Source organism: Eumetopias jubatus, unplaced genomic scaffold, assembly GCF_037043125.1.
Source record: "Eumetopias jubatus isolate StellerSeaLion01/CBP00866 unplaced genomic scaffold, mEumJub1_p1.0 scaffold_2, whole genome shotgun sequence".
Taxonomy (NCBI): Eukaryota; Metazoa; Chordata; class Mammalia; order Carnivora; family Otariidae; genus Eumetopias; species Eumetopias jubatus.
The window spans coordinates 39,419,945-39,491,819 of record NW_028274808.1 but is presented as its reverse complement, the minus strand read 5'-3'; the positions used below and the strand labels follow the sequence as shown (position 1 = coordinate 39,491,819).

Genomic DNA, 71,875 nt, shown 5'->3' with positions numbered 1-71,875 from the left:
CAAAGGCATTTCCAGTAGGTCCACCAAAATCAGTTTTGATCATTGCAGAGAGACCAAACTTCCTAAAGCATGCTGCCGCTGTCGTAAATCAAGTGAGCTTGCCGCCAGCAAGAGAAGATTAAGTCATCAGCCTTTACAATGGATGACTGAGAATTCAGAGCGCTCGCCTGATGTCGAAGATGTAATTAATAGTGTTCAATTCATAGCAGAAAACATGAAGAACCAAAATGAAACAAAGGAGGTAGGTATGTGGCTCCTCTGGCCTGTCCACCCGTAGCAGGCTTAGAGGCACTTTAGAGAGCAGGGCGGATCTTCAGCATGAGTTCTGTTTCTAAGGGAGCATTACTCTAAGACCGAGCTTGGTTATTATGCAGTTATGGGTGAAGTGGCCTGGGGGTTGGGTGGAGTAAACCATAGTCTCACTGCAAACCTCCACCTCTGGAAATGTTAACTCCAGTGAAATCTGGTTAAAATAAACATTCAGGACATCCTTGGTTAATGAAAGTGTTTCTTAAAAACAGTGGCAGAGGGAAGGGTGAATGGGGAGATCTGCCCCGATGAGCAGCCTGCAGTCTGAGAGTACTGGGGGAGGGGACTGAGTCCCCTCTTCTCAACCCCACTTCTTCTACTGGAGAGGGATTTAGGTGCGGATTGGATGAGCCTCAGGGATATTTTTAGCATCAACATAGTCTGCTTTTGTTGTCCAGAATAGCAGCAAGGACCTCCCCGAGCCTCCAAAGAGAGAGCTCAAGAAAATCATGCCAGTTTTCCATTTCATCAGGATGACTAGCTGAGGGCATCTGAAAACCTGTGTCAGGTGTCTGGGTTTGACCTCATACTGCAGCTGCCAGTATCCGTATCTCCTAGAGAAAGGATGTCTCGAGACCTGAAGTCTGCCCCATTGGTGCAGGGGACAATACTGTGATTGCGAGTCACAAGGCAGGGGTGGGGGATGTATCATGGGACAGGTGAGCCTAGACCTGTACCTTCATGGTGACAACTTCATAAAATGGTGGAGGGAAGAGTAGTTGACTTAAACACCATGGGGTAGGGCCCTCAAGACACCACCTGAGACGTAGGCCTCAGGCATAAGTTGGAGGCATGATCAATTGGAAGCCAGAATCCGGAAGCGTTACAGGATTTTTTTCCTCCATCGGTGCCGGCGGTTCTTGGTCACGTTGCTGTTCTAATCTGATTGACCATCCCCGTGCCTGTCATCCAGTCAGGTTTCTGTCACATGGGAAAGGGTGGAGGGCTCCTTCCAGGGTGGGGTAAAATCCTTTTAAGGGTGGTTCCTTTTAGGGCGAAGCGGGGGGCTGGTCCCCGCCTGCCTGCCTTCCAACTATACTTCATCAGAAGGACATGAGAAATGCAATGAACTCCCCACAACCAGCATGACTTTGCAGCCTAGATGGCTGCCTATTCCCGAGAAGGGGGCCCTCCATCATTCCTCACGTCCTGCACCCCCTGCCCCAAACCCATTTCCCAGACTAGCCAAGAAGTCAAAATATCCAGTGGTGCCAATGGCAAAAGTTGAGCTATCTGAGCAAAAGTTGAGCTATCTCGGGAATGCTTTTTGCAGGAAAAGACCTTTGTGCTCACTCGGTAGCCATCTGCATGAGGCATGGAAGGGCGTATCCATGCTCTTCAGACAAAGTTCTGTGAGCTATACAGGCGACATGGCTTAACCAGGTTAAAACCAATATTTGCTTTAAAAATTGCCAGGGAAGTCTTCTTTGAAAAGGAAGCAGCTTATTTATGAGACAAAGCACATTTTCTATGGTTTCAATATATTTTTTAAATTTTTTTACTTTTTGTTTGCCTTTCAGGTAGAAGACGGCTGGAAATACGTGGCCATGGTGGTGGACAGGGTATTTCTTTGGGTGTTTATAATCGTCTGTGTGTTTGGAACTGCGGGGCTATTTCTACAACCGCTGCTAGGGAACACAGGAAAGTCTTAAGGATGTATTTTCCTTTTAGCTTTTGAAACTTACAGATGCTGTATTTGTTCTTTGTTCCCAACCACCAGGAAAGGGACATAAAGCTCTCCATCCAACTCCCGCATATACTGAAGCTGATGGCTAGATGGAAAAAGAGGACTTTATTGCAAATCAGGAGGCTGAATGCCCTCCTTTGTAGCACGGAGGAGTACTTTAAGATGTTTTATAACACTGGAGCCCAGAGTTGGCAGCACCCACAAGCTTCTCTTCTCTGTACATGTCTGACTTCCAGGGACACGAATGACCCATAATACAGTGAACCATGTAATCAACATCAGGCCATGCTAAAAAGGGGTACCCTTGTACCTCCAGTTTCCACTGCTTATCATCCAGACAGGAAACTCCAGCTTGCACCTTGCAGCAGCGCTTGGGAACTATTACACGCTGGCTTTCTTAGGCATGCCTCTGGGCTGTAGTCAGACACGTCAGCATTATTTTATATATTAACTGGCAAAAAGTAATAGCAGGTCATCAGGGTGTATCTCAGCAGGCTGCGTCTAATTAGCATTCATCGGGCAAGAAACTGGAGTGGTAGCCCAGCACTGTGCTGGGCATTGTGAAGGCAACAAAATAGGTCCTGTCCCCAAGTGCTTGCAGCTTTTTAAGAAAAGTCATTAACACCAAGATCTCCAGGACCAGGTAGGGCGTGGGGAACGTGACTAGAACAGCTGGAGTAGGAAAGCTCGACGTGCTGTGGCCACGCAAACGTGAAGCAACTTCTACCGTGGGTGAAAGAGCTGGCTGTTCTTGTCAGCTGTTTCCATTTGTTCGTTGTAGCTGAGACTCCAGATAAAGTTATTTTTTCTGTAAGAAATTGTGTTCTGGTACCTTTTGGAGCAATACCTTTTCTGAGAGGGACACTTTGGGAATTCTGTTTCAGTCCACTCTAATTTATCTTCGTATTTGTTATATTTAAAAAATGTATTCCAAAGCAGAAAAAAATAAATCTACTTAACAAAGGCACTCCTTTTGTTCTTGCCTCTCCTCATCCTGTCCTCTTCTGGGCACGCACATTATTTTAGACTTCAATTTTACCTTTCAACTTTGTATTTTGATGTTTTCTCAAAACATGTCAGCAGTATTTCTCCGTGATGTTACATAGGCTTGAATGTGGGGTGTCCCTCTCGCGTGGGGGCCGGCGGCGCATGGTGAGATAATTCAAGGGAGGCAGAACAAGGGAGGTGGCAGTTTATTGAATACACCTCAAGGCAGCTGAGGGCAGGACAGCAGAGAGAGACTGTCTGCCATGAGGCGGTGCCGAGGGGCTCTAGGTATAGGGCGGAATGAGGGAGGCATGGAAACGAATAGGATTTTCCCTGTTTTGGTAACTGTGCCTGGGTGTAAGTAGCCCATTGGTCAACTAGGGCCTACGGCCATTTCGAGGTGGGTGGCTTCCCGAGCCTGCTTGCACTCAGCCCCGTGGTCACCGGGGGCCCTTGGGCCTTGCTCGGGTTTCCGTTGCTCAAGCCTGCGGCCTACCAGCGGCCTCTACACTGACCTATACTTTTTACGATTGCACAATCTCCGTCGTGTTGATACACCGAACTATTACCTCATGCTCTTTCTTCCTTGTCTATCTCAACCGGGAGCCTCAAGGCACTCTGTGGCACACCGGGCAGAGGTCATGAACTTGAATTTCTCTGTTTTGAAGTATTTTTACTGCCTTTCATATTTGTGATCATATCTTTATTTTTTATCTTTCTTATAATGGTTTGGTTTACTTGATACCTTTTTTTTTTTTTACTATTAAGCCAAATTGATATTTCATATTATTATTTAAAAAGTTTTATTTATTTTTTAAAAGACTTTATTTATTTGAGAGAGAGAGTACCAGCAGGGGAAGGGGTAGAGGGACAAATGGACTCCGCGCTGAGCACAGAGCCCAATGCAATGCAGCACAGAGCCCTGAGCTTCAACCCAGTGTAACAGGATTTTTTTCTCCATTGGTGCCCGCGGTTCTTGGTCACGCTGCTTTGAAGAATGAAAACGTAGACCAGACAGAGTGGTGAGCAGCAAAGTGAGGTTTATTGAGCGATAGAAAAGTGATAGTACAGGGCGCCTGGGTGGCTCAGTCGGTTAAGCGACTGCCTTCGGCTCAGGTCATGATCCTGGAGTCCCGGGATCGAGTCCCACATCGGGCTCCCTGCTCAGCAGGAAGTCTGCTTCTCCCTCTGACTCTCTTCCCTCTCGTGCTCTCTATCTCTCATTCTCTCAAATAAATAAATAAAATCTTTAAAAAAAAAAAAAGAAAAAAAAGAAAAGTGATAGTACAGAGCTCCAGAGGAGGGAGGGGACCCAAGAGGGTGGCCACCGGAATTTCTAGGTCTGGGGTTTTTAGGGCTTGTTGGTGGGCTGTTTGAATCTGACGAATCCCCCCCGTGCCTGTCATCCAATCAGGTTTCTGTCATATGGGAAAGGGTGGAGGGCTCCTTCCAGGGTGGTATAAAATCCTTTTAACGTGGTTTCTTCTTAGGGTGGGGGGTAGCCCTTGTCCCCACCTGCCTGCCTTCCAACTATCCTTCATCACCAGGACCCTAAGATCATGAACTGAGTCGAAACCGGACCCTTAACTGACTGAGCCACCCGGGCACCCCTAAAAAGTTTTCATAGTGGCAAAATGCACATAACAAAATTCACTGTCTTCACCATTTTAAGTATGCGGTTCAGTGGTATTCACCACCATCCATCCACAGAACTCTTTCATCTTGTAAAACTGAAACTCTGTAGCCATTAACAGCAGCTGATCCTATCCCTACCACTCTGTCTGCTCCTGGCAACCACCCTTCCACTTTGTCTCTATGAATCTGACTACTTTAGGGACCTTATATGAATGGAATCATATAGGATTTGTCTATTTCTAACTGGCTTACCTCACTAAGTATAGTTTTTAAGGTTCATCCATATTTTAGTATGTGTCAGCATGGTTTTGGTTTTAAAAAATAATTAATTTTAATTGAAGTACAGCTGACATAAGAATTTATTTGCTTCTTGAGGCTAAATAATATTCCATTGTATGTACTTACAACATTTTGTCTGACCATTCATCCATCAATGGACATTTGAGTTTCTTCTACCTTTCAGCTATCAGGAATGACGCTGTTATGAATAGGTGTGTACAAACATCTCTGAGTTTCCCATTCTTTGGAGTATATATCCAGAAGTAGAATTGTTGGGTTATATGGCAGTTCTATTTTTAATTTTTTGAAGAGCTGCCATGCTGTTTTTCCACAGTGGCTGCACCATTTTACATCCCCACCAATAGTGCACAAAGGTTCCATTTTCTCCACATCCTTGCCAACATTTGCTATTTTCTGCTCTTTTTGCCCCCTTATAGCAGCCATCCCAATGGGTGTGAAGTGATACCTCCTTGTGATTTTGATTTTCATTCCCCTAATCATTGGCATCTTTTCATGTGCTTACTGTACATTTGTATTTCTTCTTCTTCTTCTTTTTCTCCCCCCCCTTCTTCTTCTTCCTCCCTTCTTCTTCTCCTTCTTTGCATATCTTTTTTTGGAGAAATGTATATCAGGTCCTCTGCACTTTTAAAAATCAGGTTGTTCTCTGTTGTTATTGAGTTGTAGGAGATCTTACATATTCTGAACATTAACCCCTTATTAGATATAAAAACAAGACTCGTAAGAAATGCAAAGCAGGAAGATGGCAGGAAAATGCTCCCAGCCAGGAACAGGGAGACCCCAATCCTGACTTCTTTACACATCCTTTTATACATGAACATACCTCAGACTTTCCAGCCCAGCTTGCCAGAATTTGCTCAGTGATCCTCAGAGGAGAGAGGATCTTGTACTCACAGGTAAGCAAACCAGTAATATGGATTTAAAAGAAAGATAAGCATGTGAATAAAAGGGAAGTCACAGCGTTTGTTCAGAAGAACAAGGGGAAGCATGAAGATAGTAAAACATAAAGAATTCTTTGTTAACTGACATTTTTAACTTTTAGAATTGACTTGAAATTACCCTGGTTATGGTTTCATTATCAATATCTGTGTGTGTGGGGGGGGGTGCATGTGCCCCTGTGCGCATGCACACACTCACACAAGTGCACATGCATGGGAGTGTCTGTGTACCTGAACTATAAGATCAGTGACTTTTTTTTTTAAAGATTTTATTTATTTATTTGACAGAGAGAGTGAGAGAGCATAAGCAGGGGGAGCAGGAGGAGAGGGAGAAGCAGGCTCCCCACTGAGCAGGGAGCCCGATGTGGGGCTCGATCCCAGGACCCTGGGATCATGACCTGAGCCGAAGGCAGATGCTTAACGACTGAGCCACCCAGGCACCCAAGATCAGTGACTTTTAGGGATGGAATGGAACTCATAGACTGTTTAACCCAACTCTTTTTTTTTTAATCTCAAAAGGTAGAGTGGCTTGCCCGTGATCACACAGCTAACAGATGCCACATCTCCAGATTCTTTCCTCATTTCCCTGACCCCAGTACAATTCAGTGGCTCTTGTGAGAAGAGAATCACCTGAACTTGTCCATCTTCTTCCCTCAACACCCACACACTTGCCTTACAAGGTGGGGAGAGCCTCGCACTGGCAGGAAGGAAGACATGTAATGTAAGTGAGATGTCAACAAGGTTAGAGAGATGAAGCTGCACAAACTCCCTTATTTGGGGAAGGTCGTATTAGTGTCAAAGTTTATTTTAACAGTGACAGGGGATACAGGTATGGGCGTGGGTGCTTAAACTTCTGATTTTTTAAAGAAAAACTAAAAATCCGGCTTTTTATATAAAGTCTCCTAGTTTTAAGTTGTGGCAACTAAGTTAAGAAACAAGAATAAAATCTTTGTGTTAGCCAAATGAGCCCAGTGTGCTGGGCCAGGAGTTTGTAGCAGGGCCAGGAGTTTGCAGCGTTGACTGAACAAACTGGGGCTTGATTCCTTCCGTTGGGTGAGGTCCTACCAGAGGGGACCAAGTCTGGGTGGAGAGAAGTATGAGAAGTGGGAAGGGAGGAGGTGGACTCCGAGAACCAGGAAGCACCCTCTGAGGGCCTAGGGAGCATCTCCTTGGGATGCCTCCACCCAGCCTCTGCCCCTTGCAGGGCCTAGCGTGTGCCTCCTGTGTGCAGTGAGGGGACAGGGCAATAAGAACAGCGGAACAACATCTGAGCATCTCCCTTTGCCCATCCCCCCCCTTTTTAAAGATTCCATTTATTTAATTGACAGAGAGAGAGAGAAGGAACACAAGCAGGGAGAGTGGGAGAGGGAGAAGCAGGCTTCCTGCTGAGCAGGGAGCCTGATGCAGGGCTTGATCCCAGGACCCTGGGATCATGACCTGAGCCAAAGGCAGTCACTTAACCAACTGAGCCACCCAGGCGCCCCTGCCCATCCCCCTTTTGACTTTGAACTGTCATCTGGTCCCTTCAGCAGTATCCAGCCATTCTGAACCAGAAATGTTATTGTGCCTCCTTTACACTCTCTCTCTCTCTCTCTCTCTCTCTCTTTCCAGTTGGTGTTGGAAAATGTCTAAAAGGACATTTTTGCTTGTCACAATGACTATTGTCACATAAGGCCTGGGGGCTAGGATGCGAAGCATCCTGCCATGTGTGGGACAGGCCAGTGTAGAATCATCAAAATATCCATGAACGCCTCTTACGAAAAAGCATAGGCCTCCTGAGGGTCCCCGTTTGGAGCGCAGGCCCGGACAGGCACACGCTAAGCTGGCTTGTTTAGGGGCAGTCAGACAGCACACCTCCCACCACGAGCACACCCTCACTGGGTACTTCTTGGTGATAAGAACATCCTTTCTGCAGGACAAACAGTAGGTTGATCTTTCCCGCTCATTTCCCCCGAGGGTTGACTTCTGCCCGGGAAGGAGACCTTTACCCGTGAGCAGGGATGATTATAGTGCTTTCCTCATCGGGCCATTTAGAAGGTTGCCTGAGTTAATCTTCATAATGTGTATTGTTTTTTGGTATGATTTCCCTTTTTATACTGCATTCTTCTGGCCTGGCTGGATCTCCTTTGGCTGCCCAAAGCTGGGACTACCCTTGAGCTCAGGGGTATATCTGATTTTACAACAGGCCAGGCTGCCCTGCCCCGACGACAGTCACTCTGGGGTGGATGATACACTAGTGGATGTATTGCTGCTCTCGGCTAGTTTTCCCAAACCTAAGATTGTCCAGGAACCAAAGAAGTAATGTTACTTTTATTTTCACTATTATTTTATTGACATACTGAACAGAAAGTCTTAATACAAAGGAGGAATTCATACCAGGTTAAACACAAATGGTAGTCACCAGGGCGTTCATTAAACGAATTCACTTTAATACGTAATAGTAGGTGCTCTGAGAAAGAATTATGACACCACCAAAGGTCCAACCTAGCATAAAAAATGTTACTCTTTGGAAGTTGCAGTGTTCTAACGTAGCTGGTTAGAGACCATCTCTAAGGGATCTACGGTGATATGTAAGAGTCTTTATAACTTTGCTGTGCATTATAAGCTATACCACTATATTTACCCCTGGGTAGGGGGAGAGATCAGATGGTTATCATCTTGATCCAGGGATTAGTCTTAACACTGAGGATGACCTACAGTACAATATGAACCACACAGCACAATCTATGACATATTCTGCCAAAAATATTTAACCAGAATTATGTTGTAACTTCCAGTTTATAAGAAATGGAAGACAGAGAGGAATAAGCTAAATGACACCAAAAGCAAGTGACCAGATGAATCCCCAAAATGAGACATTCTTGGTGAAAATTGATCTGGTCCTTGCAACAAGTCAGAGACAAGAAAGAAATGAAAATACATTTAAGAGGCATAACACTATGTTTGAATCCTCTTTTAAACAAGCTGGCTACAAATTTAGGCTGTTCTTGAGATAGGCACTTGAATATGGAATCACTATTTTTTCTAAGTATGATAATAGTATTTTAGACACTTTTCAATGTAGGAAAATGTTTCTTTAAGGTGCATGCTGAAAATTACACCTGCATGAACACACACACAGAGCTGGAAATACTGAGAGAGGCTGAGCAAGAGTACAAATTTGTCCTCATTTTAAACAAATTAAACAATCAAATTTTCTGGTGTTGGTTTAACTCATCAACAAATATTAATTAGGCCTTGGCCATGTACTTAGCTCTATTAGATGCTGTTGGAGATATAATGGATGATATGCTATGATATAACTAAAGGAAATAAAATTCACTTAATAAAATAATAGGGGACAATTACTTTCTACACTATCTAGCAGAGACTGAAAACACCACAGGCTTTCAGAGACGGGGAGCTTAGGGCCACGTTCTGTGAAGGCTTCATGAGGTGGGTGTGAGCAGAGATCTAAAGGATGAGGCCAATTTAGGACAGCTCTCCGTGTGTCTGCACAGTTGTGTGGTCCATGTGCCCACACTTGTGATGGAGGGTTGTATGGGTTTCACACCATCCACTTGTTGGAAATCGTGAAAGAGGACTTCAACCACCTACCTCCATTCTGACCTCAGTCTGTACTTTCTGATTAAGTTCTTCTTTCCAGCATATCTTCTTAACTCAGGCAAAAGACCCAGCTGCGGGCAAAGCGTACGGTGATGGGGACCGAAACCACTACCCCTCAAGCAGCAATGGCGGCTGCTCTGACGTCAGCAAGACCCAGGGTGAGTGACCCCAAGATAGGGATCGACTTGACCTCTACTGGCCATTTGCACGTACCCACTGACATTTGTCCCACATTTTCCTTATATAAACCTGGAAGGATTTTCAGCACTTTGGAGACAAGTCTTTGAGACATACATTAGTCCACTGTCTTCCCAGTGTTGGCCTCACGGGAATGAATTCCTTTCTGGTTTTACCACCACCTGTCTCTCTACCTTTGTTTTATTTTGTTTTGTTTTTAAGATTTTATTTATTTATTTGACGGAGAGAGAGAGAGAGAGAGAGAACAAGCCGGGAGAGCAGCAGGCAGAGGGAGAAGCAGGTTCCCCAGGGAGCAAGGAGCCCAATGTGGGACTCAATCCCAAGGACCCTGGGATCATGACCTGAGCTAAAGGCAGATGCTTAACTGACTGAGCCACCCAGGCGCCCCGTTTCTCTGCCTTTGGATTTTGTCAGCGGAGAACGGCCAAACTCGGTCTGCTTGGGACCCCCGGAGCCAGGTGCTCTTGGACCCCTGCCCTCCAGTTGCAAAAGCAGGCAGGTTTTGCGCACAAAAGATTTTTCTTGTTATACATTTGAAATAAAAATTGATTTGCTTTAAAGTTCTGTTTCATAGTTACTATCTTGGGGTTTTTGTGATGTATAAATATTTATGCTTTCCGGTATTTGAAACTGTTATTGTGTCCCACCTTAAGCTGTGTGTACACATACAAATGTTTGACCTTTGCTGTATTTGTGTCTGGTCAGAAAGAGGCTTGCTGTGGGAAGTGTTTCATGTGGTATTTTTCAAAATTAAAACTGAATTTGAATTTAAATGCATTTTTCTAAGATTAGTATTGTCATTTACCTAGCAAACTAATGAGTCAGATAAAGTTAAGTAATGAATTAAAGTCAATAGTGTTCTCAAAAAAAGGAAGAACAATGATTTGCCCTTTGAGTCCACAATCCGATCAGGGATTTAAGGCAGGGAATCCTTGATTTTCATCACAACGTATCCCTGCAAATCCCGTTCTGAAGCAGTGATAAAACAGATGACATTTCCCAAAGGAACAAAACTATGATTAGAAGTTGTGTGGTTTAAAAATTGTGAAAATCTCCAAAGTATAGCATTTTAGAGCAGGCAAGAACCATGAGTCATAACCTTTAATTAATTGACCAGGAAACCAGAGGGCAAATGACCCACACAAGGCCCCATAGCCCACACACGTAGGTAATGGTTGGTCTAGAGCCCAAGGTCCTAGTGCCCTATATTTCACTTCACCATGTTGTTTCCCTTTTAAAAATCCAGTAAAATGTGCAGAAAAGTAATAGATATGAAGATCATACAAGGAGCCCAATGTTCCACAATGTGTGTGCATAGCACATAAAAATATAATTCTATTGTATAAAATTCAGTATCTATTGAAAAATGTACCAATCATATTAAATATTCCTTTAACACTTAAAAATATATAAAGGTGATTTCTGTTTTTGAATTTATAACTGCTTTTGAGGATGATTTGAATGGCATGAATCTCTCTACGAAGGCAGTCCAGGCGGACGCCTGGGTGGCTCAGTTGGTTAAGTAACTGCCTTCGGCTCCGGTCATGGTCCTGGAGTCCCAGGATCGAGTCCCGCATTGAGTCCCGCATTGAGTCCCGCATCGGGCTCCCTGCTCGGCGAGGAGCCTGCTTCTCCCTCTAACCCTCTCCCCTCTCATGTACTCTCTCTCTCTCTCTCTTTCATTCTCACTCTCTCAAAATAAATTAAAAAAATCTTAAAAAAAAAGCAGTCCAGGCTTTTTGAAAAAACTCTATTATTTCTGTTCACTATGGTCTGTGTTTGTTCTAAAACGAAAACAGATCTGGGCACTTTGTAGGCTTAGGACAGGGAGCCATACAAGACCGACAGGGTAATTAAAGAAGCCATTTCCAGGAAGAGAGATCAAGGGCACAAGAGAAGGAGAGATTAAGTATGAAAAGGACAAGGGGATAGTTGGTGTGAACAGGATGGAGCTCTGCCTGGAAGCAGGAGAAGCAGTTTGGAAACCAGTGCAGATGTCCAGGACACTGTAGACAGCCAGGTGTGAAGATTCCTATCAGTCCTCCTGCCAGATCTAACACCATATGTGTATCATTAACTTCAAGAAATGCTTCACTTTTGGGGGGTCAATAATTACTATTTTACTACTGATAATTTTATTTCCAACAGAATCATCTTTCCAGTCCCCATCAGGCCCAGCATCCACCCGTCTGTGAAGTCAAGATTAATCAGAGTCCTTAAAAATAGGTCCACGGCTTGTCATGGTATAATGATTTTACAGTGTCCTAGTTTCTATATACAATTTCCATAAGGATTGAGATTTAGAAAAGATCAGTATAAAATGGCTGGCTGATGTGTTTCCTTTGTTTTTTTTTTTGTCCTCCAAATCCTACTGCTAGATCAAAAGAAATGTAAAATGAATACATCCATAATAGCCCTGGGAAGTTGGCCGAGGTACCTTCATAGACCAGATTGGTGGGGAATGGCTGAAATATGTAGGACAGGAGGTCAGATTTATGATAAAGCCTAACAGAACAGTGGAATTTTGGTCCCATGAAGGAAAGATGGGGCCACCAAAGAAATTATTTTCTTTCTAACAAAACCCCACAATAATTCTAAGATTATACACAGGGGAGACTTAAGATATAATTCCACTTTTCATTGTGGCTTCCGTGGTCTGTCCCAGCCGGTGGACACTCTGACACAGGAGAAACCAGAGTGGGCTTTGGAGTCAGAGAAACAGTTTAGTGCCCCCAGATTATTTATGGCTGCCAAGAAGAAAAGGGTTCCTTGAATGTAGAAGATGAGCTAGTCACACACCCTAGAGAAATGTTTCCTTGGACACAGACAGTAAAGGAAAGCACCTGGAGCCTGGTGTCCTGTAATTAGAAATGGTTTCCACTGTCAGGTAAAGAAACAATATCAAAAATCAACAAACACTGGAGTAAAACTACCACAAAAGGCATTTTAAAAATCAGTAGAAGAATTAACTGCTGAAGAAAAATTAATGCAGACAACAGAAGGAGACTTAAAAACAACCACAATTAGTATTCCTCCAAGTTATTGCAGAGCATCTGACATCCAAAAAGAACTGAGTTCTTGGAAATCAAATACATGATTTTTTCACAAACAAATAAACCCTCACCTCAGTAGGTGGGCTGCATAGACAAAGACTGAATATCAAATTTGTTAGCGGTATTATCAAGCTCAAAATGTAAATAATTCAAAAAATAAAAAGTATGAAAAAAGAGTTAATAAGTTGATAAACATGGAAGACAGATCCAGGAATACTAGATCCTTCTAGAAATTTTAAAAAGAAAGGAGGGGGAGAATGGAGGATAGGAAATAATAAAAGAGATAAGAGAAGAAAATTTGCATGAGTTGAAAAAAGACATTAATTATCAAGTGCCAAGATAAAAACAGAGAGGGAGAAAGAGAGAGAAAACAAGCCCTACATTTAGACACCTACAGCATATTCAGGTGACATTTATAAAGCCCAAAGATAAAAAGAAAAGTCCAAGAGTTTCATAAAGGGAAAAACAGGAATCTGTAGGAACAAGGAATAAGAATCAATCCTCACCATACTTCTCATCTAGAACATGGGAAATTGAAAAGAAAAAAAAAAGATCATGGGAAATTGTAGAATACTCTCTTCACAATTCTGAGGGAAAATGATTTTGAATTCAAAATTCCACGCTCAGCCAACCTACCCTATGAGGGCCAACCTATCCAGTTTCAGAAATGCAAGGATTCAGAAAGGTAACCCCACTCAAAACTTCTTTTTGCTTATTTTTATTTTTATTTTTTTATTTATTTTAATTTTTTAATTAACATATACTGTCCACTCAAAACTTTCTATAAGAATTGCTTGGAGATGTATTCCTCTGAGATAATGAAATGAATCAGGGAAAGGAAAATAGGAGAAAAAAGGTGGTGAACCAAGAAATGAGTAAAACAATTACTTGTTTATAATGTGATTGTGGACAGAAGAAGAAGAAAGAAAAGAAACAGAATGGAAAGCCTTGAGAGTACTGTTGAAGTGGATTCGATTGGATGCGGGGACATAAAAAGCCATCATCAGAGAATGTTGGGTACTTGTATTTTCTAGGAAAAGATGATGGGTATTAGTGACTGCACTCCCAGTAATAGATGACATTGTTTCTATTGTCAGTTATTTTGATATGGCCTTTTAAACAAGTCACAACTCACAGTAGGTTCTAGTTTCAGCATCAGAAAACCTTTATAATGTTATGAATAATCCATGAATACCACCTGCCTGAGAGGTCACCACATTCAAGAGAGACTATTTTCAAGAAATACCACATTTTTTGGGGGGGAAGGGGAGGGACTTCAGTTACCAGGCATCTTGGAATCTTCGTGAAAACAAGCGTGCGGTGCCAGATCTGTCCAACCAGGGCAATTCCCCAAATGGTTGCTGAGATTTGTTCAAGCACATTGTCCAGCGGCACGACACACAGCACCAGTCTGCAAACTCAGGCCAAACCACCAAGGACACCAGTAGACGCAGGAGGCCCAGGTCTGAGCACACAAATCTCTTGACTCGGAGATTGCCTGTCTTGAATTCCTGGTGTGCATCCTTGGCGGGGCCTCAGTCCAGCTTCCTGGGGGCCTCAGTCCGGCAGCCAGCAACAGTCCTAGTGCGTCCTGGCTGTGATGTCAGGCCTGGAACCTACGACTCCTTGAACATCTGGGGAGGCCAAGGTAGGGTCCTGAGGAGCTCCAGTGACAGTCATGAATTTACTGTGGGCAAACCCACATTTGCCAATGTTCAGTTTCCCCGAGTCCCATACAGGCCCTTCCAAGAAGCTCATGCATTTGGATACTGTATGTACATGCTAGCTGGAGGTCAGTTCTAAGGCGTGATTTTGTCTTTATGGTATTTTAGATGGCTCTGGATTGCTAGTGGGAACTATGGAGCCACATCTTCAAAGCAGGAGTAAAAATCAGAACAGAGCCTGTAACTGACACTATCAGAAAGAGCCACAGAAAGATTCGGTCCAGAACTTGGGCTACGAATTTCCAGTCTTGTACCACCTGCAAAAGAGAAAAAGATGCCTTCCATTCAAGCTGCAGGGCAACTGCTCTGAATTCATTTCAAGGGATTGAAAAAGAGTAATATTCAGATGTACAGCACTTCAGTTTTCAAAATGCACCTAACACATCCCCTGCAGCGTAGGCTCAGATTCTCCCCGTGACTTTACTAGCCTGTGAACACTTTCGACATTGAAGATGTGAAATAGAAACAACAGAATCATGTATGTATTTGTAAACAATACTGATCAAAATGGGAAAAGCCTGATTTTTACACACATAAAAAGCCAGTATCTGTTACTATGATCTTCCTGATACTACATAAGAAATGAATCACAAACTTATAAATTAAGCATTTTCATGGCCCAATATAACAAGACTTCTCATCTTCCACTCTGCATGTGGGTTTGGCTGCTACATCTCTGGAATGCCGGGAAACTGCCGGGGAGGAGAAGTGATCAGGCCAGGACAGCAATCCGTAAGGGAGAGGGGAGACTGAGTCCCTTTGGAGGAAGGGAAGTTGAGGCACACTATAAGAACAAGGTCAGAGCAGGAACAAGGTGAGAGGTGTGAAGGACAGGGGTCAGTTCTCTTCCGAAGGAAAAGAAATGTCCTGTTTCTATTATATGGGGGTTTTATAAAGATGGAACCTAACAGGAGTTTTAGAGGGGACACAGGTATTGATGTGGAACCTGAATGCATTCTGCACACACAGAGGTTTAGGAGTAAAACTTTGGGGGAAGAACACAAAGAAGACACATTGAAATGTTTAAAGTGCCAACCTTAAGTAGTGGGATTATTAATGATTTTAATTTTCTTGTTTATACTTTTTGTATTTTCCAAATTCTTTACCCTGATAAGGTGTTACTTTTGTAATTTTTTAAAAGGCTCTCTGAATCTTTGAATTAGAATGTTTAAAGGATGTGAAGAAACAACAACAAACAGCCCTAAGAAGAGCCGAAATGTTTGTTCTATAGCAGCATTTTCCCTAATGCTTTAAAAATGTTTTTCAGTGGATGAAAAACACAACAAATAGTAAGAGAGAACATACTAGGTAGTGTCTAGATAAAATATAGAGGATATTTCTTTTAAAAAAATTCTTTCAGCATATGATGTGATGAGCACTGGGTGTTATATGCAACTGATGAATTATTGAACACTACATCTGAAACTAATGATGTACTCTATGTCAGCTAATTAAATTAAATTAATTAATTAATTAAAAATTCTTTCATAGGGGTGCCTGGGTGGCTGAGACGGTTAAGCGTCTGCCTTCGGCTCAGGTCATGATCCCAGGGTCCTGGGACTGAGCCTCTCATCGGGCTCCCTGCTCAGCTGGGAGCCTGCTTCTCCCTCTCCCTTTGTCTGCTGCTTCCCCTGCTTGTAGGCTCTCTCTCTGTCAAAAATAATAAAATCTTTAAAAAAAATTCTTTCATAATTTTGTTTATGGGATCAGGCTCTTGGCACTAATTTTCACCGATTTTAGAGTAGAGTAATTGAACGCTGTAAATTGGCCTATAACTTGTTTTAAGCAGCAGGTACGATCTGAATCCATGACTGTCTTGGGTCTGAAATCCACACTCTCGCCACACTTTTTTTTTTAATCTGTAAGCTAAAAACTATGCCCTTTTCCCTCACCAAAATATCTGTTGGAACACTATATTTTTATATTAATCCCAAAATCTAATTCTGCTCTTTTATTTCCAAATACTACAGATAGAAATAACCATCATTGCACTAAAAATGAGAGAAACATTACCAGAGACCAGGATAACCAACTTAAAATGTAGAATTAAATTATTTTAAATAGAATCAAGTCTAGTTATAAGGAATGGTGCTTAGTCTGCATTTGCTTTACTTTTGCTCCTTCTGTTTCTGTGAACTGCTTCCTAAAAATCCATACTAAAATTCTTTCTCATCTCAGGGCTTGCTTAACATTTTACACGTGAAAAACAGATAGCTAATAGTGTCACATTTAAACAATGCCAGCATTTGGCTGCAAAGAGATAAGAGAACGTTGGTTTTTGCATGCTTCGGTGGAGGCGTTGGGATGAACACCAGTGCACTCACCTGGTTGATGAAATGCTGCTTCTTCACGTGTCTTGAAATGTATCTGATGGAATCAGCTGCCTTTTCCAAGAAAGCAACAAGAACTGTTTCTCCATCACTCACCTGTCTTTGTTTCCTTTTTTCTAGAGCTTTACCTTTCACTACTGGTTGACTCTCATCCTTATCTGGGAAAGAGTAGCGATCCACGTGGTCCTTCATACAAAGCAATGTAGGAAGCTTTTGCAGAAAGAGTCTCTTCACCCAGGGGGCCATGGGGTGGTAAGTGGAAGAGGACCTGTGGTGAACGTTAATCACGAAAACTGTCACAATAATCGACAGGGTCACGAAAATCATAATGAACAACAGGTACTCCCCAATGAGAGGAATGACTTTGGAGGAAGAGGGGATTATTTCCTCAATGACTAAGAGAAACACGGTCAGGGAAACCAGCACCGAGGTGGACAGGGACAGCTTTTCCCCTTCGTCGGAAGGGAGATAGAACACAAGCACTGTCAGGAAAGACAGCCCTAGGCAGGGGATGATCAGGAAGAGGCTGTAGAAGAGGGGCAGGCGGCGCAGGACGAACGAGTACGTGATGAACGGGTAGGAGTAGACACCGTCTCTCCTGTTGCCCTTCATCCCTTTTGCATTGAGTATCTCCCATTCTCCGTTATCGAAGAAGTCCTTCCTGTCAACATTTTCATTGATCAGAACGAGGTCAACCATGGTTCCATCGTAAGTCCACGACCCGAACTTCATGGAGCAGTTCTGCCGGTCGAATGGGAAAAACGTGACGTCCATGGTGCACGAGCTTTTGTAGCTGGCGGGGGGCGTCCAAATGACGGTGCCGTTGGATCTCACGATGACTTTGGTCATGAGGGAGCCTTCGAAACGGCCATCAGCACTGCGGTAAAAGAGTCGAACACTCATGACTGGGGTCTTTGCCCACCCCTCCCTCTACTGTTTGCCTTTTATTACTTTCCTACCACAGAGTCAAACATTATTTCAGAAAGAAACGGTTCTCCTCTTACTCAAAGTTATACATTTCTCTTAATTCTTTTGCCAAAGTCAGGCTTTTCCATCGCTGGTCCTAATAGAACCAGGGTATATTTCTTCCGGGATACTTACTTTTCAAAGAGAACTATGTCGGGAAGCCAGAGAGATTCCGATGGAACTTTAACTGAACGAATTCCACCGTATTCATCAGGATTCCAGCGTAATTTGTGGTCTGTCCATTCCTGCACCAAATCAGCGTACTGTAATTTTATTCTGAAAAGTCAGTGTATTAGACTTTGGAATCTTCAAGTTTATGTTAACTTACTAATCAAGTGTTTTCTTTAAAAAGGGAAATCCATCCGTTTTAGATCTTATGACCTTACCTGTGGCTCGCTACCCTTCTCAGGATGCAGGCTGAGGCAGTCTGGCCTCTGATCTTGCCCAGGCCCACACAGCCATCCTACCTGGGATTTCCAAAATTGCCATAGATCTGCCTCCCAGTGAAGAGTCTCAGCAAAAAACACCACTGATTTGTGATCTATTTTTTTTCAGCCTATTTTCTCTTAAGAAGTGAAAGAAAAGAAATGATAGATCTAACTCAGTTTATTCTAGGACAGTTGGTCCAGTGATATTTTAATGATAATGGGTACAAACAATTTTGAATATCACTCCAGAGTCTTGAACAAACATCCACCCACTGTTAATATGAAACATCCAGTATCCACTGACTGGTCTTGATGACATTATAACTTTAATCCAATGAAAAAATATTTTCCAAGAATTTCCTTTTAAGTTCTAATCTGAATTTATTTTGTGACCACCCAATTACAGTTTTAAATTATATTCCTAATATTGTTAGCCTCCAGATGCTCATGTATTTTTCCTCATAATAGAATGAAATCATTTAGCATGTTTTACAGGAGCTAATGGACCCCGATTAACAAACCTGACCACTAATTGATTGGATTATGAAGGGCAAGAGGATGATATATAGTTGATCCAATTACAGCAGAAGTGGACTTTCTTAAAAAGATTTGGGTCCAGAATCTTATGAAATCTGACCTGAAAATTAAATTCTTCTATCCCACTGTCCTCATGTAGACAGCTGAGTAATGATGTAGGATAATATTAAATGACATTTCAGAAAGTTTGAAGGGTGTGTGCAATGCAAGCCTTCCTGTCATTAAAAAATCAGGAGTCAGCAGATGGGTAACTTCACTAGATGGTAAAGTATTAAAATATGCATGATGCCTGAAAAAGTATGAGACCATACACCCCAGACGAGACGTTATCTATCCTAGACAATATTTGTGAGGCTTGATCCTTGAAAAACAAATTGAAAAGGATGTGGGTCATTAAAAAACTACAATCTAAAGGATAAAAGATTGCATGCTTATTTATGGAAAAGCATGCATATGAAGACTGACAGTTTAAGAGCCCAAACTAATAAAGTATTTACCGTGTTTACTTGGTACTCTCTTCCTCCTCCTCTGCCCATTTTGAAAAGCAAATATATTTTCCTTCCTATGAATAATTTGTTTCCTGCTAAGGAGACTTGTAGTACCAGCAGCAGGTCTGAATCTCAGAAATGTTAAAAGGAACTCAGAATAGCACCTTCTGTTTGTTTCACTTTCACTTCATTTACTTTCTTTAGAAATTGACATACAATAAAATTCACTCTTTGTGTATGGTTCTATATGCAAACAGTTTTATAATCACTAACACCATCAAGATACAAAAATAACTCTGTTGCCCAAAAAGTTTTCCCTGTGCTGCTCCTTTGTAATCAACTCCTCCCATCCCCCACCCCTTGGCAACCAGGATCCACCTTCTGATCCTATAATGTTGCCTTTGGTCATATAGATAGAACTGATCGCAGGGTAGAGAGCCTTTCGATCTTGATTTCTTTTACTTACCATAATGCATTTTAGATTCTTCTATATTAGTGATTTGTTCATTTTTATTAGTGAGTAGTATTCCCTTGTATGAATATACCACAGTTTATTTATCCATTCTCCAGGTAGGATATTTGGATTCTTCTAGTTTTTAATGATTACAAGTAAAACCACTATAAACATTTTCTGCAGCTTTTTGAGTGAAAAGCATTCTTTTCTTCTCTTGGATAAATACCCAGGAGTGGGATGGCTGGGCAATATCATAAGTGTACGTTCAACTTCATATGAAACTGCCAAACTGTGTCCCCGAGTGTCTGTCTCATTTTGCATTCCCACTAGCAATGTATGAGAGTTCCAGTTCTTTAGTGTCTTCTCCAGTACTTGGTATTGTCTTATTTTTTATTTTAATTATAAGAGTTGTGACATGGTATCTCATTACGGTTTTTTAATATGAGTTTTCCTAATGACAAATGATGTTGAGCATCTCTTTATGTGCTTATTTGCCACCCATACATCTTATTTGGCTAAGTGGCTGTTAAATCTTTTGCATATTTTTATTACCGAGTTTTTAGACTTCTTTATATATTCTGGATAAAAGCCCTTTGTCAAATATTTGATTTGCAAATAGTTTCCCACAGTCTGTGGTTTCTTAATTCTCTATAAACAATGTCTTTAACGAGACAGAAGTTCTACACTCGGATGAAGTTTATTTTACCATTTTTATCTTTTAGGAATTATGTCATATCTAAGAAGTATTTGCCTAACTCAAGGTCACAAAGATTTTCTCCCATGTTTTCTTTTAGAGATTTTATAGTTTTGGGTTGTACATTTAGATCTAAAGTCCATTTTGAGTTAATTTTTTAATTACGGTGTGAATAGGGGTTGAGTTTTTTGGATTTTGTCGCATATGGATGTCCGATCATTCCTGCACCTTTTGTAGAAAAGACTAAACATTTTCCATTGAATTACCTATACATGTTTGTCAAAAATCAACTAACCGTAAACTGTGTGGGTCTATTTATGGGCTCTTTGTTCTGTTTCATTAATCTGTGTCCCTCCTTTCCCCAGTACCACACTCTCTTAACCTTCATTACTTTCTGGTCAATTTTGAAGTCCCGTAATGTGAGTCCTCCAACTGTATTCTCCTTTTCCAAATCATTTCGGCTATTCTAGTTCCTTTGCTTTTCTGTATAAATTTTTAAATCAGTTTGTGGTTATCCACAAGAAAAATCCTTCTGAAATTTTAATTGTGATTGCCTCAAATCTATAGGTTGGTCTGGGGAGAACTGACATCACAATATTGAAATTTCTGACCCAGGAAAATCATTTCTCGATCCATGTATTTAGGTCTTTGATGTTTTTTAATCAGTGTTTTGTAGTTTCAGCTTATAGACCCTGCACATATTTAGTTGGATTTATACCTAAGTATTTCCTGTTGTTGTTGTTTTTTTTTAAAGATTTTATTTATTTATTTGACAGAGAGAGACACAGCGAGAGAAGGAACACAAGCAGGGGGAGTGGGAGAGGGAGAAGCAGGCCCCCCGCCGAGCAGGGAGCCCGATGCGGGGCTCGATTCCAGGACCCTGGGACCATGACCTGAGCCGAAGGCAGACACTTAACCGACTGAGCCACCCAGGCGCCCCCCCCTTTTTAAAGATTTTATTTATTTGACAGAGAGAGACACAGCGAGAGAGAGAGAGAGATCCTGTTGTTTTGATGTTATTGTAAATGGTACTTTGAAATTAAGGAAAAAAATCCAATTGTTCATTGCTCGAATATGAATAAACAATTGATTTTTGTATATTGACCTTGTGTATATCCTGTGAACTTATTTAAGCTCATTTAATTTTAGGAACTTTTTTGGTAGATTTTCTACATAGACAATTACATCATTTACAAATAAAAACTTCTATTTCTTTTTTCCCAATCCGAATGCCTTTTATTGTTTTTTTCTTTTCCTCTTGCTTTAAGTCACTGGCTAGGACCTTTAGTATGACATTAAATAGGAGTGGGAGAGTAGATATCCTTGCATTGTTCCTGATGTCAGGTGGAAAGTATTTGGTTATTCACCATTAAGTATTATGTTAGCTGCTGGGTTTCATAAATGCCCTTTATTTGATTAAGGAAGATTCTTCCTGGGGCGCCTGGGTGGCTCAGTTGGTTAAGCATCTGCCTTTGGCTCAGGTCACGAACCTGGGGTCCTGGGATCCGGCCCCATGTCAGGCTCCCTGCTCAGCGGGGAGCCTGCTTCTCCTTCTCCCACTCCCCCTGCTTGTGTTCCCCCCCTCAAATAAATAAATAAGATCTTAAAAAAAAAAAAGAAAGCGTCTTCCTATTTCTAGTTTGCTGAGATTGTTTTTTTTTAAGTTTATTTATTTAATTATGTATTTGAGAGAAATAGCGAAAGAGAAAGAGCGTGAGCGGGGCGGCGGGGGTGGGGGAGGAGCAGAGGGAGAGGGAGAAGGAGAGAATACTAAGCAGACTCCCCATCAAGTGTGGAGTCCTATGCTGGTCTGGATCTCACGACCCTGAGATCACGACCTGAGCTGAAATCAAGAGTTGGTTTCAACAACCATGTCACCCAGACTCCCCGAGATTTTTTTTCTTAATCACGAATGGATCTTGAGTTGTATAAAAAGCTTTTCAGCTTCTATAGAGATGATTACATGATTATTTTTTAATCTCTTAATAAGATGAATTATATTGACTGATTTTTTTCCTTTTTCTTTTTAAGTAGGCTGCACATCCAACATGGGGCTCGAACTCAAGATCCCAAGATCAAGAGTCACATGCTCTACCATCTGAGCCAGCTAGGTACCCCTATACTGATTGATTCTCAAATTTTTTTTTGAAAGATTTTATTCATTTATTTGACAGAGAGAGACACAGCGAGAGAGGGAACACAAGCAGGGGGAGTGGGAGAGGAAGAAGCAGGCTTCCCGCGGAGCAGGGAGCCTGAGGTGGGGCTTGATCCCAGGACCCTGGGACCATGACCTGAGCCGAAGGCAGATGCTTAACGACTGAGCCACCCAGGCGCCCCTGATTTTCAAATGTTGAACCAGCCTTGCATTCTTGGGATCCACCCCACATAGTCTTGATGTATTAGTTTTATATAATACTTTTTCTTCTTATACAAGGAAAAATAGGTAGACCGCTGCCTTACAAAAATAAGGATGCACTGGCAAGTGTTGCTCTAACCGTTTTCCTGATGTTTGAATTCAAATAAAAACACAGTGAGGTTTCCTTGAGAAAAGATGAAGACAGTGAAATAGGTGACATGTACATTTGTGCTTTTGCTACTGAAGCATTTTTAAAACAATATTTGTTGGTGTAGATGTAAAAAATACATTCCAATAATTCACCAGATATCAAACGCAGGTCTGGGCTAATTACAAGAGAGGAAACAACCCATATATTTCCCTCTTAGCAGTGGGAATGCTTTTGTTTGGGAATGTTTATATGATTATTTTATACAACTGTAGCATACATTAAAAACCTACTATTTTGTAGCTATGCTGATAATAAGATAAAAATAGAAAAGTATAAAAGTTAGTGCTGATGATGTGCCAGGCATTGGCCTAAGTGCTTTATATTTATTAATGCTAATTTCTTCAATAACCTACAAATGACCTATTATTAGTGCTTTACTAGATGAGGCACCTGTGGCTCAGAGGGTTCAAGTGACTTGTCCCAGGCCACACAGCTGGTCAGCAGAGAAAACAGGATCAAGTCGGCTGCATATGACTGGGTATGCCTGGCATCACAACTCTAGGAGGTGCCTTCCACATTGACCAGGATGTGAAGGGCACCCCCTGGAGGTGTGCCATGGTACCCTGAAAGCCACACCCTGCGCTCTTTCCCCTCTTCCCATGCTACCTTACAGTGGAAGAACTTGTGTCAACTGTTTGATCAGGCTTCCTATGGCTCAGCTTTCAACGATGTTTCCAGTGCTGATCTCACTATAAGGCTTACTGACTCTGTACTCAGGCTAAAACAGTAGCTTATTCCATCTTTTCCTCTGTTAAAAAAAGAAAATGAAGACAATAACAACAGGAAATCTGTCTGGTCTTAATGGTGAAATATCTGTCCAAAAGTGGAGGAATTATACAAATAAGCATGTTACACTGTGTCCAAGTTCATGGACAAACAAGGGGAGAGAAATTATGGGATAAAGATGAACTGTTAATAACAGGAGACTTCGGCTGACTTCCGCTTAGGCAAGGCTTTGTTGGAGAAGGGTGTGGCATGTCAAGAGCTGTTTATAGAAAGAGGAGAAAAATGAATTCGGGAATAAAGTGGACACATACTGCCTGTTGCCTCAAGTTCACCTGCCTTTCTCCTGGTAAGAGCACCCCAGTTTCCTCTTGGGGAACCCCCTTACTGCACTGTCACCCACCAGCTGTGGGTGGATCTGGCTCTTCCTTCTGCTGCAGAAGTGGGGCTGCACCTCATACCTGCCCACTGTGATCTTCAGAGATAGCAGGTAACCAAATGGGAAACAGTGAGATAGCATGAAGCTTCTGGAACCACTGGAAAAAAGGCTGGCCATTCTCTCTCCTGCTGAACCTGAACATAGGAAGCACTTTGAGGCTGAAGCTGATACAGCCACCTTGCTGCCACTGGAGACGGGCTAACATGAGAATGGGGTCACCCAGAGGACGAGGAGCCCAGAGACACTCAGAGGGAAGACCATCCCTGGGAATATTGCTTGAGCCCCTGGGTCAAGCTGCATTTAATGCTGGCCTTGTCCTGGGACTTTCCAGACTGTGTAAGCCAATACATTCTATTTTTGCTGAAGCCAGTCTGGGTTTGGTTCTCTCTCATGTACAACTAAAAGGTTCTCAGCTGATCCTGGGAGAATCTGAGTAGCTCTCTGGCCGGCAGGCAGGCAGTGAGCCCTGGGGCAGACACAGACTCAGGCAGGTTGGCTGGAACTGTGCTGTTATGAGCTGGCTCTGTCTTGAGTGGACAATGTTGGTGAGCTCAGCCACAGAGTCCAATCTCACACTTCCTCCATCTGGAACGTAAAGATTGCTGCGAACAAAATTGCCTGCTTCCTGGATCCAGTTTCCTCTCTGCTCTAGGCATAGCCATCTTTTGCTGTGCCTGGTTCTACCCTGCAGAGAAGGTAGACAGCTATGATGCTGGGACCCCCTGGCTTCTTGCAAATCCCAGCCAACACATACCTGGTTTTAGAAACTGTTCTAAGGGGACTAGGGCAAGCCCTAGGGTGTGGGATTTTTGTGTCAGAAAGGTTTGCCTTGCTCACCAGGTCTCCAACCACAGGATGGACAGCTGCAGCCAGAGAGAACAGAGTGGTGGTGGTATATTGGGCTCACAGTTCGGGGGGAATAATGCATTCCACAAGTATGCAAGGCTTGTGCTCACACGGAGCACACCGCTGCTGCCCTGGACTCCCAGCCTAGGGCCGCCTCAGACAATGAGAAACAAATGAGCACGTTTTGTGGTCATTGCTCTGAAGGGAGTGCAGTTTGGGTATAATGGCAGGGAACAGCAGGGTGGACAGGGAAGGTAGTTCTCAGGAGACAACGTTCAAAAGAGGAGACCTGAAGGGTAGGGAGGAGCGGTGAGTGGTGGTGTGGGGCAGGGAGAAGAAGGGGGCTCGGGAAGGCGCTGGAGCAGAAATGAGTGAACGGTGAAGGAGGGGTGCATTGAATCCTCAAGGAGGACATAAAGAGATCTAAAGTGATTGAAGTTTCATTCCTTTTTTTGTTGTTGTTTTAAGAGTTTATTTATTTATTTATTTGACACACACACAGAGAGAGAGAGAGAGAGAGAGAGAGCACAAGCAGGGGGAGCGGCAGGCAGAGGGAGAAGCAGACTCCCAGGACCCCGGGACAATGAACTGAGCCCAAGACAGACGCTTAACCAACTGAGTCACCCAGGTGTCCCCTAGGTTTCATTCCTGACCAGTAAAGAGAAAGGGGACAGGTGGGACTTTTGGTCAATACTGCTTACTTTGGAGTACCCAGAAGAGCAAGAGCACCGAATTAGAGTCAGAAGCCCTGAGTTCCCCACCTGTATGGTCCTCTACCGGTTGTACTCCTTTGCGAGTTGTCCTTCTGTAACCAGACCTGGGGAATCAGAGATGTTCTCCCTGACACGTCTGCCCAGAGGGCTTCCCTGAATTTCTATCAACATATGCATCCATCACGGTGTGGACAGAGCCCCATGCCCCAGGACGACAATGTGTGCTAGGTCAGAGTGTCAGGGTAAGGATTCAGAGCCCCCATCCTCTAGCTTGCTAAGCAGCTCTGAGACCTTCTGTTACTTCCTGTTCTCCCTGAAACCCTAAGGGCATCTGGAGACTAATCTCCTATCTCTCCCTTTTTCAAGTAAGAGATTAGAAATAATATCCTGTGTTCATATAGCATGTTCCAGCCAAGATTCTCAAAGCCCTTTACAAACACCAGCTCTACCTTGAAGCAGTTCCTGGGTGGAGAGCTGAGTCATTGCAGGAAACGGGAGAGCACAGGATATGTCAGGGCCAAAGAGCAAAGTTAATCTGTGACTAAGAAAAAATATGGAAAAATAAATTTCTTAATTCTGAAAAGTGCAATTTCAAATCCATATCATATATATTCCCTTAAAATTGTCTTTTCTTACATATGTTATCTGAAATACCACTCTTAAATGTCTAGCTATTTTCCAGAACCAAATTTCTTTTAAACCTAAATCAAAGACTTTTTTACCACAAAAAAGTTCTCCTAATTATTCTTAGTTTAATACTAAGACCAAAAGATAGTAAGGAACAAGTAGTGCCTTGACTTGTAGCCTCTGGGGCATCCCCGGGATCCTCAGTTATCTTAAAATCAAGTGTAAAATTCTTTTTTTTTTAAGATTTTACTTATTTATTTGAGAGGGAGAGAGAGAGAGAGCACAGGAGCAGGGGGAGGGAGAAGCAGGCTTCCCTGCTGAGCAGGGAGCCCAACGCAGGGCTCGAGCCCAGAACCCAGGATCATGACCTGAGCTGAAGGCAGATGCCTAACAACTGAGCCACCCAGGTGCCCTCAAGTGTGAAATTCTTTTTTTTTAAAAGATTTTATTTATTTATTTAACAGAGAGAGACACAGCGAAAGAGGGAACACAGGCAGGGGGAGTGGGAGAGGGAGAAGCAGACTCACCGCTGACCAGGGAGCCCGATGCGGGGCTCGATCCCAGGACCCTGGGATCATGACCTGAGCCAAAGGCAGATGCTTAACGACTGAGCCACCCGGGCGCCCTCAAGCGTGAAATTCATAAAACAAGTTAATGTTCATACATTTTAATCTTAAAGGCAACAACATGACATATGATATGTCTCATATTCCCATTATAACCATGAGTTGTCAGGGCCAAGAAATGGGATTTGTCATTAAGGATGAAAAAGCCTCCAAAGGAGGCGGCAGGAAATGACATTGATTGAGTCCCCACTGCGCCCCAGATAAGGTACCAGTTGCATTCACACACATGATCGCATTTCACCTGTTAACACTGTGAGCTAGGCATCGCCTCTATTTTGTAGATGAAGAGACTGAGAGTCCGAGAGGCAAAATGACTTGCCCAAGTTTACGTAGCAGGATTTCTGATTCCTAACTCCTAATTCCTGCTCAATTCTCACTCAGCATCCACCAAACTGGCCTCCTGTGCTAAGGTCCGAGTGTGGCTGGGAGAAGAAAGGAAACTAAGGTGTTGAGTAAAGGTCGGAGATACATTCACAGACTTGTAGGTGCCATTGCAGGTTGTGGAAGGTAATTAGACTTTGGGAAGATCCCCCAGACCTTTACAGCAAGGCTGAGCCTTCCATGGCAGGTTTGTTTCTGATTTCTCCTCTGAGACCAGCGCCAGGGATCTAGCCTCTGAGGCCTGCATATGTTTGTTGAACTTTTTGTTGGTCTAAAACGGGAATCAGCTGTTGGAGAGACAAGGCTACTTTGTGATGTTGGCCTTGGCAGACATTCAGGCAGTTTTATTTTCCTTGGGAAAATGAAGGGGGTAGAACAGCAAAGTGCTCTCAGCTACAGTGAAGCCGGATCACTCAGAATCTTACTGTCTTATTGGTGTTTACACCCGACGGTCCAGCATCTTACAAAGTGCCCGGTGCATAGTAGGTGCTCAGTAAATGCTTGTTGAGTGAGTAATTTTGACATCTGTTGTCTTAGTGATTACTCACATGATCGCGTCTAGGCCAAGCTTTCAACACTTTATCATTAAAGAAAAGGTGGTTTCATTTCCCATTTGCCTTTAAGGTGCTTGCGATGGAGTTTTCCTAACCTTGAATATGATGGAGCAGAATCTGAGTGGCGAAGCATTAAGTACTTTCTCATGTAGTTTTAGTGAGTCAGTGTTAATAATCTATTTATGATTTATAGGGTTTTGATTACTTTCTGGAAGTAGGAAGGAGGAAGACAAATGAGTTTCCAAAATAAAATCAATAAAATAAAAATAGCTCCCACAGAGAGGACTTTCTCAGGATGTCACTAAATTTGTGCTTGATAAAGGTCTTTGGTTAAGAGGATGGAGGAAGAGTGTCTAAATATACCCAAGGGGAACTATGGAAATAGAGGGTAAGATAGAAGAATTGGAATTAAATACCAAGCATCTCAGTTGTGGAAACTACATGGAACATGTTTTTGTTTTAAGTACGAAGAGTTTTATTCTCTCCGTGATATGAGTCAGGGAGCATTTTTCAGTGTCCAGAAAAGAACAGGGGTTTATCGTTTCCATCTTTATTCTGACTGAGGCATACAGGGGTGGCTGGGGAGTTTCCCGTAGGTTTGCTCTGGCATGAGAGCTTTGGGAAGTTATGCGATTGGGAAGAGTATACAGGGCTTCACAACTTCTCTACCTTTTTGGCTTGCAGAACTTCTATTGATCCTGGAGGACCTAACTTAAATATCCCCTCCCTTGGAAGCATTCCCTGATGTTCTCCCTGTCTCGTTGTCATTTTTGTAGTGACACAGTACTCATGCAGATTTTCCTTATGGTGTTTATCATATGACAGTCATTATTTTCTACACAAGTAATGCTCTATCCTCTCCTTGAAGGCAGGGCTGTATTTTACTCCTCATATACCCGGGATGTAGCAGAGTGGCTGACACTTAGTAGGCTCTCCATAAACCCCATGGAATGAATGGAAGATGGAGGGAATCCTTACTTCATTCTCTCCTAAATGCCTTTCTAGACCATCAGATGTCCCAGAAGCTGAGGCACCAAAACCTTAGAAGACAAGGACTAGGAAGGAACTAGTCTCCACAGGGACAGCACTGAGTGGAGCACTGGACATCTTCCATCCGCTCCCTTGTCCAAGGCAACGGAAGGATTTCTTCATGTGACCTGACTTCAGTTAACAGTGCCCAACCTCGGACAAGTCACTCCAATTCTCTAACGCTCAGTTTTCTCATCTGCAGAGTGGGGATCCTAATAGAACCTACCTCATAATGTGGCTGTGAGAATGAACTGAGTTCATTCCTATGACACACCCATGCAGAGCACCTCAACACTTAGTATGTGCTCAATTAACTCTTAGGTGTTATTATTAGCTACTCTAAAACTGAGATGTGTATAAAACACCCATGGTTTTTAACATCAATCTTATCTTGTTTTTAGCATCTCTTTTCTTTTAGCCTTTATCATCTCTTTTCTTTTACCCTTTGCCTTTCTTTTAGCTTTGTAGTTTTAAAAAGCTAGGGGCACCTGGCTGGCTCAGTCAGTGGAACATGGATCATCTTGACCCTGGGGTTATGGGTTCAAGCCCTGTGTTGGGTGTAAAGATTACTTAAAAATAAAATCTTAAAAAGAAATAAAAAGATACATATACATCATATGATGGAGCTCAAACACCTCCTATCCCATGCAGCCTTCCCTGACTGCCACCATGCTAACAGAATCATCTTTTTTTTTTTTTTGCTTCCACATTTTTTTGTGTCCTGTGCTTGCTTCAGCAGCACATACACCTCATTGGTTGTGCCATAACATAGCACAACCAATTGTGGCTGTGTTGTTGACTAATATTTATCATGATATTTGCACTCCAAATCCAATCTGTGTGTGTAGAATAGCTTTGATAGCATTCTCTGTGGTTCGATGAAATGTACAGAGGTTTCTTCTACTTTGGCTCTTTCAGTGCTTTAGAAGCAGGGCTTGATGGTTAGTGCAGAGACTGGATATGGCAGAGAAGGCCCTAACTGGGGAAATCCAGATTCTAGCCAGATGAATTCCTGGACCCCCTCTGTCTCTGTAAACTGGGGTAGTGTGATACCTGCTGTGCGAATTCAGAGTTGAGAAATGTAAATGAGAGAAGAGAGATGACAACCCTTTTCAAATGAAAGTCTATTATTCTCTGGCTAATATAAAAAAGACAAGAAATAACAAGTGATGGCGAGGATGTGGAGAAAAAGGAACCCTCGTGCACTGTGGGTGGGAATGCAAACTGATGCAGCCAATGTGGAAAACAGCATGGAGGTTCCTTGAAATATTAAAAATAGAGTACCATATGATCAGTAATACCGCTGCTGGGTATTTACCTAAAGAAAATGAAAACACCAATTTAAAAAGATACATGTACCCCTATGCTTATTGCAGCATTATTTACAAGGGCCAAGATATGGAAGCAACCCAAATATCCATTGATAAATGAATGGATAAAGAAGATGTGGTGTATATATAGAATGAAATATTACTCAGCCGTAAAAAAGAATGAGATCTTGGCGTTTGTGACAACATGGATGGACCTGGAGGGTATTACACTAAGTGAGACAAATCAGACAGAGAAACACAAATAACATATGATTTCACTTATATGTGGAATCTAAAAAACAAAACAAATGAACAAACAAACAAAGAGGCAAAAACAGATCCAGATAAAGAGAACAAAGTGATGGTTGCCTGAGGGGAGGTTGGAGGGGGATGGGCAAAATGGGTGAAGAGGGATAGGAGGTACAGACTTTCAGTTCTGGAATGAAGAAGTCACAGCATAGGGAATGTAGTCAATGGCATTGGAATAGCATGTATGGCGACCGATGGGAGGGCCAGTTGTGGTGAGCACAGCATAAGGTACAGACTTGTTAGATCACCATGTTGCACACCTGAAAACTAATGTAACATTGTGTGCCAACCAGACTTTAATGAAAAAAAAAAGTCTATTATTATCCTCATTACTTCTAAAAAATGGGAACCTAAGTCATCAGGCTGGCTTTTCCAAGCATCAGCTTGCCCCATCCCTTTGGATTTCTCTTGCTCTGTTTTGGGTTCTGGAGATGTTTAGGTTTTGACTCTGGCTTGACCTGGAGGCATTCACCAGGCCACAGTGATTCTGGTGGCACAACTTTGCTGGAAGTCACTTCCTCAGTTGTAGTTAAGGTCTGAGGAGCTGTGGCTTCTCATTCACTCCTACTGAAATGACCTCGTGTTTTCAAAATCTCAAGCAAAGTGAAAAGTGCCAAATATTAAAGGCCAGGAGTCTCTGGACCACTGTTTTATGTGAGAGATTAATAAAAGCTTAATCTCAAGGAGCAGTGTGTGTGAGGCAGTGAGAGGTTTTTTGTTTTATTTTTGTTAACTTCCTAAACCCATTTGAACTTTAAAAGTTTTTATTCTCTCCCCTGCAAGCTCAAATACAGCACTTCTTACTGATTTTTATTAACTCAAAATACTTCTGAATTCCACAGTCTCTAAGTTGGAAAAGTGGGATACATCACTGAGGAAGGAGATGGGTATACAGAAAAATATGTTTATTTGAATTGTATTTTTCTATCTACATTACCAGCTTATTATTTTCTCCTGGACATCTTTATTTGCAAGTAAAATAATGCACAGATCTATTTCATAACTTGCTAACATACCTACCAATTAAAGAATCAGAGGAATAGAGAGTAGTAAAAATGAGAATAATTCAGTAACTCTGACCAAAGTTTTTGGGTGGGACAAATATGACAGAAAGGAAGCCCAGGGAATCTCCCTACGATCTTGGTCCACTGTTCCTATAAACCCTTAGCAGTACTGAACGATGTCTCCTGAACCTGAATAGGTAATTAACTTATTTCAATATAAGCGAACAAAAATATTATGTACGTATGTTAAAATTCAGTGAGATATTTAAGATTCCTCATCGGGAAGATTTTAAGTCTATGGGAGATTAGGCAATATCTGGACATTCAGGAGAAAACAAGTAATTGCTGACAATAACAACAGCAAGGAAAAACAAACAGGGGGACCAAATTCTCACCTCCTATCAAAGAAGTGTCAATATTTTCTCCTTTCCATCACACACGCAAAATTGGGCTTTGAAAGATAGTTATTTCCTGAACATTATAGGACAAGCTCCTCTGAACGGACACCTCGGTTTTAGGAAACAGGCTCCAGTCGAGCTAAAAGCAATCATCTAAGCAGAGAGCTGAACCCATTCAAAATGCCTTTTTAGTTATACCAGGAAAACGTGTATTCCTTATTTTGTTTGGGGCTTCACTTTGTTCTGAAACTGCTGATGAGAGGCCCTCTGTCCTCCCTGTTTTCTCTTTCTAGGGAGGAACGGGAAACACTAGGGGCGGGTTCCTCCCACGGAGGACCAGTGGGGATGAGGGAGAGTTTAGGATTGATGATTGCCTGCTCCAGTTGTGGTATCCTAGTGGGGGGAAAGTGGCACTCTGGAGCTTTCCCCCCTTTCTCCAAGTAGCCAGGGAGCAGCACCCAGGCCTGGGTGTCAGAGAGTCCCCTCCAGGCATGCCTCCGAGCTTCCAGAAGCTGCTCTCCACCTCCCGCAAAAGAAAATTAAATAATAAATCCTTCCCAACCATTCCCACATATCTCCCCAAGGAAACCAATATGCTCTGTAAAATAATTGTTTTTCAAATGGGTGTCTTTCTAAACAGAAAAGCATGGAAATAATTAGGTTAGTAGACCCAATGCTTGGATTGACAGTTACCTGTTTGAGCCACACATTTGTTGTCATCAGCTGATTCTTTTCATCCTAAGAAAGTGATAATTAGGAAGATGTAAATTCAAATTAAGTGAAGTTGTCTTTTAGAATTTTTTTTTTTTGTCAGAAAGAGCTCTCTGACACATACATTTGAGGCATTCAAAGTGTAAAGGAGTCTCAATTTAAGCACAGTTAAATGGCATGGGATCCTAAAATATTACACATATTTTGCTTAAAATAAAAAATAATAATTAAAGCAAGTAGCAGTTACTTGTGGTGATATTTATCTAAAATTGCATAGCCCAGAAAGGTGGCGAAGTAGGATGAACATTAGCTAAATAAGAGATTGGTTTTGCGTGATTTTCTAGAAGGATTCCTTGGGCATCGAGTTAGCTGGGGTGGGTGAGTGTGCCAGTGGTGGGGCAGGGAATTGGGGCAATATGGGGGGATTATTCTGGAACTTTGTGGAGCACAGCAGGATGAGTTTGCAGAATGGGCTTCTTAAAATTCACTGATTTCCTGGGATCGCAATCATGGCAGAAGTGGGAGCCCAACAGGAACATTAGCAGAGAATGCTAAGGTATGGGTGGGGCCAGAGGAATTTGCGGGGTCCTGGGGGGATTCAGGAGGGTGATGGGGTTGCCAGGCACTGGGGTGCCAGCATCATCTGCCTTCTCTCCTTGTCAATACCCCTGGCAGCCCTCACCCAATCTGCAGTCCAGGTGACACCGAATCAGCCAGGGGGACCCTGACGAGCCCTCGGCTCAGTTCTGCCTTCTCTCCCACCCCTTGCTTCTCCCTGGGTGCTCGTCCTGGTGCTCAGCCAACCCGCCAGGGGCAATGCCTGTCCCAGCCACCACATCCGCCCCCCAGCCAAAGGTCCCACACAAATAGTGCCGCAATGAAAATTTACTCCATGACACTTCTCATTCCTCCCTCGGGTCATTTCACTGGCCTCTTGGGGCAGCTTTTCTCTCACAGTAAGCTATTTTTAAAATGGAAATGGCAGACATGGGGAAAGAAAACAAAATAAAATCTTAGACTCACAAACAGGTTAAGAAATACATGTTCTTTTCAGCTTTGTGCCAAGGATTACTCACCACATCTACGAGCTGAGATATTTTCAATCCGAAATATACTTTTATGGTGTCATTAGAATTTAATACAGGGCGAACCCATTTCTGATAACCTCGGAATAAGTGTCTGAGGAGGGCATCTTCACTTTCAGCTATTGAGCTGAATCCTGCAGCGGCTGTAAGAATCATGAGGGAAACCCGAATTAATGGGAAAGGCGTAATGGCTGGTTTAGCATTCTAAAGCCTGAACCTTCGTATAGTCTACACGGCCTAGTGCAGCAAAGGCAGCTTTGAGTGTACAAGGGTTCTTGAACCATTCTCCATGCCCACAACACACGGCTGAAAGCAGACTCTATGCTTCACCCAGAGCTTCGCACTCTCGCGGGATTTTCCCACCGTGAGGTCAGCACTTTGACCCCCAAAGAATTCCCTACAGCCACCCATTTACCGTCTACCTCACATCTCACCTGAGATGCCACCTCCTCACAGACATGGTCTCTGCCCACGTGTGATTTGTCCACCACTGTACCCTATTTGACTCCATGATGTCCCTTGCTGCAATGTGTTGTGAATTTGTCATTGTTCATCCTTCCCTTGATCTCCATGATGGCAGGCACTGTATCCATTTTACTTGATGATGTTTATCCAGTGCCTAGAACAGTGCCTGCCCATAGCACATACGCATGTTATATCTATTTAATGAATGAACCAATGAAAGGAATATGTTGGGCCATTTTCCACGCATTTGGCACATATCCACTGAACACCTACCACATCCCTTGGGCTTTTTGTTCCCTTGCCTTCTTCCTGAGGAAGTCTTCCCTTATAAAGACCTTCCCTGGTCATCAACCAGGTTTTAACACCCTTCTCCACCCCTATGTCTGAGAGCCTATGAAACACCCTAATTTCAAGCTTTGACCCTCAGGCTGAAGAAATGGTCTAGAGTCTAGAGATAAGTTTTGTTTCTTTTCAAAAGTGTTATGCTATGAAATTTAAAGCAAGGAGGCTTTGTTGCTGTTGTTTTGAATATAGCCCCTCTCTTGGGGCGCCTGGGTGGCTCAGTCATTAGGCGTCTGCCTTCGGTTCAGGTCATGATCCCGGGGTCCTGGGATCAAGCCCCGCATCGGGCTCCCTGCTCAGTGGGAAGCCTGCTTCTCCCTCTCCCACTCCCCCTGCTTGTGTTTCCTCTCGCTGTGTCTCCCTCTGTCAAATAAATAAATAAAATCTTTAAAAAAATGGATATAGCCCCTCTTGTGGTATATTCAGCACCTTATTATATCTCCTAAACAACTCATTCTGCACTGTGTGATTTACCAAAGAAAACCTTTTTTCCCACTGAGAGACACATGATGGGCAATGATCACATGCAAGACACACCCCAAAGTTTACCCAATCAAAACCCAAAGATTATTAGTAGGAAGAAGAGCAAACATTCCCTGTATGTGCATAGACCTTTGCTTTACTAAGGGAGTAGAAATTAAAAATCCACTCTGTTTTTAAATGCAAGTATAATTAACGTGCGGTGCTATATTAGTTTCAGGTGTACAACATAATGACTCAACAATTCTATACATTACTCAGTGCTCATCACCATAAGTGTAGTGACCATCTGTCACCAAACAACATTATTACCACCTTATTGACTATATTCCCTATGCCATACTTTTCATCTCTGTGACCTATTTATTATGTCACTGGAAATCTGTCCCTCCAGTTACAAAATAAATAAATTGAAACCCACTCAATGCTCCTAGGGGTGAACAGAGGTGTCCCTAAGATGGGTTACATACTCAGGTTGCCCGCACCCCGTTCTCTGTCTAAAAAGCGTATTAAAATGCAAATGAGTGATGGAGCGAGCTGTGACTTCCGTTTGTGCTCATTTATTTAAAGAGCTAACTGTTCTGAAACTCTGCTACTTCAGCTGTTTTCAGCGAGCAGAGCTACGCTAAGGAGCAGGTCAGCTGGGTGGCCGCCAGGGCAGCACTCTGTAAATGTCCTAAAACCTTACTGGAAGTGTAGGGGAGGGTGGCAGTTGAAATTCCCCGAAGCTTTCTGAGGGATAGGCTGTTCACTTGCTCAGGCTGCACTTCACGAATTTCCTACCCCACATCCGGTCTTCACTTCCTTCAAAATCCATCGTAACTCTGATTATTTTCCACCATCCCCGTTTGTCCTGCCCAAGTTACAGACTCCATCAACTTTCGGATTCGTGCGCTGCTTTCCACATCGCTTCCACCCGTGCCCCCTTTATAGTTCATTTTCTGCTCCGCTCTAGAGCCATCTCTTACAAGCTGAAGAGGATTATGTCAGTTCCTGCTCAAACCCTCCAAATGGCTTCCCATCAAACCTAGAAGAGACATCTCATGTTCTTACCATGGTTTCTCTGGCTGTGTAGGGCCCCTACGCTCTCCCACTCCTCCCTCAGCCCACCTCCTCAGGTCCTTGGGCCCATCTGCTCTTTCCAGAACATGCCCGTGTGCTTCTGTTTGGGGCAGGCTCTTGCCCTGTAGAGACCCCATAACCCGACGCTCATTCCTTCATTTTGTCCCATCTTTGCTCACATGTCACATCTCCTTGAAGAGGTCATTCTGTGTTACACAGTCTAAACATCCCTCCTCACACTTTATCCCCTTGATGGTACTTTATCCTGCATCGGAGCCCTTGCACATATTATACGTGTCTTTGCTTATTGTCTGTCTGCCCCATGGGAAAATGGCGCTCCCAGAAACCTTCCTGACCACCGCCTCCCAGCTCTGTGGGGTCTGGCACATTGTGGCTGCTGAGCCAACACTTGTGTGGCAATGCAGTGAGCTACTTGAGTTCTGTTTGCTGAGTGGTGTTTGGAGAGTTTGGGCCAGAGCTGAATTGCTTGGGAGAAGAGAGAGGCAGGAAGGCCACAGCGGTCCCCCCTCGGCCTTCCCCCTTGCCAGCAGCCCTCCCATAAGGAGAATATTGTTTCATGGTCACCATGACAACGACTGCTGGTTCCCTGCTCAACAGCCCGTTTGTCCTTTCTTTTTTGGTAACAGATGCTAAATTTATTCAGGATTGCATGGTGCCAGCTTAAGATGTTCCCTTCTCAGGCTCCCTCACAGCTAGGGATGGCCATGTGCCCTATGCGTCGGCCCCTTCAGATACAAACAGAAGCCGGTGGGCGAGGTTTGTAGGAAATACTGTTGAAGAGGACAGACTCCATCCGACCTGCCCCTTTCACCTTTCGTCCTTCGCCCTTTGCTCTCTATCCTTCCGGCCTGGAGCTGGAACACGGTGTCTAGGGATTTGGCCCCACAGGTACCTCACACAGCCTGATGAAAGCTCCACACATAAGAAAGACAGACGGATCCTGGGTCCCTGAGAGCACTATAGGACCGCCAACCAGCCCAGGACTGCCTGCCTCCAAATTTTTTGGTGTGTGAGAAAAGCACACCTTTGGGGTAAGCTGTTAGACCCATTGCTACACGCGTCTGAGTGCGGTCCTAGCACCAGAGTTCTGCCCTCCCCGACAACCCGTGTTCCAGTTCAGGCCAGTGAGAACTAATTACTTACGACACCATCTCACAATGGATGGAGATGCTCCAGGAAGCCTGAGAACACCTGCATGATGTCTGAACCAACACAAGCGTGTGTGTGCACGTGCGCACACACACACACACACAGACTTCTTAGCTTGGACAACCCTGCCATTATAATTCTGGACTTGAGAGAAGAATCCTGAGAACAGAAACTGTACTTTTGAGCTTCCTTTCCTGGCAGGACAATTTGACTATCAATTTGCAGGAAGGTGGAGTTGCCCGTTGGGAGGGATCTTCTAAAATGATGACCTTGACAATCCCCAGCACTTGCCACCTTCAAAGCTACACCCTCCATGAGAATGGCTGGATCCCTGCTCTTTCCCCGGCTCCAAAGGGAAATAAGCAGATCTGTTCTTTCAGAGATCTTTGTATGTTTTACCCACTTCGGCCAATGTCAGAAGGTGAGCTGCTGTCTGAATCGAGGAGCAAAAAGGGTAAATCTGCACAGGCTGTTATGGACTGAATACTTGTGTCCCTTCAAATCCCTGTGTTGAAGCCCTCCCCTCCTCCCCCCTAGTGTGACTATCTTTGGAGATAGAACCTATAAGGACATAATTTAGGCTAAATGAAGTCATCAGTGTGGGGCCCTAATCCAATCGGCCTGGTGTCCTTAGAAGAAGTGGAGGAGACACGAAAGAGCTCTCTCTCCATGCAGGCATGAGGAAAAGCCAGGTGAAGACACTGCCAGAAGGCAGCGGTTTCCAAGCCAGGAAGAGAGTTCTCACCGGAAACCAAACTTGCTGACACCTTGATCATGGACTTCTAGGTTCCAGAATTGTGGGAAAATAAATTTCTGGTAAGCCACACAGTCTGTGGTGTGTTGTTATGGCAGCCCGAGCTGTCTAAGACAGCACAAATCTGTATTGACCAAAACAGATCTGACCAAAAAAAAAAAAAAAAAAAAAAAAAGGCCAAAGGTTCAATGCTTTCTGCTCAACATCTTCAACCTGCCTCAGCTTCCCCAAATAAAAGTTGAAGTCATTGATGTTATTGGAGCAGATGCAGAGATGCCCTAGAAATGTCTCTGGTTGGTCCTTCCTGTAAAATAGAACATGATAAGAAAGGGAAAGTGCTCCCACTGTTGATTCTTTGAGGCTAGGGCCTCAGTAAATACTCGATGACGTTTGGTGAGTGAACCAAATGCAAAGAGGCTCTAACAGCACTTTCCATGCACAGGGGAAGGAGGCAGAGTGAGTTCAGCTCACTGCTCCAGAGGGGGTAGAATCACAGATGTTGTCCAGGATTTCCAGGACAAGTGGTCTCTGTTTTAAGGAATAAATGGATTCCTGAAACGTGTGTAAACCAAATTTTTGCAAATGGACTTGTATTTTAAACAAATTTGACAAGACTGGTATTCTAAGATATATCTCAGCAATACACGGACAAGTTGGGAAGCTGATGTCAGAAGATAAGTGACTCCCTGAGTGGGTGCTTACATTTCCCAAAGTCAGCTTCTGGATGGGGAGGGATGGGAGAGCATCTGTATTCATAAATAATTTCAGCATGAAAGAGGAAGGACAAGTGAAATGATGAAGAAGTGAAGGCAGTGGAGCTGGAAAGGACTTCTAAGATGATCTAAGCCCCTCCTTTTACAGATGAAGATCCTGGGGTGCAGAGAGAGGGAGTGACTTACCCAGGGTCAACCCAGCTAATATGTGGTGGGTGTGGTTTTCTGACTCCCAGGTTGTCGATCTTTCCACCAGCTCATCCTTGGAGGACTGAGGAGGCAAAAAGACTGTTCCCTATGCTGTGGTCTCCTTACTTTATGGCCACATAAAACCTGTCAACAATTCATGTCTGTGGACACATTATTTATTGTTTTTGCTTTTTTTGTTGCTGTGTTGTTGTTAGCATTGTATTTACCAAAAATACTTTACTGTTGTTGAAAGCAATCTATCGCCAGGAAGAATGATATTCTAAAGCCAGGTCACAGATAATGTTTGGTGATAGGGAGATGCTCAACACTGGTGGTGGTGTCCCATAATCCTACTCAGTCCCCCTCTGCTGCAGTTGAACTTGGCCCTGGGCGCCTCTTGGATGGGCACTGTGGTCACTCTCCTTGGAGGTGGACACCCAAGGCTTTATAGTAGGAGCAGTCCTGCTTCAGACTTGACCATCTTCTTCTCACATCTCCTTGCATTAGGTCCTGCTTTGCAACCCCCGTCCCCCCCTCCACACACACACGTAGTCTAATGCACATCTCCAGAGGATATGTGCTTGTTGTTAAAGCTTGTCACCATTGTTCCCCCAAATCCCAATTCTCCCCCTTTCTTCTCTCCCTCTCTCTACTTAATCTTTGTCTTATTTTTTTCTTTGTCAAAATATTTCTCTTGGGACTATATAAGCAACTCCGCAGGTGGAGGACAAGAAGAGGGAGAACGAGAGGGAGAGCACATGCAAGCGATCAGACGGAGGGAGAGCTCTCTGCCTGATTCTAGCAATTTCTTCCATGTGGAACTCAGGCTGGGAAAGTGCTCTAGGAGGGCACTCTACTCTTGGCTCTGGATGCTGAGTCTCTTGCCAAACTCGTTACTGTTAAAACGAGAATCCAACAAATATTTATTTAACATTGAGAGCCACTGGACTCAGATTTAGAGACATGAGTTCTGGTCTTGTTTCCAAACCAGGCGATCTTAATTAAGCAAGGCATTTAACCTCTCCCAGTAAAAACAGAATATGGATGATTGGTAAGCCCTTACCAACGCACACACCCTATGCTTCTAGGATTTCATGCCCATGAAACAGCCACAAAATGTGATCTATTATGCCCAATACTTGCTATTCTGAAGACACAAAAAAGAGGTCATGTTTAAGATGTACCATTGATTGGAGAACTTTGCTCCTGGCTGCCATTTACTGCAACAGAGGAGACATCAGGTAACAAGTTCATGCACGCTGAGGTATAAATAACTGATGACAACTCACATGCTTATTTATGGTTTTATTGAAGAAAACATCATTGCTTATCCTTCGCTAAGAGAGTAAAGAAGTAATTGAAGACTTTTAAACCTCAGCAAACATGGTTGGGAGAGACACATTTTTTTTGTTTAGACATCTTCTGGTATATTTTGGTTTTGTCCTTCCATTATCACTACCTTGTCAAAAAGAAATCATGCCACAAATATGTTAGCCTCTGCTGTCAACACTCAGAACTAGCCCTCGGGGTGAAATAAATAATAAATATTGGATGGATCCTTGCTAGTGTGAGAGTTTATTTGAATGACTTTGTTTTTTCCCTCTTGCATCCCCCATGCTGGACTCGTTCCTAGGATACAGTAGATCCTCAGTAAATATTTATTGAACGAGTAAATACATGTCATCGTGGGTAAGAGTGATGGGAAGAGGAGTAAGATACAGTCCTTATTTCTGGGAGCAGACCCAAACACACAAAGCATGAATTTGCAACACAAGAAATGTCACATGGCCAGACACAGTCATCCTTTCCGCCAAAGCCAGAAATCTAAAAATGAGGGGTTGCCCCTTGTAATTTGGAAAAGGTAGTTCTGGGCAACAAAAAGAAACTATTTCCTTTGCAAGGAGTATCAAAGTTAAAGAACTTAAGGAAAGGTGGTACAGATCTGCAAACAGAAATAGACTCCGAGGGATCTAGAAATGTTCACAAATGTGAGAGTGACTACAGGTTATTGATTTATTATAGATCTGTGATAGATGTACCCAGCACAGTATACATTCCCAAACCCTTGCCCTACTTGATGGAGAACGAGTACCAGGCTCCCTTCCATTCCCAATTTTCTTATGTAACCATTACCGTGCAAGGAAGGGGGTACACAGGTGAATGGAGAGGGTTTATGCAACCACCCCTGCGAGTGAGATGTTTTCCCTGGGCAAAGGATGGTAAGAATCAATTATTTCATAGTAAATGGAACAGTAAATAAAGGCAGAAAAACATTAGACTTGTGGATATTAATTGTATGCTAAAACACACAGAAGTTGATTATCATTTTTATGATTGACAAATTTCATTTCAGACTCCAGGGATCAAATTTAGTGATACTTGAAAGTGGGTCTGATGCCCTCGGTACTTAGAAAGGACTCCTTTTGGGTCCTCAGTATGAAGAAAGGCTACGTTTTTAAAGATATGATACTGTTCAGGTGTGTGTGCCTAGATTTGAAATCTAGAATTTATTAAATCTAGGATTTATTTCAGGACGTGGGCGAATCTCACTCGGTGCTTCTGGTTCCCCATCTGAAAGTAGCAATAGTCAAACATGGCAAAAATCCTAGTGAGAAATAAATGCAAACTGCTAATGGGACAGCCATCTGGCCCCTGGCTCTAAACGGTTTCCACTGTGATGGGAAGGGCTTTGTGTTCTAAAGTTACATAAAAAGTGAAGCGTTTCCCAAACCCAGAGAGCTGGCAGGTGCAAATGACCATTTCCCCCTAAACTTTGCAGTTATTTTCTCCCTCTTTCCATTTCTCTTTTGGCTGTCTGTCCATCTGTCTCTCCCTCTCTCCTTTTCTTTGCCCTCTTTCTTTATTAAGAATTCTCCAAATTTCAGGTGGATAATAGTCACAGAAAACTCACACATGTTCATAGATATGTAATGTCTATTTTGGTTTAATTGTGATATACAAACATACTAAATATACTTACACACACATTTATTAAGGTTTGTATATAAGTCTATAGAATATATTGGATAAAATTAAGTACCTACACACAGATATAGTGATTATTAGTAGACATGATATAAAAATGTTGACAGAGTAAATTTCTGTGCCAAATATTTTAACGATTCTGAGAAGCATTCAGTGCATTCAGTAACATTTTTCCTCCTTTTATATCTTCCTACCAAGTTCATGATTCAAAAGGAATAGCCCAGAAAAATGACAACAGCATAAATCTGATGGAATCCATAGGTATGATTTCTTTAGCAACATGCAGATTTCCTAGAATTACTCATTAGAGCCGCATCCTAAAGATACCTGTACATTACATTTTCTAATTCTAACATTATCAACACCATATTTCTGCCTCCCTTGCTTAAATCATTCTACAATGATGAAGGTTTAATTTACTTTAACTTGAACTTACCTGAGGGAGTGACACCAAGGACGATGAACACGACGAGAAAGGCTGCCAGTCTCATGATGTCAGTTTAGGAAAGATAACCCCTTCCTTTTGAACAGTACAGTATTTCCATCAGAAGGGGAGGTTTTGAAAAGAAAACGCAGTGGTTCCAAATCCGAAGCGGACCCCAAGGGGAGAGTAGACACCTGACTGAAGTGGGATAAGAGAGTCTCAAACCACCTCACATCAGTGTGATGTTTCTTCAACTACACTTCATTGATTTCCACTCAGCTGTCAGATCGTGTAAGTCTAAAACATAGCTCTGGGTCCTAACTCCTGACTTATTAATTTGCTCTCTCACAAAGAGATGCAGGGCAGAAGGGAAAAGATGAAGCTAGACAACTTCTGAACGCCCTGTGGTATTTTTCTCCCGGGTGGAGATCTGAGCAAAGGAGAAAAACTGCATTTTATCACAGGCATCATGGAAGTTAGTGAGAAGTTTCCCACACATACTATTCCTTCAATTTGGACTTGGAGCTTAAGAATAATGAATATGAGGGGGGTCAATAGGTACAAAATTCCTGTTATAAAATAAGTCATGGAGATGTAACGTGCAACATGGCAACTATAGTTAATAATGCCGTTGCATATTTGAAAGTTGCTAGAAGAGTAGATCTTAAAAGTTCTCATCACAAGAAAAAAAAGTCTAACTACGTGTGCTGATGGATGGTAACCAAACTTATTGCAACCATTTTGCAATATATCCAAACATTGAATCATTATGTTGTACACCTGAAATTAATATAATGTTGGATGTCTGTTACATGGCAATTAAAAAAAAAAAGAATAATGATTTGGCCTTTAGCTCCCACGTCTAATGGTTCTTGCATGTTCTAATGTCAGAGCATCGTCTGTGCTTCCCTTGAGCCCACCAGATCCACCTATCCTTCTACAGGAAAAAGTATGATCAGAGCTTGGTCTTGTTTTGTTTCCCTTATAGGACTTGGAGGCTGATAATGCCACTCTTGCTCTGATGCACCTTCTTCACAGTGGATCAGATTTTCATCGAGGTCAGTGCGTGTTCCTCATAAATGCAAATCTAATGAATGAACGAGTGTAAGTGAAGGCTGGATGCAGGAGAGGGTCAGGTGGGAACAGGCACATAGATGGGGACTGAGCACTGGAGCAACATGTTCCAGGGCCCTGAGGAACTCCACCTGGACAACACTGACTCCATCTTTGGTCCTCCATCTGGGGCGCAGGTGGTGCCATCTTAGATAACTATCCTGTGACCACAAACCCCCTGCCCTTCACTCCATAAAATCTGGGGATTAAGGTCTGGATAGCTGCAGAGAACAGGCTGAGAGTAGGGGTAAAGAATTACTGTGTAGAGCCCTGGATGGTTGGTCCATTTGCCCCTCTGATTGTCCGTCAGTAAGTGACACTGAACAAAACTCTGTGTACACAGTGTTTTGTTTTTCAGTACTAAAGTGCCTTCTCAGTCTGGAGGATACATTACTGACTCTCCTCCCCCTTTTAACACTGTCTTAATCCAATTTAAAATTCGCTTGATGTTATCTTATTAGGCTCCCACTATGTGTCATTAACAATTTTCAAACACCAGGCACTGCTCAATAAGGTACCAATATATAATCAAAACAGCCCTGGCTGAGGAGGCGGGACTCTGTCCGCTCCTCATGCTCACCTCTCTGATCCTCTCTGAGAACTCCCAAGGACGGGGCTGTGTTCTTTTATCTCTGTATCTCCACTTTCTCTCCTGTGCCTATCACATGAAATGCTTATGAGTGTTGCTTGGAAGGAAGGAAGAAGGAAACAATAGGACATTGATTTCCTATGCATCTGAATCGTGTTCCGGGCCTGCTGTGAATTTACAACTATCTCAGGAATAAATTAGCCACTAACCCAGAGGTGCAGGATGTATCACCATTCTTTATTTCGATAAATCAAATAAAATGAAGCTCACCGTTCCACGGAGCAAGCAGAAAAACCAGTCTCAATCCTCTTGCCTGGGGTAGCACAAGAACTGGGAAGGCTTCTGTGGTGCCCACAATACAGGGCAGGCCCTGTAGGCTCCAGTCCATCTTGACCAGAGCAGATGGATCAGTGGCCAGCCCACATGGTCCTTTGGAAGTGGCACTTGTGCTACCCTTTGCTTGGTTGAATGCCCAGGATTCTGCGAGGACTGGAAGTCTGGGTGATAGAATGCCCCCCTTTCTGAGTGTCCACACAGCCATTGCCTCCTGAGGATGGCCACCTCCACTGGGTGCCACCCTTGTAATGGTCCTGGCTGCTGGAGGGACCAGCCAGCCTCTGGCTCCGTCTGCACTTTTGCAAAGTTCTCACCTATCTCTCCTTGCAGTTTCTTTTCTCCCTGAAAAGCCACTCATCTCGTCTCCATCCCACTCTAGAAACCTCAAATAATCTCTTCGGTGAGTTTAGACTTTCAGTGCGGCAGACATCAAATAAATAGGTAGAGAAGCTGTCTTTAAGCAGCTTCTGTTTTGGGTCCCTGTAAACATAAGGGGCCCGGAGCCCAGCTCCTTTCTTGGAAAATGTAGGAATAAGACATACAGAGAACAAAACACAAATGCTTACCTCAAAAAATCATCCTGTTTCGAACCAGTGTGCCCATATTTCCTCACCCATTCTATAACCAATAATAAACATGAGCTGGGCAGCTGCCCGGGCTGTGGTGTTGGGTCTATCAAAGCAGAAATAATCAGAGGTCTCCATTAACCATGGAGGATAAGTTTGCATTCTAGGACCCCAAGCAAAACCTCTGCTCACCCATCACTGACCAAATGCTCTCCATGTGAAGAGTGAGCTCACTCATTCTGAGGCTCTGGAATGCACTCCAGACACATACTTATGAGAGTCACAAAACCAAAACTGAAGATGAGAGTTCACCTGAAGATTTGGAAAGTTACAATCAGTATTTTTTATTATTTATTTATTATTTTTAAAGATGTTATTTCTTTAAGTAATCTCTACACCCAATGTGGGGCTTGAACTTACAACCCCGAGATCAAGAGTTGCGTGCTCTACCAACTGAGCCAGGCGCCTCTGATGAGTATTTCTTTTTTAATTGTGAAAGTAGTATAATCCTAACTATAAATTTTATTTTTTTAAAAGATTTTATTTATTAGAGAAAGAATGAGAGAGAGACAGTGAACATGAGAGGGGGGAGGGTCAGAGGGAGAAGCAGACTCCCTGCTGAGCAAGGAGCCCGATTTGGGACTCGATCCTGGGACTCCAGGATCATGACCTGAGCTGAAGGCAGTCGCTTAACCAACTGAGCCACCCAGGCGCCCCTAACCGTAAATTTTAAAAACACTTATGATTCATCTTCCTAATCTAACCACCATCAAGATCTTGGTCTACACACACACACACACACACACACACACACACACACACCACAACCTTCAGCAGAACTGTTACTATTTGTAATATAAAACTTGATACATTAAAAAGGAGAATGTGTTAACATCAACTTTGAGGAAAAAAAGAAACTTTTAGGAATGATTTCATGACTTGTAGGAAGACAAAAGGGAGAATTGTAGATGGCTCCAGAGTATAGTTAAGTGGATTCAGAGCTAGCTGAGCAACCACAGACAGGGTGTTGATTAACAAGTGGATGCCAACCTAAAAGAAGGTCTCTCGTGACATCTTCCCTTGTGGCAACATGGCTCTGACACATTCAACACCTTTAAGTGCTTTCTTAAAGACATGGAAGATATTCTGTCAGATTTGCAAATAACACAAAAATAAGAGGATCAACTTGACTGCCAAGGTCCCTTGCAATACCAAACTATACAACCTTGTCATCCACTGTTGTGACAGAATCAAGATCCAGAGCAACCTCAAAAAACTGGGATGCTGAGCCCATACTGACAAGGTAGGATAGCTCTGAATGACATTTGTGTGAATTGGGACAAAATATGTCCATTTCTACAAAAAGATTTTTGAACACTTAGAAACACTAAATATATTGTGGTATTCATTAATGAATTGCTTTTATTGCAATTATATAATACAGACAGCATTTTGGTTGCCATAAGAATGGCATCCAGAGCAGCAGCTCTCCCTTGCCAGAGGCACCTCAAACCATCTCACCGAGAGCCACATGCTTTAAGAAAGGTCATCTAGGGGAGTCAAGAGACCCAGGGTCTAGAAAGTAGGCCTTGTGAGAAATGGTTAAAGAGCAAGGAGTTTTGATTAGAGAAAAAGAAGTCCTAGGGAACTGTCTTTTAGCTGTGAAAAGTTTTGCTATGTGACAGAAACCCCAGGACACCAACATCATTTTACAAGCAAGGAAAGGGAAGCCCAAAGAGGTGGAGTCATGGTCCTGAAGCACACAGCGCGATGATGGTAGAAGCAGGGTCAGAATCATGTACCATGCCACTTACTAAGATACCCATTAACCAGGCTGTATATAGAGAAATGAGCGTGGAGAGAACACACCCCCTGCCTTTGCAGGTTCATCACCTCTGACTCGCCCCAGTTATTCATCACACTCTCTTCTTTGGGCCCCTCCCTCGGTCTTACCTCAGGCATTCCTGTTGCTGCCTGTCTGCCTTTCCATCTAGCCAGCATTACTAGAACTTCAAATACTCTTCTTACCACCAGTGGGATGTTTTGTGGGAGGGATTCAGGACCCGGTGTTGGTATTCATAGGAGTCAAAGGTCTAGAATTTCATAGTATATGACTTCGAAAGTCTCACTGCCCTCCCAAATAATCTCCCATCCTTTTATGGCTCACTTTTCACTCTAAACATAATTCTCTGGGTTTCAAACTTATTAAATTCAAAGAGCCTGGGAGGGAGCCCTTTAATACAAAGAGTTTCAACCCTTTTCCTTTCTTTGCACTGCTCGCTTATGTGACATCCTCCCAATAGGAACATTGCTCATCATCTGCAGAGATTTGAAATTCACGGCTTTTAAATACGTGTCAAATTATTTCCTGAGATCAAGCAGGAGCCAAGGGGCTCCTGGGAAATGTTTTGCATTTCCCCAGGTTTGGCGTTGGCGGCGACTAGGACCCGGAGACTTAGCGACGCCAGAGGTGCGGTACAGGACTTGGGGGCCCTCTGGTGGACTATGGAGCATACTGCAGGCTTAGGCCGACCGTGGAGCTACTGCTCCCTTTTAAAGGACGTGTGCTTTAGATATTCGTTCCTTAAATTTTAAATTAACAAACAAACTAAAATAAAAGCGGGCTGCCTAAATCCAAACCTAAGTACCAGAAGGCAATGGGTTGTTGGTCTAACAGCTCCACGCATCGTCACACAGCTCTCAGGCAAGGGGTGCAGGCCGCCAAGAGCTGCTGGAACGAGCTGAGGGCCGCCCCTGAGCGGGGGAGGAGGGAGGGAGGGAGGGGGGACCGGGGGGGGACCGGGGGGGGTACGGGGCGGGGTTCAGGCGTAGCAGCGCTGGAGCGCCCACCACCCGGAACCTTGGCGGTCACTGTGGGAAGGACGGCTTGAACCGAGAAACCATCTCTAAACTTCCCCCACACAGCGTTTCCCAGACCTATCCGTGCTTCTGAGAAACACATTCCTGGATGCTTTCCCCAGGAATTCTCGATCCGGGGGTCTGGAATGGGGCCCACGTGGTTTTGAAGAGAAGCCAGGTTTTACTGCCGCAGACCACCGACTTGTATGGTCTTCCAAGTTAAGCCGCCACAAGGACTCGGAGGAAACACTCGATGACAGTGGGCCCAACCATATGAAACCACCCCGCGGGGAGGAGAACCGCGGGGTGCCCAGGGCGGGGGTGGGGGGGCAGCCCCAGGAGGTCCCAGGGTCCCCGCCCCCCTCCTCCCCAGGACGACTGCCCAGGTCCAGGGAGGGCCCCGGCAGAATAGGGGCTGCTCCTGCTCTCTTACAAAGAGGATTAAAGAAGACACTTTGGGTGACACACACTCTATGTCACATTTCACGAAGTGGACAGTCTCCTGTCCGAGCAAAATGGGGCAGAAGGTAGGAAGCTTTATTGGGTAAAGAAAAAAGATCAAGGATGAGACAAATAGGAAATATCGGCTGGGCCGTCTTGTTGGGGTGAGGAGGCCCACAGGTGGTTGGGCGTTTGGGGACCAGCTGGCTGGGTCCGTGCGTGGCATGTCTGGCCACGCAGAGCATTTGCAGGGACCCCAAAGTCATCCAGGTCTCCGTTTGCCCCTGTGGCTCCATGGTTCCATCTTGAGCCTAGAAACTTATTTCAGCACTTTCAATTTCATTCTTGTTCCTTTTCCGAGACTTGACTGTTTCCTATGTGAATGATGGAGTCTTCCTTCACTATGGTCACCTCACCACCATCATTTTTCAGTACTTTTTCCTGGTCAGGGAAACAGTCCAGCCATTCCTCCTCTGAATTAACAAGCCTGAGGTTTGGGTTTCCAACCCTAACCTTTGAGAGGCATTTAATTTCATTCTGGACTCATCTTCAGCAGTGGTGCTTGTTTAGTGCTAGATGGCCAGTGGTCAGGCAGCCAGGCTCACCCCTCCCCTAGCAAATACGGAGGAGGGTTTACATCGCAGGCTGCTGTGGATTTAGCTTGTTCTACAGAATAAGCTCTGTGATTAAGGGAGCTTCATCTTAGCCCCTCCTGGTGGGAGTGCTGCTCAAGCAGGCTGCTGCCAGGGCGGGCTTCTGGACCCAGGTGAGTGATCCTGGGTGCCCACCACACATGCACGAAGGGGCTGCCAGAACATGAAGTGAGAGGGTGCTGGGGTCAAAACAGTTGAGGCCAAATTGGTAAACGGGAGCAAAGGGGATCCCCGGGGCAAGGAATCCGAGCTGTGTCTTTCAGGAGTCAGAGGGACTTAGGAAGGGAGCAGGCGGTAGAGAAGGAAGTTGGAAGGGAGCAAGAAAGGAGAGTCTTGGATTTCAGCCGATAGTGCACCCAGCTGGAAGGTCAAAGGTCTGTTTTATCGAGAGCCAGACAGGTGGTGTGTGTGCGTGCGTTGCCCTATCAGCACTGGGCAGGGGCTTGGTTACCAGTAATTAATCAGTAATTATCTATAAAAGGATTGTGTGTGGGAAGATCACTGGCCTAAGAGTCAGGAACCCTGAGTTTTGCTACTAATTAATTGTGTGACCTTGGATAAATAACTTTTAGTGGCGTTGGATTCCTCATCTATCCAGTAAACAAAAGTTGGATTAGATCAATTCTCAATGCTCCCTTGGGGAGCTTTTAAAAATATTGATGCCTGGGAATGGCATCCAGAGATACTGATTTTATTTTATTTTTCATTAATCTCTACATCCAACGTGGGGCTTGAACTCAAAACCCCGAGATCAGAGTCTTGTGCTCCACTGACTGAGCCAGCCAGGCGCCCCTGAGATACTGATTTTAACTGGTCCACTGTGAAGCCCAGCAATCGTGTATTTTCTAAGCTCTCTAGGTAATTCCAATCTGTAGCCCAAGTGTCAAACCATAGACCAGATGAACTCTGCTTGCCTTAAATTTGAAAATTCTATGAGTCTGTGTCATAAGCAGGGTGATCAACCATCTGACTTGCCCAGGACTGTCCCAGTTTTAAAACTGAAAGTCCCCTGTCCCAGAAAATCCCAGGTTTGAGCCCCATCATTCCTCCCTCTGACATCAGTACAAAAGGAAAGAAGAGAGGTGTGCTCACAGCTCTGGGGTGGGTGGGGGTAGGGGGCCGAGGGGGGGAGGGGCAGGTGTGGTGTGTGACTTTATAGCCCTAAGATTTATGACTCCACCATTCACCTGCTACCTAACTGCCATGTGTATAGTTAAGTACACATTTGGGTAAAACCTACCTTGCATGGATTTCTAAAGACTATAGGTCAACCATCCTGGCCTATTTCCTGTTCTCCAGCCTGATGTTTTAAGAAAGCATGCTTTTTTTTTTTCCCCCTTTCTGACTCTAGTAAAACAAAGACAAATTAAGGGCAGACAGTTTTTAAAAATGTTCATTCATCCAACAGGTATCCATTTAATCTTTAGCTCCTGATTATTCTCCCTTTCTACTCTGTATCCAGTCCCCCACAAAATCCTATTTTCTCTATCTTCAAAACATATTCTGAATCTCAAAACATCTCCCTTCTAGCTCTACTTCAATGACCCTAGTGCAGTGGTTTTCAGACTTGAGGGATGTTAGAATCACCTGGTAGGATTGTTAAGACTATAATTCCAGAGCCCAGAGTTTCTGATTCAAGAGATCTGAGGTGGGACCCATGGTACACATTTCCGACAAGGTCCCAGGTGTTACCCACTGCATTCCAGGGCAACGAATGGAGATTAGGCAGGGTAGGATGCTGGACTCCAGGAGAAGAACATGACTCTTGGGCTCTGGGCTTTAAAAAAAAAAAGAAGGTGTTAGTATACACATAACATAAATTTACATAAAATCCTAAACATTTGTAAGCGTACAGTTTGGTAGTGTTAAGCACATTCACACTGTTATGCAACTATCACCAGCATCCATCTCCAGAACTCTTCTAATCTTGCAGAACTGAAGTTCTGTACCCATGAAACACTAACTCCCCATTGTCTCCTCCTCCTCCTAGCCTTTGGCAACCACCATTTTACTTTCTCTCTCTGAATTTGATTACTCATATAGGTGGAATCATACTGCTGTATTTGTATTTGTCTTTTTGTGACTAGCTTATTTTACTTAACACAACGTCCTCAAGATTCATCTATGTTGGAGCATGGGTCAGAATTGCCTTCCTTTTTAAAGCTGAATAATATTCCATTGTATATATGTATATGCACCACATTTTGTTTATCCACTCATCTGTCAATGGCCACTTGAGTTGCTTCCACCTTCTGGGAATATGTGGCTGTGACCATGGGTGTACAAATATCTCTTTGAGTCTCGGCTTTCAGTTATTTGGGGTATACACCCAGAAGAGGAACTCCTGGATCATATGGTAATTCTATTTTTAATTTTTCAAGGAAGCGTCACACTGTTTTCCACAGCTGCTGTACCATGTCACATCCCCACCTGCGGTGCACACAGGTCCCAATGTCTCTGTGTCCCCAACGGAGCTTTCTCTCTCCAGGTATTGCTTTAGTGTCTCCTGGTGTAGATGGGTTTTTCCACATGGTGCCTGCTTCATCTGGCCTCATTTGTACCTTTCACCTCGTCCTTGACCAGAGAGGCAAGGGAGCTTCTCTCCCAACTTTGAAAATGTCAAAAAAAGAATGTTGGCCACTATTCACTGTGGCCAGAGATGAAGTATTATGATGGACCCATCCTGGATCCTGTGTTCCCTCTGTAGCTAAGGAACATAGGTAGGGTCCTTTATGAGAAGGAGAGAGGATAGGGCGTCAGACAAAATCAAGTCACCACACAGTCCTTGTGGCAAGACGAGACTCATGGACATAAAGCAGCCATGAAAGTATGTAATAATGGGCCAAGGAAATGTGCGATCGATACAGGTTGGGACCATCTCCTGGCCTGCGTGTGCCTGCTCACTGCCACCACAACCCACTATGGCTCTTTGGCTATGCAGGCCTGGCAGAAACACTGGGTAGTCTTTGAAGTCCAAGGATGGAATCACAGAAAACATTTAATGAGCGAATTCCCAGGCTCCCCCTTCTTTCTATAACACAGGAACCACCAAGGAAATGTTCTAGCTCTTAGATTTGATTCAGAAGGTTTTTTGTGAAACATACTCCTTAATCTCACCAACTCTGCAATCCTTTGTGAGTTCTCTGTGGCCTGCCTGCAGGCAGAAGATGTCCTGGACACCAGAAATATTATCATAACATTTGCATTTTGTTATCTTCTTTTCTTATATCTGATAGTTTCTAGCTACACTGCACCCAGTGGCTATCACCATCATGGAGTTAAATGTTTTCCTGTTCCCTTCTCAGTTGCTATCAGTAGGGTGGTGTTGGAAGTTGTGTGGGGTGGAAACAAGTGGGAGCTGGGTCCCTGAGTTTTGAGTATTGGCCCTCATATCTGATCAGTTAATTCAGTGGTTCTCAACCGGAGGCCTTTTTGTCCCCCATGGGACATTTGGCAATGTCTGAAGACATTTTGGTTGTCACACTGGGAGGATGCTATTGGCATTCAGTGGGTAGAGGTCAGGGATGCTACTGAATACCCTACTAACACAGGAGAACCCCACAACAAAGAACTATCTGCCCACAATGTCAACGTGCCAAGGTTAGGTTCTGGTTCTAATCCAACAAACAGCAGGAGTCCGATTCTCTGAAGGGTTAAGGATGGGTGTAGGATAAAGTGGAAAGAATGTTCTAGATGTTCTAAGAAGTGGCAAAGAGGGGGAGCCTGGGCGGCTCAGTTGGTTAAACGTCTGCCTTCGGCTCAAGTTATGATCCCAGAGTCCCGGGATCAAGACCTGCAGTGGGCTTCCTGCTCAGTGGGGAGTCTGCTTCTCCCTCTGCCCCTCACTCCCTCATGCTCTCTCTCTTTCAAATAAATAAATAAAATCTTAAAATAAAAAGAAAGTGGCAAAAAGAAGGCACCCATGGATCTTTCTTCCTCAACCTGCAACCTAAGGACGTTGGCAGCATTTAGGTGGAAACAGAAGGGTATCTTCACATCACAAATACTCCTGTTCTAACAAACTCTAGAAACACAGCAGCAACCTTGACCCAACCAATTCCCTTCTATAGTCCAGAAGAGCCTCACCGCCCCAGAAAGAAATCCCAGTTAGCCCACAGCCCTTCCCTGGGTGGACCGCTGCCCTGGGCCCAGGCTGGTGGGACTGGCTCTCAATGAGAAATTTACTCTTTTCCGGGGGGAGTGCTAGACAGTTTCATTTTTACATTAAGCCTTTGCTGAGAAATCCCAGTATTCATATATTTTGTGTATTTTAAACTAACGACTCTAATTGTTAAGGTTGCCAGTTCCCATGGAAAGAAAATGTGAGATTATAACCAGTTCTTATCACTGGAAAATTTCACCATGGGACACAAATCATGAGAACAGGACATATTTCAACAAAGAACACTGAGAAAAATACCACTTAGATATAATTATATTTCATCAAAGACACAATAAAATTGAAGGGGAAGAGATGAGGGAAGCTTGTTATAATCATGTAGCCTTGAGGAGGACTTACCACAAAGAAAATATGCATTTAGGAGTGATAATTAAACTGTTGTACTGAGGACATAAGTTTCCATCCGTCCATCCATCCATCCATCCATCCATTTATTAATCCATTCTGATTTTCTACTCTGTTCCAGAAAGGCACAGTAGTGGGGCGCCTGGGTGGCTCAATCAGTTAAGCGTCTGCCTTCGGCTCAGGTCATGATCCCAGGGTCCTGGGATTGAGTCCCGCATCGGGCTCCTTGCTCCGCGGGGAGCCTGCTTCTCCCTCTCCCTCTGCCTGCCGCTCCCCCGGCTTGTGCTCTCTCTCTGTCAAATAAATAAATAAAATCTTAAAAAAAAAAAAGGAAAGGCACAGTACTAATGGCTCAAAGGACAAGCTAATGGTTAGGGTTATGATCCCCCGCCCTCAGGGAATTTACAATTGCGTGTAAAGCTAGCTGTGTGCCTGCCATGAGAACTTCTATTGTCCTGTATGGGAGTTCCAACCTCATCTTATCGTGTTCCTGATTCATAAATTGAGCCAGGTTTCCCTCGTGCACATGGTGATTGGCATAAATGGGGAATAAAAGGCTGAGAAATTCCATTTTAACCAGAATGTAAACTGTACATTTTTTTTATGCTTCAGGGAGCACCATTACATAGAATACACTTGGAGCTGTGACTCCTGGTGGTGTGTGTAAGAACATGGATTTTCCTGTCCCAGATATTTGGGGACCAAGGGATTTTAGAGAAGTTTGCTATCTTTGGGGACTTGGGAGGGGAGGTTCTCTAAGATATATTTATTTTTTTATTGAAGTATAACCTACATCAAAGAAAGTACACAAATGTTAAATATACAACCCGGGGAATTTCTGCATAACTAAACACTAGCTAACTACCACCCAGCTGGAGATACAGACTTCTCCACCTGCCCTCCACCCACAAAGTTTCCACTTCCCAGACTATACTCCCTCTCAGAACCAGTATTCTGATTTGTCTTCATAGGTTGGTTTTACTTGTCTTGAACTTCACATAAATGGAACTAGGTAATATGTACTCTTTTTTTATTGTCTGCTCCTTTGCCCCCAGGCTTATTATGCCTGTAGGTCCTCCATATTGATGCCTTTAGCAGTAGTCCTCTCTCTTTATTGACATGTAACATTCCATCGAAGGAAAATACTCCAACTTATTTGTGTGTTCTCTTGATGATGGACATTTGGGTTGTTTGCCCTTTGGAGTTATTATGGCTAAAGCTGCTGTGAGGGGCGCCTGGGTGGCTCAGTCGGTTAAGCATCTGCTTTTGGCTCAGGTCATGATCCCAGGGTCCTGGTGTCAGGTTCCCCGCTGAGCCTGCTTCTTCCTCTCCTGCTCCCCCCAACTTGCGTGCGTGCTCTCTCTCTCTGTGTCAAACAAATATATAAAATCTTTAAAAAAATAAAGCTGCTATGAACAGTCTTGTACATGTCTTTTGGTGGGTAAGTGCGCTTTATGACTCTTGCTACACATCTAAGAGTCGAATCTGATGGTATTTTTCGATTCTAAAAATATTCCTAGATAAAACACACTAGGTTTTTTAATCTGAATATGTGTACAGATATTTATTAAAGAGAGATCTGTCTGCAGCCCATAGAAAATGGATTTTTAATTGTGACGGGTCCCAGTCTGGAGAAGGCATAATGTTTTGTTTTTGTTTTGTTTTTAAAGATTTTTTTTAAGAATTTTTTTTTTTTTTAATTTGACAGAGAGAGACACAGCGAGAGAGGGAACACAAGCAGAGGGAGTGGGAGAGGGAGAAGCAGGCTTCCCTCATACAAGGAACAACATCACCATTGATGCCGCACAGAGAAAGAGATGAAACCATGATGGGGGTTTGGTGTGTTTTGTTCATCAAAGTTAATTGGCTAAAATTAATTGGTTAGAAGAATGCATACGTATGTATTCTTAGAATTGACCCTGGAAAGAATATTTCTTTTGAAAATGACAGCTGGGTGCCAATGGGACAACACGGTTGAGAGCCTTGAGGTCCTGCTGACCTGCTATCTGGGAAAGCACGGAGACACTGTGAAGGTGGAAATGACAGGCCTTGGTGGCTGATCGGATGAGGAGTGTGAAGGAGAGGCTCAAAGATCACCCAGAGGTTTCCATCAGATGAGAATTGTTATGCTAAGAGAAATAAGAAAATCAAGAGAAAGAGCAGCATCGCATGTTTACTCACACTTCTGGGCTGATATGTAAAGAAAATATATCTTCTTTATTTTTCCATAAGCAATCTGAATTTTCATTTGAGACCTCACCTTCAGGGTAACAGGAAAGTTCGCTTGAGTTTTAAGCTTGTCGGAGAGTGGCATCTCCGTCTCTTTGGGATGATTCGATCTCTTGAACAAATGCTCAGCTTCCATCCTCCACCCGCTAGCTGGCTTTTCTCCAGGAGGCATCTAGATATGGGGTAATGGAATTGGTGGGATTATCAGAGGTCATGGTGCTCTCATGGAGGTAAAGTTGATTATAAAGTGTATAATCATATAAATTATAGAAGGAATGGTTTGTTTATTTAAAAAGAACAAAAAGGCAAAGATAGGCAGGAAACCCCTGAAAAAGAACAATAGGAGAGGGTAAAACAGGAAAATGCTATAAAACCTCCATAAATAAACCAGTGTGGTATTGGCAAATCAGTAGACACACAGACGGAGGAACAGACTAGAAAATCTAGAGAAAGATCCAATTGCAAATGGAAACTTGGTGTATAATAAAGGAGGCATCTCAAATCAGTGGGGGAAAGAAAGCCAGGCATTTTAATAAGTGGTTTTAAGATACTAGGATAGCCTTGTGGAAAAAATAAAAGTAGATTCATTCTCCACATGGTACACATAAATTCCAAATGGATAAGAGACTTCAATGTGAAAAACTGAGCCCCACAACTGCTAGAAGAAAATGTGGGTGAATTCCTGTGTAATGGATGCACTGAGCAAACTTTCCTAAGGTTTCAAATCCAGAAGCAATGAGAGAAGAGATTAATAAATCTGACTACATAAAAAAAAAAAGCTCACACGGCAAGAAATTCCATAAGCAAAGTATAACGGCCTGGGGGAAAAATTATAGACAAAATGTTATTTTTCCTAATATATAAATAGTTTCTAAATTAAAGAAGAAAAAGACCACAAATCTATAGAAACAAGGACTAGAAAAATGAATAGACAAGTCACAGAAAATGAAATCCAAACAGCCCTTAACTGTATTCTCAAGCTTGCCTACAATAAGAAGAATGCAAAATAAGGCTCATGGAGATACCATGCCTCTCACTTAGCAGGTTGACAAAAGCCAAAACGTTTGACCACACATTCTGTTGGCCTCGCTGTGGGAAAATGGGCATTCCTATACATTGCTGCTGGGAATGCAAAATGGTGTAATACCTATGGAGGGAAATTTGGCAATATCTAGCATAATTACGTATGCATCTATTCACTGGCCTGGACTTCCCACTTCTGGTAGCTAGTCCAAAGATAGTGTAGCAAAAATAAGAAAAGATGCATGTACAAGGAGGGCTATTCTTGTAGCACCATGTAACAAAGGATTGGCAACAAACCAACTGTCCCTCAATAGGGGCAGCTTGAATTACTCACATTTTCAAAGTGGAGAGGTATGTAACAGAAAATAAAAGGAACAATAAATATTTCCATATACTAGTACTGTATAGTTATTTCCAGATTATATCAATAAGTGGAAAGTACAAGTGAAGAAATGTTAATAGACCATTTATTTGATAAAGGGGAGGAATATGAATCTATCTATCTATATCTATATCTATATATACACACATACACACACATACTTTTCTATAGATGTATATAAACTTGTATTTTTAAAAATGGAACAAGAAACCATAAATGAGGAAAGAGATTACCAACAGGGAAAAAAGAGAATAGGGTTGAGAAAATAGGTATAGAAAGCTAGACCTCTCTGACTATAACTTGTCTGGTAGATTTGATTTTGAAACCAGGTAAGTATATATTTTTTAACCTTATTTATCTTTCTTAGTAATCTCTACACCCAATGTGGGGCTCGAACCCACAACCTGAGACCAAGAGTCGCATGCTCTACTGACTGAGCCAGCCAGGTGCCCCTGAAACCAAGTAAATATTTTGTACAATTATAAAAAAGTTAAATTTACAAAGGAAAAAAATCCCTAAAAGTGGAAAGCAACTACACAAATAGACCGAACAGTATATTGAGCTGTGGCATAATGCACAGAAGTGAGATATTTCAAGGGACTTTAATTCAGAGTAATTTGATTATATATCCAGAGTCAGATAGATCCTAAGACAAAGAGAAGTACTCCCCCCCAACACACACACAAAACACAAAAAGCAGAAACAAAACCTGTTTTCAGTAATCCTATCGACGATGGTGTCAGTATTATTAGAGATTGTTGTATGTGGATTGTGAGATGAAGCAAACCAATAATTATAGTGGGATCATTGAGAAGAAGAGATACAGATGTTAAGATTACAAAACAATATCAAATAAGGAACACTGGGCTCCTGAATTTAATTTGGATGTATAAATATGAGTCCATCATGTATTTTATCTTTTTAGAATCTTAGTTCTATCCACTGAAAACACCTAAAAACAATGATCATTTCACGAAGAGCAGGCTCACCTTGTACCTAGATTGTAGCATTGGAATCCCATTTCCTACTAACAGGAACCAGGGGGAGAATTCATTTATCCAGCCTTTCCTGGATAAATGTACCTCATCATAAGCAGATAGTTGACAAGGGGACGTTTTCCTTTAAAGAAGTAATCTAGCTAATAAATGAGGAAGAATGAAAGGATGTCATAATTTTGCAACGATTAATTAGTTGTTTTAGGCAATGATCACCAACCCCTGCTAACGTCTCTTTGCCAAAATGTCCAGTCTGAATCTGAACAAGCACTAGATTTAACCGCCCACCTAAAGGAAACACAAAGGACTGAGGGGCATGTTAAATCACCTCTTCAGGAGATGATCAGCAAAACCAGAAGCTTCCCGTTTCTTCAACAAATAAACCACAAGGGGAAAAACATGCGATGGGAAGGAACCAATAGATTTTTTAAAAATAGGAGACTTATGAACCAATTGCAGTGTTTGGATCTTAATTGGACCATGGGTCAAGCAAATTGTAAAACAATTAAGGACAATCAGGAAAATTTGAATACTGGTTGGATATTTAATGATTTGGGAGGTGGTAGATGGGGTACAGTTGAAACATGACTGATCATGGGTTGATAACTGTTGAAGGTGGGTGATGAGGACACATAGAATCATTATACTCTTCTATCTACTTTGGCATATATTTGGAATTTTCCATAATAAATGATTGTTTTCAAAGGCCCACTCTGGATGGGGAAAGCTGACTATTCTCCTCTTCGCATTCCTGCTACAACAATCCTAACCTTCCCGGACGCAAACGAATGTTCAGAAAACCACACACAGGATTGTACTAGAGAAAAGCAACTGACATATTTCCAAAATTATTATCCCCATTTCGGAAGACTTATTTTTGGTAGAAAACGCCAAGTTCTGTCTTATGTGTGTTGAATTTGAGATTCCCATTCCCAGCAGGAGTTGAAAATTCAGAACTCCCACCTGGGAGACCCATCAGGGCTGATGCTGCGGCTGATAACACCCGTAGAAAAAGTATGGGCAGGGGTCCCTGGGTGGCTCAGTTGGTTAAGCATCAGACTCTTGATTTCAGCTCAGGTCATGATCTCAGGGTTGTGAGATCGAGCCCTGCATCAGGCTCAGTGCTCAGCGTGGAGTCCGCTTGTCCCTCTCCTTTTCCCTTTGCCCCTCCCCTCACTCTTTCTCCCTCTCTAAAAATGAATAAATCGGGGCACCTGGGTGGCTCAGTTGTTAGGTGTCTGCCTTCGGCTCAGGTCATGATCCCGGGGTCCTGGGATCGAGCCCCACATTGGGCTCCCTGCTCGGCGGGGAGCCTGCTTCTCCCTCTTCCTACCTCTCTCACTCTCTCTCTGACAAATAAATAAATAAAACATTTAAATAAAAAAAGATTGAGGAGGTAGAAAGGATCAAGAGACAGGAGGAGGTTTTTTTTTTCTCATAAACAAAAAGGCAAATTGAAGAGACTATACAGAGAAACGTTGAGGGGAAGGAAATTCAGAGAACGTTCCTAGCTGACTCAGCCTCAGAAAATGGTGTGTAGTAGTTTTGGGGAGATTAAACAGAGCCTGGTCTCCAGGGGCCTCACAGATGCTATCTCTCTATGGGATCTCAAAGGTAAAGGACTCCGACTTCAGCCCTCTGTTTTAGAAATCGATTTTGCCAGTGTGAGCAGAATTGCTTAGGCTGAGAGCAGTTGTCCTGCTCTAACCTAGTTAGTCACTCCTGGACTTGAGACTGCGCTCTATTGGCAATCCCCCAGCACTGTGAGCTTCAGTTTCCCCATTTCCAGAATGACTTGGAAATTATTACTTAGGTCAAAGGCCTGCTGTTATAATCAAACCTGGTCATTCATGTGTTTTACATTTGAGCACAGTACTCAGAAAAATGTTAACTATTATAATTTATTTATTCCACAAAACCATCAAACAACTATGGCGTACAAGGTGCCGTGCAGGGTGCTGGGATACACAGTGGCAAGTAAAACTCCATGGCATACTTGTCTTCAGGACGCTCTTGTTAATGCCACCAGGGGACTAATATATGCAATGGGTGGAAGTTTCCATCTGAGAAACGGCAGAGACTCTGTTCTGGGGTACTTGACTGTAGAGGCTTAGTAAAAGGCATCTAGCGGAGAAAGCCAGAATAGTACTTCATTTTTGTATCAGGAAGCGTAACTACCAGGCGATGGACCAGTGTGGTCAGCTCTGGAAGACAAAATCAGAACATTGCTCCGTGAATGTGGAATCAGGGTCAATAAATTCCTCTCCACCCAGAACCTCGGGACACGACCTTGTTGCAAAATGGAGCATTCACAGATACACTTAGTTAAGTTAAAATGAGGTCATACTGGATTAGGGTGGGCCCCAAATCCAAAGTAGGGTCTTGATAAGAAGAGGTCACACAGAAGGACAGAAGAGAAACAGAGGCAGACTGGAGGGACACAGTTCCGAGCCAAGGAAGACCTGAAACCACCAGAAACTGGAAGAGAAAGGAAGGAGCCTCCTCCCGTGGAAGCGAAGCCCCGCTACCACTTGGATTTCTGACTTCTAGCCTCTAGAACTTCGAGAGAATACACTGTTAAGCCCCACCGTGTGGGGTCATTTCTTAGGGCAGCCACAGGAAACGAATACACAGAGCAGGGCGAATCGGTTTGGTGCAAATGGCCTGGTTTCTGTTCTGGAAGCCCACCTAGTCAGCTTCATTATGTGGTTCTACCTGCCAAAGCCACCTTACTCCTCCTTATGAGTACATTCTCCCCGCACAGAGCTGGGGCTTTACCGACCTATTCTGAGGACTTGGGGCTGACCCATCCCCCTGCTCTTTCTTCTTCTTTTCTTACACAGTTCAGTACAATTGATGTGCTTTCACTAAATCTCCAGTCAGGCATTCCCAGAACAGACCGTCTGGAGTTCTCAGACAGGAACTTTTGCAACTGCACTTAGATTCTTCTTTATTTCACCCAGAATTCTGGGGGGTCCTGCTCATTTCCTCTTGTGCCGGTCCCGTGGCATTAGCGTAGGATGGAGGTCCTTCAGAAGGGGAGGGGTTCTGGAGAGAGTGCCGAGGTGGGGCCAGGACAAGATAACTGGAGAACAAGGACTCTGTCATCCCTCTGTCTTGCTTACAAGATGAATGTTGGTGAAGAGACTTAGCCACACTCTCGTAAGAAGACAGGAACTCCATCAGTTTCAATTCTCCCCCTTCTGATGCCTCCCCACATTCTGTGTTGTTTGGATTTAAAAATAAATTTTGTCCCAATAGATAGCTGAAAGAAACACAAGTTCTTTCCCTGGCTGCATTCCACCCCCCCCCAGAGCTCGAACTTGCTGCCAACACTCTCCTGGGCAGGAGGTATGGCCCTTGATGGACCGCTGTCCTGGTCAACCTGGTGTGAGACTTATTTCTGTTTGTGTTGGTCTTCCCTCTTTAAGTTGCCAGCCCCAAGGGTCAAAGACTAAAGTATATTAATATTTGTAGTCCCAGGATAGCGCTTTGCCCACAGCAAGCGCTCAGGAAATGGCTTACGTGGAATGAGAACTACTTTTAATGCACTTATTTTTTAGTATTTAGCTATTAACACCATTACGTTAAAACCTTTGTTTACTAATGACCCACGGGATGTGCTCAAAACAAACTTGGTTTTCTCTCCCGTTGTCCTTTTCAATATATTCTTTGGTAACTGTCCTTGGCCTTGGATGGGAAATTGGGCAGACCCTTGACCTCTCTGCTGACTCTTAGATTAAAGACTGCTCTCTGGTTCTCAGAAATGGAGAATGCTCAGCCTAACATGTTAATCAAATGCTTCAGCCTCCCCTCAGAGTGAAGATCCCCCCCCCCCCCCCGGCTCTCCCACCCCCGTGCTAAAGTGGATAGGGAGCCTGCTTTTAGGGGAGGGTGTGTGGCCTCTGATTTCAGTTACATCAAGGAAGAGGAGGAGGGCGGAGGAGAGGTCCTTACTTGGTCCTTACTGGGCAGCGCTGGCTTAGCTGGGTGCAGAGCTATGCTCCGCTCCGGAGGAGGCTGAGAGGTTAGAGGGAAGGGCCGCTGACTGCTGAGATCCGGCTGGCCTCTACAAGGAAGCCCTGTGCCTTGCGGCGCATAATTGGTGCTGAATCCGAGTGCACTAGCGCCACCCTGCTCCGCCCCCACAGCAGAGCAGATGGAGGCCGGGAAGAGACTGTCGGCCTCCTCGCCTGCCTTCAGCGGGCCCTGCGGGGAGCGCTCTCATTGCCTGCTCTCTCTAAGGGCTGGGCAGGAGGGTGAGGAGAGCGAGGCATTCACCTCTGGCGCAAAACCTAAGCGAAAACTCAGCAGCCAGGATAGATGATCTTTTAATACAATTTGTTAAAAAGTCAAAATTAACGGAAAAAATTCCATGATGAAGAAAATGTTACTAATATTTCCTTTTGCCCCAGGCTCCAGTGGGGTTAGCAGAGCTTTTACGGAGGCTGTCTTCATTTAAAATTTTGATATGTTGCTCATCTGGATTTTTTTCATTGATTTTGAGCTTTAGAGTTATTGCATTAAAATATTATCCATCTTAAATTGCATTCGGCTATACACATAAACACAGACACAGGAGTATAGGTTTAAAAAAATGGCCATCTGTAGTCCAGTTAGCAATAACGTTCTGGTTTTCGGTTTCCTGGTTTTGATACTGTGCTGTGGCTATATATGTCAACCTTGGGTGAACACCGTTGTTTACAACTTCCTGTGAGCCTATCATGATTTAAAAATGAACAATTTGAAGATAATTATTTGTATAAATATATTTTTTTGGCACCCAGTTCAGTTTTGAGCCTAAAATAGGTCTCACTTGCCTCCTCTGTCCTGGCCCTGCTTCTTCTGCCATAACTGCTGCTCACAAAATGATGGGGAACATCAACCAAGAATCTCCTCTCAGTGAATTTACCAAAGCTTCACCTTTCCCTCTGGGCTGGCGGTGTAGCCTGCGGCCCGCAAACACACCCATCTCCCCAGACTGTCCTGCTAATTCTGGGCTCTGACTCTACTCTCCTCCCCCTACCTGTGCTTTGTCTCTCAATCAACATCCCATCAGCAATGTGCAGTCAGGAGCAACAATGGGATAAGCTTTATTTTTTGTCCTTTGATCAGTCCAGATTGCTCCTGGTATGACTAAATAATGTCCTGTCCCATTCTCGATTTAGTTATGTCAGGGTCTATAGCTTTAACAAGTGCCTGGATGACTGCAATGTGGAAGCCTAAGTAGAGAACGTTGCTCTCTACCAGTTTTTGACTTGGTGTGAGTGTTAGAATCTTCTAACCAGCGTCACCTGTGAACGTTCTTGGACATGCCAATTCTCAGGGCCCACCCTGGACCCACGAAGCAGGAATCCCTGGGGGTGGCCCAGCAATCTGTGTTTGATAAGCCCTACAGATGATTTTGATGCATGCTAGTGTTCTAGAACCACTGTTGTTAAAAATGTACAGGTTGTTGGACCCACCCAGAGATTCTGATTTCACTGGTCTGAGTTAAGAGATCTGATACTCAGTTCCTCAGGTAATTCTGGTGAGTACTGGGGTGGAGGGAGGACAGCTACCACACAGCTGTATCTCTGTTCCTGGTTCTCCAGCAGCGTTTTTCTCTGGGGGTTTCAGAGAAACCGAAGGTCTCCCCTAACTGTAGTCTACTGAGTTAAGAGGAAAGAAAATGCTTTCATGACAATGCCATTCTAAGCACCTTAGCTTCCAGGGAGGCTCCTTGGATTTGTGTGGGTTTTAGTTTCGCATATTCTTTTTCGTTCTCCTCTGAACTCCCGCAAGGTGACAAAAACCTCACAAATGCAAAAGAACAATTGTTCTCAACCTGGTCTGGCAAAGATATAGTTCATATTGATCTAATTCACATCTCCTGGGAATACCATTTATTCCTGACAAAATGCTTAAGAAATTTTCTCATCAAATGTAGGAAGATTAAGTCATATTCTCAGAAACCAGTCACCCACTCAGCCTGTCAGTCACATGTCTAGTGATCTTTAACCAAACACTGACCTTTCTGAATCTGGCCTAACGTGATTATCAACATTTTCTCACCCAATAGTATAACCCGACCAAATGTGAACCATGGCTGCCAAACAGCTTCCCTCTTCTAACAGGATTATAAGGAAACTTTTACATGTGCTTATTACTTAGTCTGAAAAGTTTTCTAATACAAACTATGTAAGCATGGCAGTCACTAAACACAATTTCATGCAGTGCAAACAACACAGTAAGTATAAATAGGAATGAGAGTGCTCCACAGAGTTCTACTTCCCCAAACATAAACAATCCTGGGGTAGTGTGTGTACTTTGGGCCATTTCCTATTGTTAAAAAACAAAATTCAACCAAGAACATTTGAAGCTAATTGGCTTTTTCCAGCCATTCATGAATCAGGCAGTATCCCATCTAGCAAGCAGCAAGGAGCTCCTGCATTGTACAAAATAGGTTTTTCTAGGAAAGAGGGTGGGGCAAAGAGTTAAGGGCAAAATAAAAGAAAGGATTGTTTCAGGCAAAGTCATCTTCCCTTAGGGGAAGTCTTAGGTTACCTCATTTTCCTTTGGGGGGATGGACAGAGCCCATGTGGACAGATTATCTCCTGGTACTGAAAATTCCAAATTGACTGGTTTAAAATTCCATTCCTGGAGTGGTTGAAAGTGCAATTAGGTCTTGGTTTGCTGTTCTGGGGTCAAGTGACTCTACCTTGGCCTATAGTTGTGGTGGTGGTGGTGGTGGTGGTGGTGGCGGTGGTGGTGGTGGTGGTGGTGGTGGTTGACACTCTTCGCTCATTCATTCGTGAATATCCAGTACTTATTGATCACCTATACTGTCTCAAGCTATGTGCAGGGGATACAATTGTGAATGAGACCACTTATCTCATGGATCTGTTAAAAAGAAAACCAGTCCCCAAATGGCATTGTAGTCTGGACCCAAGGGTGCAGGGCACCCGGCTGTGGGGGTCCCAAACAGAAGGTTTGGCCACTCACCTCTGACAAAATCCAAAGGCAGAGAGATGGGTGGTGATGAAACCAGAAAGGAATTTATTTCCGTGTGGCCAGCCCTGGAGGGACAGTGGACTAATGTCTCAAGGACTGTCTCCAAAGTGCTGAAAATCCTTCCAGGCTTACACTGAGGAGAATGTGGGGCAAATGTCAGTGGGTACGTGCAGGTGGCCAGTAAAGGTCAGTCGGTTGATCCTTGTCTTGGCTTTAATCACACGTTGTCTTGCTGTTGTCAGGGCAATTGTTATTGCTTGAAGAGTAGTCTCGGTCCCCATCATGGGATGCTTTGTCTGAGTTACAAGAGAAGCTGGAGAGAAGAACATCAGTTACAAAGCACAGACTGAGGTCAGAATGGAGGCAGCAGAAGTGATCTTTCAGCCTCCACTTAGACTGACTCACCAAACCAGGGCTTAATACCCAACCTAACTGCACGTTTAAACTCCTCCAGGAAGGTAGTCAGGAATTCTTGGCATCAATGAGGTCATCTGTCACATGGGGCCCTCCCCACCCCCCCAAGAGAAGATGAGGTAATGCGCATGATAGGACTCTCTGTTTTTTTCCCCTAAGAGAAAGTGAACTTGCCTAAAAACTTTCTTTTCTTTTGCTTATTACCTCCTTGCCCCACACTCCTGCCTATAAAAACTTTTTATTTTGTCCAGCTCCTCGGGAGCTCCCCTCTATTTGCTAGATAGGATGTTGCCCGATTCATGAATTGCTTGAAAAAGCCAAATCGATCTCCAAATGTACTCAGTTGAATTTTGTTGTTGTTGTTGTTTTTTAACATCTCTTACATAAATATAAATACAACCTCTCATACACAATTAGTTGAGTTCTTAATAAAGAAACTAATTCCTGTCTCGGCTTTCCTTTCCTGTGGATTCACCAAGGAAAAGCCAAAAAAGCCTCCTCTACCTGCTCCGATGGAGGAGGAAGTCTCCAGGGCCCCAAGGAGATGAACAGCCTGGCTGGGGGGAGGGAGTTGGGAGGGTGGGAATTGGGAAGGGAGAGTCCTCCACTCTGAGAGAAGGGAGCAGCGCTGAGGCCACTGGAGGTAACAGCACTCCATGGGGGCCTGATTTCAAGATGGCCCCAGGGAAGGCAGAATACTAGGTGTGTCCATTTGGGGGCCTGTACAAGGTCCCCCTGCCCCAGCTGGCCATCAAAACCACTGACCTTTGAATTGGACAGCTAGAGGTTGAGTGCTGGACGCATGGCTGAGTGGAATCAAGGCCAGAGCTACTTCTCAAATCCTCTGGACTGATAAATGCCCCAGGACTCCCCCATGGCCTCGAGGCAATAAATACGGACACTGTGTATCCTTTCATTCTGGTCAGTGGAGACTGAGAGCCGGAGGTAATGTGATTTAGGAAAATAAAACATAACATTTTCTGCATCTAAGTGGTGTGAAGCAAATTTATATCCATCACACACACACCACAAGGTGTATACACTCGTTTGTGCTTATAACATTCCTCAGTTTCATTTATTAACTCCTCATTCTGCATTAGCATTCTTTTTACAGAGAATATAACCGGCCCCAAAGCCTTTTCTTGCCAATGATAAGGCTCATCACTAATTAAGTTGGAACTGTGCAGCCAGCCCTTAGTAAGAATGTTGAAGTGGTTTTCTCGAAAATGAGCTGATCTTAGGCTGTTTACAAAGCCTGGACTGCCTGGCAATATTTATGGCTGTGCGAAGCAGCTTCATGTGGCCGAAAAGCTTCCTGAAGATGTAAATTTCCACAGAGCACCCCCAGGGTTCCCTTTGGGGGCTGCAGGGTCACTAAGGGGGTGGAGGGGTGGAGGGGAGGTTTGAGCTATCCCTTCCTCAATTAAAGCAATTCTGCTTTTAAAAAGATAAACAAAAGACAAAGCAGTGTTACTGGGGTATAATTTACCCACGATAAATTTTAAGTGTGAAACTCAATGAGGTTTTTTTTTTTTTAAGATTTTATTTATTTATTTGACAGAGAGAGAGACAGCAAGAGAGGGAACACAAGCAGGGGGAGTGCGAGAGGGAGAAGCAGGCTCCCCGCCGAGCAAGGAGCCCGATGCAGGGCTCGATCCCAAGACCCTGGGATCATGACCCGAGCTGAAGGCAGATGCTTAACGACTGAGCCACCCAGGCGCCCTGAAACTCAATGAATTTTGACAAATAATGTACATCACCACCGCAATCAACATACAGAACCATTTCCAATGTCCCCAAAATGGACCAAGTTTCCCTCAGCCACTTTGCAATAAGCACTCTGGCCCCTGCACCAGGTGACCACTGATCTGCTTTCTGTCTGTCTCTCTTTTTTTTAGATTTACTTATTCATTTGAGAGAGAGAGAGAGCACAAGCAGGGGGAGCGGCAGGCATAGGGAGAGGGAGAAACAGACTCCCTACTGAGCAGAAGGCCCCAGGTGGGACTCGATCCCAGGACCCCAGGATCACGACCTGAGCCGAAGGCTGATGCTTAACCAACTGAGCCACCCGGGCGTCCCAAACATATGGCTTCTAAAGAAGAAAGAAAAAAGGAGGGAAGGAAGGAAGGAAAGAAAGAAGGAATCAAGGCGGGAGGGAGGGAGGAAGCCACCAGTGAAATAGGAAAAGCTTAGTCTTTGGAGGCAAGACAGAGCTGGGCTTGAAAAGGTTGGTTCTGCTTCTGGTTACGGTAGCTGAGAAATGACCACACCTTTCGACGTGTCAGTTCTCTTATTTGTAAAATGAGGACCTTAGCACGTGGGGTTATCGCCTATGTAAAGGGCATAGCTGGTGTTCCCAAATGGTATTTGTCTCCCATCTTCGTGCCTAGGAAAGAAGGATCAGCTGTAAGAGCTCTCTGGCCCCAGTTAGCTCAGCAGACCAGATGTACATGAGTAATTTCTAATCAGTGTCACTCTGAAGCTGCCTGGGAGTTTGGATGATTCAGCCCAAGTGTATAATGTCTGGTGCAAACTGTGTTCCGTGGACTTTTGGTCATTTCGAATCATGCTTGAAATAACTCTTTTTGAATTGATTGACTATTCAAAACCCTAAAGTACCCTGGGTTATCTTTAGCTTTGTATGGGGATGTTAGATAAAATGAAGAGAATCTGAATTTGCCACTGGGTTAGTAATGGAAAGTTCCTACCAGCTAACTGCTAAGATGTTTCTAGAGAAATAGGCTCAGAGACGCTGGGGCAAAGTTAATGAGCTTCACAGTAGAGCTGTCTGTGCTGGGAAAGGCAGCAGCTTTGTTCAAGCCCTCTGCCACAGATTCTAAAGGCCTGTACTGTCAAATATCACTCTGTGGGAGTCAGAGAAAATGAGCTGCTGAAACATGCAGTCACTTGAAAAATAACCACATGAAGCACCTGGAGAAACAAAAGAGCTCAGGAAGGTCGTGTCGTATCTAAGGAGCACAGAGACCTAGGCCAGAAGTGAGGAGATGGGAGTCTTGTGATAGTCCTGCCTCTAGTTCTTGCAAATCCCTTTGGGGGTTTGGTTTCTTCATCTGTAATGAAGGGGTCAGGCTAAGTTTGCTTTGAGCTCTGACATCTTATAATTTTGTGATACTGACTAATCCATGGAGGTTAGGTGCTGGGAACTTGGCTACCAGATCAAGTTTCTGATGCTCACCAAGCCCCGTATGAAGTAACTCTCATAAAAGTACAAGCTAGGAAGACTTGTGAGGCAAAAAAGACAAAAGTATTTGAAACTGGGGCCCGGGGTGAGGGAGGGGGATGGAAATAGTTCAGTTTTTGACATGCTGTGCTCCAGGTAAGAGTAAGGCATTATCTTATACATTTTTTAAAGATTTTATTCATTTATTTGAAATAGAGAGAGAGCACAAGTAGGGAGCAGAGGGAGAGGGAGACGCAGACTCCCTGCTGAGCGAGGAGCCCGAAGCAGGGCTCGATCCCAGGACCCTGAGATCATGCATGACCTGAGCCGAAGGCAGACGCTTAACTGACTGAGCCACCCAGGTGCCCCACCATATACATTCTTGACGGCACCTGGAATATAAGTCTGGAGCTTAGCTGGAGAAGTAGAGTGTGGATCGTTAGCAAATCAGTTCCAAATGATGTTTTTTTGAGTGCCTAGTAGTGCAAACATTCATCCATGTTAACATCTGTGTAACATTTTGTGTCAAGTACCACACTATACACTGTGGAAGAATCAAAAAGAAAGGAGACCCAGATTTGTTTTCAGGAATTTGCAATACAAGTAGCACTTGGATAAGACAAGGATTATGCTACAGGACAGCGTAAGATGAATTGTCAAAGAGAAACACTGTGTTTGGGGATACAAAGGAAGACACGTGGGATTGGGCACCCAGGGAGGCTGCTTGAAGGAAGCAGCATTTGGAACAGGCTTTGAAGAAAGACTAGGATTTGGCTGGTGGATATGGGGGCTGGGAAAAGCATTCCAGGGAAAGGGAAAAGTGCAAGTGGATCTTATCGCATGGACTAGCAAGGTTTGGAGCGTCTCTGGTCCTACTAAGAAGCCTGGCTGGAATGTGAGCACCGGCTATGTATAAAGAGCAGTGGGAATTCAGCTTTGGGTAGATGGAGGTTGTATCATGGAATGCTGATGGTGAAGAGCTTCTTTGTCTTGGTAGGTTGTAGAAGGGTGCCAGGCCCCCTGCTGTGAGTAGGCGAGTGTGGTAGTCTGAGTTTGGCCTTAAGAGGATTTATCTGGCTGTTCTGGGTAGGACAGATGGAGTTTGAGATAAGAGCCAGGTGAATTTCTAAGTTCTAAGATGGGATGAGCCCAGGGGGAGTAAAGGCTGAAGGGAGAGAGAGAATGAAAGTCTGGACTTAAGCTTTAAAGACACTCAAAGTGGCAGGGCAAAGGTAGAAAGGCAAAGCAGCCAGAAGCTGGAGAAGCCCACTTGAGTGTCCCTGGGCCCAGAAACAAGCCATTGAGGAGGAGAGGCAGATGGGAACCCTTGTGGTCTGCAAAGCCTTCGATGTGTCCCATCAGATTCAGCAGAACGTAGACGGCCCAGTGGGAAGAGCTGTGGGTGGATTCAGGGATCTGACTCATCTCAGAGACCTCAGTTTTTCATCTGTAAAATGGAGAGTTTATTAGGAAGGTCAGCGAGTTAAAGTATATAAAAGTAGTAGGTGCTTAATTCCTACCAGCCGAGTCAGAATAATTCTAACAGCTTCAGAAATGCCCGGAGTCTGTTCTACACAAAATCAAGTCACACCTTCGGTGATCTCACCAGGCTAGCAAAACACAGTGCAACAGTCCCCCAAACAGTGTCATAACACAGTGGCACCATACTGAACTGTCCCTAAGAAAGCAGCCAGGTGGTTGGAATCTAAAAGAAGGGAAAATTTTGATTTCGAACCAGAGTGAATTTTATTCTGAAACCAGAAGTGTAGGCTTTCTGACCTTTCCTATCCCTTAATCTCCTATTTTATATTCCAAATGCTATTTCCCCAATCCACAAAACACAGTGCCCTTTCCACAGTCTCCTTGCCCTGACATGGTGAGAAAAGGGAGAAGCCCAGTAATGATGAGCTGATGTTTGCAAAGGGCTTTGGAAGTTGTGCCTGGAACATGCTACACAAACACAGGATATTACTTCTGAGCCGGTGCCTAGAGAAGGGAGAGGCAGGGAGCAGGGCTCGCCCAATGTTCGGCCTGCAGCGGGGGCGGGGCAGCTAGCAGGAAATGACCCACAACTTCCCAGAGCTCAGGAGAGCCGGGCAGTGGGGGGCTGAGGCTTCCAACCTTCTCTGTCAAAGAGCTGTCCACGTTTCCAAGAGGGAACGTGGAGGGAAGCAAAGCCCCCTTAGCGATTCAGTTATAAAGATGAAGACATTTTGCAAATAAATTGTTGTCTAGAAGGTTTGCAGGAGGTAAGCCAGGATCCTGGCAGTGTACAGTCTCCTGCTGGGAGTCCTGTGTACTGCAGAGTCTCTGAGTCCATCCCGACAGGCACCTTAGGGAGAGCCAGACTTCCTGTCTCTGTGCCCACGCTGATTTTGACATGGGAGGTCGCGAGCCACCCAAAGAACCACAGTCGGTTGCCCACCTCCCAGAACTCTCTGACTCTGGGGCAAAAGCAGCACACCCCTTCCAGTTCTTTCACCAGTTCTCCTGGGGGCAGCGGAAAGACCCACCCGCCTCAGCAACCCACCTCAGCACCCCCAAGTTAAGTCTCCAATGGCTCCATACCCCTCTAGTTGTAGAAGTTTGAGGTTTGGGAATTTTTTTTTTTTTTAAGCGAGAGATGTATCTAAGTTAAGGGCTACCAGAGGAGCCTTCTCTTTCCGCAGCTCTTATGGGAGTTAATTTCGAAAAAGATTCAAAATGGATTTACTCCCATTCCACCAGTGCTTTTTGAGGACCTACCTGCAAGCAAAATGCCATGCCAGATGTCATGAGAAGGCTACAGAGTGAAGATGATCTTGGCGATGCTTGTAATCTAGTAAAGGAGACCAACACATACATAAATTGCAAGCATCAGGCAGACAACAGTCATACAAGAACATGGAGGATAACAAGGGTTTTTTTCCTCTAAGGAGGGCCAAGAGAGGGACTTTGACACGTCTTGGTATTGTCTCGGCCCTTAGAGGAAGAATAGTGCCTCAGCAAGTGCCCTTGGGTGTGGGAGGGCCATTCCGTCAGAGCCGAGGCCCAAAGAGGGAAGATGTAGGAAATAGTGACCATTTAGGTGTGGTTGCAGCGGTCCTTAGGGGGAGGCCGTGGTGGGAGGTAGGCACAGAAGATCAGCAGCTTCAGATAACAGGCTGAGGGGTTTGGATTTACTTCTTTGTGAGTGAGGGGACGTTGAGTGTTTTTTGAGATGTGAATAATGCTCTTAGATTGAGTCTGCGCGGAGCAGGGAGGCCGGTTAGGAGGCTATTACAAGAGTCTGGGAGAGAGGAGATGAGCTCTAAACCACGGGGATTGAATTCCTAGGGTTCCTAATCATTCCTCATTCTT

At 43.8% G+C, this 71,875-nt stretch overlaps 2 protein-coding genes across 3 annotated transcripts in view; one reads left to right on the top strand and one right to left on the bottom strand.

Moving 5' to 3' along the window:
* Positions 1–2,879, top strand: part of CHRNA6 (cholinergic receptor nicotinic alpha 6 subunit) — a 25,842-nt gene extending 22,963 nt beyond the window's left edge. Inside the window, exons 5-6 of the mRNA XM_088021317.1 lie at positions 1–241; positions 1,830–2,879. The exon at positions 1–241 is cut by the window's left edge and continues 738 nt beyond it. Of these exons, the coding sequence (XP_087877443.1) occupies positions 1–241; positions 1,830–1,961 (373 nt within the window). The 3' untranslated portion in view covers positions 1,962–2,879. The remainder of the gene's footprint in view (positions 242–1,829) is intronic.
* An 11,677-nt stretch (positions 2,880–14,556) lies between these two features.
* Positions 14,557–42,304, bottom strand: CHRNB3 (cholinergic receptor nicotinic beta 3 subunit). Of its 2 annotated transcripts, none has more exons than XM_028124106.2 (6): positions 42,249–42,304; positions 33,645–33,816; positions 32,551–32,595; positions 17,866–17,975; positions 16,759–17,641; positions 14,557–14,691 (listed from the first exon to the last, which is right to left on the bottom strand). In XM_028124106.2, exons 1-6 carry the CDS (start codon positions 42,302–42,304, stop codon positions 14,557–14,559), a joined length of 1,401 nt encoding a protein of 466 aa, XP_027979907.2. The 2 variants fall into 2 exon arrangements, with proteins under 2 accessions (XP_027979907.2, XP_087877535.1); XM_088021409.1 differs by having other exon boundaries at positions 33,645–33,796; positions 42,250–42,304.
* Positions 42,305–71,875: the final 29,571 nt, after the last annotated feature.

Excerpts from the sequence above, each read along its gene's own strand:
- CHRNB3 (XM_028124106.2), bottom strand. The coding sequence starts at position 42,304 with ATGAGACTGGCAGCCTTTCTCGTCGTGTTCATCGTCCTTGGTGTCACT. Across the intron at positions 33,817-42,248 it reads CTTGGTGTCACTCCCTCAGG|TTCCCTCATGATTCTTACAG; the intron begins TAAGTTCAAGTT and ends ATTAATTCGGGT. Across the intron at positions 32,596-33,644 it reads TATCTCAGCTCGTAGATGTG|GATGAAAAGAATCAGCTGAT; the intron begins GTGAGTAATCCT and ends TCACTTTCTTAG.